At 34.7% G+C, this 51964-nt stretch overlaps 3 protein-coding genes across 4 annotated transcripts; 2 read left to right on the top strand and 1 right to left on the bottom strand.

Moving 5' to 3' along the window:
• The first annotated feature begins 10743 nt into the window (after positions 1-10743).
• LOC126718624 (paired amphipathic helix protein Sin3-like 4) lies at positions 10744-22891 on the top strand. Of its 2 annotated transcripts, XM_050420927.1 has the most exons (24): positions 10745-11182; positions 11309-11463; positions 11950-12105; positions 12228-12414; positions 12490-12588; positions 12691-12858; positions 12944-13265; positions 13789-13925; positions 15838-15913; positions 15992-16021; positions 16214-16518; positions 16609-16763; positions 17150-17277; positions 17392-17646; positions 18052-18750; positions 18895-18965; positions 19347-19997; positions 20090-20193; positions 20416-20554; positions 20656-20808; positions 20890-21053; positions 21135-21246; positions 21409-21583; positions 22606-22891. In XM_050420927.1, exons 2-23 carry the CDS (start codon positions 11390-11392, stop codon positions 21553-21555), a joined length of 4332 nt encoding a protein of 1443 aa, XP_050276884.1. In that variant the 5' UTR covers positions 10745-11182; positions 11309-11389; the 3' UTR covers positions 21556-21583; positions 22606-22891. The 2 variants fall into 2 exon arrangements, with proteins under 2 accessions (XP_050276885.1, XP_050276884.1); XM_050420928.1 differs by lacking the exon at positions 15992-16021 and having other exon boundaries at positions 10744-11182.
• Positions 22892-24674: 1783 nt separating this feature from the next.
• LOC126718625 (DExH-box ATP-dependent RNA helicase DExH15 chloroplastic) lies at positions 24675-31767 on the bottom strand. Its single transcript, XM_050420929.1, has 9 exons — positions 31198-31767; positions 30916-31091; positions 30697-30810; positions 30039-30147; positions 29859-29945; positions 28520-28638; positions 27856-28036; positions 25130-27731; positions 24675-24956 (listed from the first exon to the last, which is right to left on the bottom strand). The coding sequence occupies exons 1-8, from the start codon at positions 31723-31725 to the stop codon at positions 25476-25478; spliced, it is 3570 nt and encodes a 1189-aa protein (XP_050276886.1). The 5' UTR covers positions 31726-31767; the 3' UTR covers positions 24675-24956; positions 25130-25475.
• A 7538-nt stretch (positions 31768-39305) lies between these two features.
• Positions 39306-46558, top strand: LOC126718623 (pyruvate dehydrogenase E1 component subunit alpha, mitochondrial). The gene is made up of 8 exons (XM_050420926.1): positions 39306-40139; positions 40229-40308; positions 42130-42207; positions 44966-45061; positions 45158-45229; positions 45505-45558; positions 45715-45780; positions 46223-46558. The coding sequence occupies exons 1-8, from the start codon at positions 39440-39442 to the stop codon at positions 46265-46267; spliced, it is 1191 nt and encodes a 396-aa protein (XP_050276883.1). The 5' UTR covers positions 39306-39439; the 3' UTR covers positions 46268-46558.
• The last annotated feature ends 5406 nt before the right edge of the window (positions 46559-51964 follow it).

Here is a 51964-nt window from a genome sequence, read left to right as displayed (position 1 = left end):
GTACGCCCATTTTGTTCAGAGGTGCCCAGAAAAACATTACGTTGATGAGTGAATTTTGGTTTTGAATTTAAATGGATTGGGTTTTTCAAATTTGTTAGGATGTGAACGTGGACCTGAAATTTATAAAGTGTCTGATGAAAATATGGATTGGACCAGCTATACGGTTTTCTCTTACAAATTTCAGCATTGGATCAACCCTCAATGTGGTCCAAATCGGATGCATTTACGGGTCCACCTACAACAATGGATAGCTTCATGCAAGTGCTCTGAAGGGCTCAATGCAGTATAGTGGGCTAACCCTTAATAGGGCCATAATACTTACACTCACATGCACCTACCATTATGATGGGTTTCTCTAATCCTACAGGGCCTAAAACAATGGACCCAAGTGAGGCATTACAGCCCAAATAGTAAGCACTGAGCTTGTTTTATTCCTGCCCGGGAAGGCCCAGGGGATCATAGTATCCCACCATGATCTTCAGGCAACAAAAACATTGTGAGCTATGACTAACTTTAAAATAAATAAATACACCACTAGCGTGATGGTCACTCTACAAATATAAATTTTTGTAAGGTGGAGGAACAAGAACTAGAGTTTAAGTCTCCAAGAAGAATAAACAACGTTAAAAGGAAATCTCAATTAGGCATTAAACCTTGTTGGCCGAGTCCAAAATAGATTTTTATAAATTTGAAATTGAATTATGTAAATTTGTAAATAAGTTTATAAAATCTCAAATTAAAATTTATAATTTATTGATAATATTTTTTTAAGGAAAAATTTATTGATAATATAAATAATCTATTTCATAATAAAAACCATATCTAAGTTTTAAAAATACAAAGTTAGTGAATTTAATTATATAAGTTTGTAACATTTATATCAAATCGATTCAAGCAATGTAATTGCAACTATAGTTCTGTAAATAAATTTTAATTAAGTAACTCAAGAACAAATTGTAACTTGTTTGACCAACAAAAAAGATGAATTAAATTTAAACATATAATAACTTAGTAATAAGCTCAAGCTTGACTTATTGTCAGAGGTAAGTGTGCATCTAGAAAATGAAAACAAGTTTCACTAGTGCCTAACATCTACATAATGCACTACTCGTGAGCTCATGGGTGTTGTAAATGCTCCATACCTATTTGCAAAACAACCGATTGGGCCTCAAAATAGGTAAAAAGAAATCCTTCATTACCCTTCAAATCATAACTCTCGAAATTTCCCATGAGTTTGATATGTGGCTTGGACCACATAGGCAAAAATATGGGAAAAAATAGCATAGGTTCGGTGTCTATTCCTAAAGCAATAGGCATTTAATGAAGATATATCATGAAAATAATATTATGGGTTAATTCAAGTTGTAGGGTTAGCGGTATATTTTTGTATAGATTTCTAAATATTCAAATAAAAATAAATAAAAATTTTATTTTTAGATGTGTAATAGATATTTTATTTTATTAATAGACCAATTACAGGCCTTCATTATTTAGATTTCGAATCCATGAAAAAAAAAAGACAAAAAAACATATTAAGGACTTGATATAGGTCCATTGAACTTTGCATCATTTTGGCACTATTTATTTTTTCAATAATTCAATAGTTACAACAATGGAGGTGTGATTTGAATCTTGGAGATCATGGACAAAAGAGGAGGTGTGAATCAATTAAGTTATAAGACTTTTGACATTTTGACACTAACTATTGTAACCTTATTGAAAATTGTCAATGAATATATTTCATACAAAAAAAAAAAAAAGCAGTTATATCTAAAACCCAATAATGCTTTAATATTTATTTGGCACAACACAGTTGGAGTATATCAAGGCTTTAATAAATTGTATCTTTTGTAGTGATTTGAGATAAGCTTAGATGAATTGTTTTCTTTAAAAAGGGAAAAGAAAAAGAAAAGCTTAGATGAATTCAATGTTTTATACAATGTACGAGAAGTTGACTTGATGTAGATATTCATGTGCTTATTTTCTCTGTGAATTTAAATTAGGTGAGGTTAGATTGAATATTGTATAACTTAATTCATAAATTCTCATTAATAATGTTTGCTAATAACTCTGAATCTTGATAAATTCTCGTTAAGAACTCTGAATCTTGATCTATTTTTGGGGGGACATGAATTGGCAATAAACATCTAGCTTCATGACTTCACATATCTATGGGGGGAATGCTAACATGGTCCATAATGAGGCTCAATACTCAAACAAACCAAATGTTCACGTTTTAAAATAAAAAACCAACAACAACATAGGACTCGTTCAAAATAACAAATGAGCCAATCATTTCTCCTCTACAAGAAGCACATAAGGCCCATTGGTATGTGTGAGAGCCACGACTCAGTGGGCCAAATCCATCTTAAATGGGTGAGTTTGCAATAATATTCATTCAAATAAAAATTCTACTTTAAATGATTCCCTAAATTAAGGGTTTTATATGAAGTCGCCACATATTTTCTTTAAAAAAAATAACAATAAATATAAAATAAATTAATTTACATTATAAAAAAAAATTTACAAAGATTTGTTCCTAAGTACAATATAAAAAAAGTACATGACGTTGGCCCTAGTTACATTATACGCAATGTGAAAATCTAATAAATAGAACATCACTCTACAACCTTTGATCTAAGTTCAAAAGCTAAGTTATAAGGTGTGAAAGTGAAAGAAACACACCTTACTTAGTAAAACTGATCTTCTAGACCATGGTGACCAAGGAGTGCTTAATCTAGATCTTCCTAGCATGTCACATGTTGAAAACAACTTCAATGATGTATCCAAATATCAAATAGGATAATATAACATTTTAGACTTTCTAGAATCACTAGCATAGATTTGTAACAAATTAATAAGTTGATACACATCTGAGGAATTCCGCACGAGAATGAGAAAATAAGGCACAAATCCCTTGCTAAGACTGGCCGACTGGCTATGTGTGTGATGGATGAAAGAGAACTACATGTCTTTATTTGCTCCTTTCTCTCCGTATTTAGGGCACACACTTAGCCCACTACAATACAAATATGTGTATATATATGGGTTATAGAGAGTATAAGAGTGTATTGATTTTAATAGGAAAAACCAATACTATAACAAGTAGAGGGTATAAACTTTCCACGGTGAAAACTAAAATTGCAAGCCCGTCCCATTAAAGGCTACCTTTAACCAAACAAATACACAATATTGATCACTATCTGCTAGTACTGAATGGTGATTACTATCCACTATTGGATCTAACAATTGTTCACTAAAATACATTTCAACTAATCCATGTTTTAGTATATAGATAAAAGTAAAACAATGACTATGCTAGCCCATGACATTAAAAAACTCTAACAACGTCTTCAAGTCTCAAGTCATCCATGTAATTAAAATTATTGTAAAATTATCCACATTTCAACCTGTTGAAGTAGTATATATCTTCCTAATAACAAATATACCTCTTGAAATACTCTAAACCCAAAAAACAATTATCATATTTATTTTACCTACCAATGCCTCTGATTATGAACTATTTTGGTAGATATCCTACAGTGACTACCTCTAAAAGCAGTGTTTGAATGCAAGTTTGTCTTAAAACGCTTGTACTCCCTAATATCAACATGATATCTCATGATTTCATTTATACTTTAAAGCATCCGCTATTTTAATTTAAAGTTCTATACAATATTCAAATTCCAAACATATGGTTTCCTCCAATACTCCATGTACATATCTTATTTTTTATATGCATTCTAAATCAATTGATTAAAATGTCTATCATCTTTGTCAAATGAATAAAATTTTTGCTACAAAACTCTATGTGAAATGACCATAATTGCCTTATGTTTCCATTAACACAATATATAAATAATTGATTATCATATAAAAAAGGTGATAAATACAAAAAGTATGAGATAAATACATGATAGGTAAGAAGTGTATTTCCAACATGTAGTGTCGTTATGTAACGCTAATGTGCATTTCTTAGTGAGTGTTTGGATAGAGCTAAAACACGGCTAACGTGCATTTGCGTTTTAAACACAGTGGGACCCACGGCTACAGTGCCCACTAAATAAATGCAGCAACTTCAGTTGAAACGCATAAACAGAAACCTAAACACATTGTTTCAATAAAACACTACATGCGTGTATTGTTCATGGACCACATCTCTTAAGGAAACGGGTTGCTACAACCTGGGATATTTCACTTAACGCGTGTACTGTTCATAAAAGGTGCATTTTGTTTTAACTTTAAGACTGTGATATTTCACTCATCACTCATCTGACCCACGAAGCAGAGGACTGAAATACAAAACGGTGCGCAATGCCAATGGCTAATTTTTGCAGAAAGGTTTTTTTCTTTCTCTCAACTGCCATAGCAGAGATGTCTTCAATGTGCTTCAATGCTTCGTCCTCTTCCTCTTCACTAAATTGCACCTATCCACCAACTAATAAACCATCAAAACAGAGGAAACACGATAATTGCAAACCTATTACGTGGAACAAACGAACCTGATCTCCTCTGTTTTTCCTTTGTTTGTGATGAGAATCAACAAGCATTCAAGGATCCATTGCATATTCCAGTTGGACCTATTACTAAAGCAAGATCCAAGAAGATCAAGGAAGCACTTAATGGGCTGATTCAAGAGATTTGGGCTAATTCAAACGCAGGACATTCCAAGCTGGGCCCAAAGAAAGATGAAGGTGTAATAAATTTAATTCAAGCTATTGAGGACTGATTTGGCTTAATTGGGCTTGATTTATGGCGTGGATTAATGACTGATTGATTTTCCAGCTTCATATCAATCAATAGATATTTTTCCTATTCTAGAGCTTCTAATTTCGGACCAGATCTACCTTAATTTTAGGCTTTTATTATTTAGAACGTTTTTTTAGCTATTTTCCTATTTTGGATTTGCTAATTTCAGACTAAATCAACTTTTATTTAGGGTTTTATTATTTAGTACGTTTTTAGATTTTCTATTTTCAGTCATGTCTTATAAATAGCATGCACTTATTGTAATAGAAGGAGATATTTGAATTTAAAAAAAAAAAAAAAAAAAAAAAAAAAAAAAAAGGTGAGGTTTTGCTCTTCTTTTGATTCTTCAAGAACTGTGAACTTATCAAGGATTCTTCCTTGTGGCGTTCAAACTTTGTACATTTGATTCGTGATTCAATTATAATCATTGGGTCAAAGTGTTACACTTATACCTTTGGTTCGCGTTTCGATTATAAACGTTGGGTCAAAGTTTCTATCAAAAATCTGAATTTTAGTTTTCTTGGACAAGTAATCCAATATTTTTGTTGGGTCTCAAAATATGTCGATTGAGGTTCGCATAAGTTTGAGCCCACCTTCTCTCCGCTTGGGACGTTGTTGCCCACTATGGGCAAGAGACGCTACATTTATCTGTAACTTCTGTCTAACTTCTCATACTCTTTGATGTGTTGGTGTTCTGCATTTATTTGAGTTGTGTTATGCATTTAAGGATCAATTGTGTTCAACTTTTGTGTGTGGTTTTTGTATTTTTCGTAAAATTAATCTATGGGTTCCTCTCTCATTCGTGTAATTTTGTGTGTTTCTCTTCCTACCTATGTTTGTATTTGGACTATATGAGTTTAATTTGCATTTTTTATGTGGGCATGTATAACTGATTATGATATGCATACAAACTGCTTGTCAAAATGCCTCAATGAGTATAGAATTTCGTTGTAGCAAAAATGGTTAAGGGGAAATTGAAGGACGTTGGTAATGATGTGAGAACCGGGTGAAAAGATCCAATAGAACTAAAAACTTTTTGTGATTTGTGTGCTGCTCAAGTCCTAGAAGGCAAGAGGAATGGAGGATTTTTGAGAAAGAAAAGGGTTGATGCAGTAATTAAGCAGTTGGGTGAAATGGGCAAAGTGGTGACTCACCTGCAATTTAAAAACAAATGGGATCATCTGAGAAAACAGTAGAAGACTTGGAAGCAGCTTTTTGAGTGTGAAACTGGGTTGGGTTATGATCCTAACACTGAGAGGAGTGAGATCACTGATGAATGGTGAACCTAAAAGCTTAAGGTTAGTTGCCTTTACATGATTATGAAAAACTCAACTGTCTACAACTATATTGTGTTGTAACTATTGGTTGTACACATATAGGCATGTCCCAAGGCATCAATCATTCGCCATAAGGGTTTGCCGAATGTTGGTTCCATGGAAATCATGTTTGAAGGCATGGTTGTAACATGGAAAAATGCATGGACCCTAAGTGGTGAAATACCTTTCACCAAAGGAATGCATCGAAGGGTCTGGGGACTCCACTGATAGCAAAAAATTTGTTGACCCCCAATGTTAAACCAATGAGACTTTACACGTAATAATTATATTCAATTAATAGGCAAAAATATCACTATGGTCATTACATTATTGGGTCATTGTCAACCTGATCACTATATTTTGGTAGCAATCAATCTGGTCCCTAAATTTTGGAAAAAGTCAAATTAGCCTCAATTCATTTTCAAATTGCAGCCAATTTGATTCATAGTATTTTCAACTTGCAGTCATTTTGAGTCTAAATTTACGTTTTATTTAGTTGCTAAGTTGATATTTATGTCTACACAAGTTGGAGATTGATACATATGATTTGTGTTTGGTTTTTAAGAAAATGCAAGAACAACTATGATTTGATAAGAGAGACTAAATTGACTGCGAATTTAAAATAACAAGTATCAAATTGACTACTACCAAAATATAGGAACCAAATTGACAGTGACCCTAAAATGTAGGGACCAAAATTGTAATTGTATATAATTAATAACCAGCTTATAACTCTTGGATATGCATGAGTACACTTAAAATAACTATAATTATACACACACACAATTGTGTGCAAGTTTTGTGTATATATACATATACGCATATATAGAGCTATGTGAAAGTTTTACATTTATAATTAATAAATTTGGAAAAGTACCATAAAAAAAAACATACTTTTATCATTGAGACATATCAAATTTGATATTTTTAACAAGGTTTTGAAACTCAGACCGAACCGTACGGTTCGACCAGAAAAACCTCGAACTGCTCATTTTTGCAGTTCTTTTAGCCTCAAGAACCGCTCTATGGGAAAAAAGTAAGGACTCGTGCGAACCGCAGTCGGACCTCACGGTTCTGAGAACTGTGAACAGTTCTTGCAGTTCTCATAGGTCCATTAAAAAAAAAAAAAAAAAATTTAAAGCCTTAAATGGCACCATACCGGAATATTTACTATTTTTGGTCGAAAAAAAAAATCCATTGGTAAAGAATTTGAATAAAAGTAAAAAGAAATTAGAAAACGTCTGATCTTTGTTTCAATCTCTTTGCTTCACTCTAAAAAAATGTCTCACATAATCCAAACACAAAACACAAAACAAAATCCAATTCTTACAATAAAGTTGAATTAAAAAAAGCAAATATGAAAAAAAAAAAAAAAAGAAGAAGAAGAAGAAGAAGAACAAGTTGATCTGACCCAGTCTGGTGGTGGGGAGGAGAACAAACGGCGGTGGGGCGGCAGATAAGGTAGTGCTGCATGGTGAACGCCGATCTCCACCGACTTTGTCCTTTCAGCGACCTCGATCTCCGTTGGCCTTCGATCTGTGCACCTCGATCTCCATCGGCGCTTGAGATTCTCCTCTCTCTCTCTTCTATTTTCTCTGATGTGAATATGTGAATGTGATAACTGTGAAGTAAATGTAAGGTTGAGAGTTGAGTAATAAATTGGGTCCGTATGAAAATGTGTGGTGGTCTTTATCCCTTAGTTTTATTTTTATTTTTTTTATGTAATCGTGTGGGTTTTTTTTTTATTCAAACGTGTGGTATTTAATATTAAGAAATGGTCATTAAAAAATGCTACCACAATATTTTCACAATAAATTTTAAGTAATAGATTGTTATTAGCTAATATTGGTGAGTAAAAAAAAAAAATTCAGTGGTGGGTTCAAATTAACTAGTAATAACTTTCTACATAAGATTTTGATGTAATTCTTATGAAAATATTGTGAAAAATATTATGGATATAACATAACAATTCTTTCTTCATCTGCTTTTGTTTGTATTGCTTTTTTATCTCTTCCTTTAATTTCATTTACTTTTGTTTCTAGTGCTTTTTTAGGTTTGTGAATGTGAGCTAGACAGCTAGTCACGTGGGCATTGGAAAGTGGAAATTGGAAAGACAATCTGATGCTTTTAATTTTCTTTTTATAAAAATATGGTTATTATTATTGGATAGATATTTCATATTTGGGCTATAGATGGATATATTATACATAGTTAAAATATGGATTTATAATTTTAATTGGACTATTTTAGTTAATTTTTCTATTTTTTACTAATTTAATATTTTTATATATATTTAAAATAATTATTAAATTAATTATGACGTCATCACGGTTCGACCTCGGTTCGACCTCAGTTCGACCTAAAAAACCTTGAACCTCTCCCTTTTACGGTTCAATGAACGGTTCGAGTCTGAAAACCTTGATTTTTAAGCAAGATACTTTAAATCCTAGACTTTCATGAATCCCAAATAATAATATTAAAAAAAAAAAAAAAAAAAGCCTAAACAAATCCTATCTCCACACATGAAATACACATTTATGAAAGTCTGGGGTTTTAAATGTCATACTTAAAAGTGTAGGGGGTAGGCACCCCTACTAAGTGGATCATGGGCTGGGAGCAGCCCATCAGAACAATGGCTTGGACAAAACCCAAACCTGAGCATTATAGGCTCGTTGACCTAAGAAGGCCACAGGATGATTCTAGTTGTCCTCCAAGGTAATTCGAGAAGCCCTCTGTCGAGAAAAAATGAACATTATAACTGAAGATAATATCTCAACCCCGAATTATTGCCAAGGACACATGGAGAAGGACGCATAACCCAAAGCAACAATCACCTCTACATCAATTAGGTGTTTCTACCTAATGTCAACCGCATTGAATGATAAATGAACAACCTAAACAATAAAGACATCTCAAAAGTCTTCCTTCATGATCAAAAAGCAGGAGAAGAAGTGTTTGATAGGACTAGTTTCCTCTGACATCCAATAAGATAATGAATAACTACAAATGGAGGAGAGGGGGAGATAAAAAGGAGGACTTTACACTCAGGAGAGAGGATTGGAGTTTGAAATGAGAAAATAGAGAGAAAAAAACCTTGTAATAGTCTGACTACAATCTATGTATCTTGGCGAAAGCCATTTTTTAATGAAACAATTTATTTGTTCAACTTGATCTTTAATATTTCTACTTAATCATCCCACTATGGATTACCCTCTCATTTCATACAAATTAGTTGTGTTGATAATTTTCATTAGTTTTTTCTTCATTGTTAGGGTTTTTAACCCCCACAAAAAGTATGATGTTTAATATGTTCAAAAGATAAAACTATGCTTTATTTTTAGATAATACTTTCCCCTAATAAATTGTACACGCATTAATAGTATTACATATACACTTTTTTTATTTTATTTTTATGTACACATATACACATAATAATTTTGAATCAAATATTTTTATGTATTTAAAGTTTAAATACATGAATTTGCATATAAATATAATTGACATAAAATTATGCTAGTATAATTGGAAATTGGGAATGATACTTGGTATTAAGTTGTAGTTCAATTACAAGGACACTTGGCACATAAAGTGTATTTAAATTTAATTTGAATTTTTGAATGACTCTCAGCTTCAATTTTGTAGATTCTCCACACACAAAAGAAGAAGAAGAAAAAAAAGAAGAGCTTGACTTCACCGTTGATCAACCTGAAATTCCAGCTATTACTTGATTTCTTGTTGTCTTTTGTTGAGTTGGGCTCTACTGTTAAGCCCATACATGCTCTTGAATGGCCTTTGCATCTGCAACAAGCCCAAAATCCTCTTAAAGAAACTACTCCAGAGTCCAGTCCATCTCTCTGCTCAAGCCTAGCCCCAACTACATCTAAATAGGCCAACCAAAAGGGCTAGGACTCAAAAAAAATTCTTTGACCCAAAAAATAAGAAACCCATTTAGAATTAGCTAATGTTAGGCCCTATTTTGCCCACCCCACTTGCACATTTGATAACAGCCACAATTCTAGATAATTATAAAACTCAAAAAAGTTGATTCAAAAAACTTATCTTATTAATCTACAAGCTTCCCTGGTGAGAAAAAATTCTTATAATTAAGCAATTTAAAAAATTAAAAAAAAAATTAAAAACCTAAATTACTAGTCTAAATCTAACTTCTTCAATTTTTTTTTGGTTAAGTAAAATTATATTTAAGACTAATTTTTTTTTGTTTTAATTAAAAAGATAGAAGATTTACACCAAATTTTATCATTATCATTTTAGTAATTATTTAAATTTTACCAACAAACAACCACTCGTACCAAATTATCCCCAACCTCCAAACTTGCCCTAACCCTAATTCCCCAAAACCGAAAATTTTTTCCGAACCGATCATCCAAATTCAAACTCCAACTTACGCAAATGCCCTCTCATAATTCCCCTTATTCACCAAAATGCCACTACAGCCCTTTCCCAATTGGACCGTGTTGACCACGCTCCAGTAAAAATCAAACAAATCCCTAATTTGCACACGTGGCATAAAATCAACCGCCTATAACCGGTAACCCATCTATAAGGTGACCGGCAAATACCCGTAAAAAAAAATGACTTACCCTCCTTCCTTCCTCCAAAAAAGAAAAGAAAAAAGAGTAGAGTTTCTGTGTTCTCTCTTCTTATATCTCCATATATATAATATCACATTCTAAAACTCTCTCATTGTGTATGTGCGTTTTTTTTTTTTTTTCTCCCTTTGATTTCTGTTTGTTTTCCGAGAAAATTAGAGGAAAAGCAAAATTAGATTTTAATCTTCGTATTCCCTCCAGAAGTGAATCGCATACATAATCTTCACCAAAAAAAAGACTACTAGTTTTCTTTCACAGAGAGGCTTCGTTCTAGTTTGTGACTTGTGAGAGAGAGGCTTTTTGTTGTATGCGGCGAGTGCGCGATCTCTTTCTCTCGTTCAGTTTCGCTTAGTATGTGAATTTTCGATGAGATAATATGAATCTCGTCGCTGCAAATTTCTCACAAGTCTTGCTTCATATTCAAGTAACGTAACGAAAAAAAACAACAACAAAAAAAAAAAACTAGGTTCAGTGTTTGTGTTTTGAAGTCCGCGATCTGCGCTTGAGGTGAGGATTGAATTTTCTTGTTTGTGTTAAATTTTTTGTTTTTTTTAGGTTTTGAATTTTTTTTTCTTTGTTTGCGGTTAGATCTGCTTTTGTGTTTTGTTGTGAATGAGCGAGTTGCTTTTGCAGGAATTTTGTTTTCAATCGGAGCTAAAAGCATGATTTGTTGAGGAAAGAGAGAGAGATAGTGAGTTTGTGTTTTGCTCAGAGATGAAGAGGTCTAGAGATGATGTTTACATGGCTTCTCAACTCAAGCGGCCTGTGGTTTCATCTAGAGGAGAAGCGTGAGTTTTTTTTTTTTTGAAATTTTTTTGTTTGTTTGTTTAGTTTTTGCGTATGCGTTTGTGTTTGTGTTTGATTATCGAAGTTTGATTATGTAAATGATGAGATTAAGCTTCTTAATCATTCAAGTTGTGTGAATTTCTGTACTTTTTTTAGGGCAGTTGTGTGAATTTGGTTAGTTTATGCTTGTTTTTATTTTGTTCATCGATTAGTTTTTAAGTAAGACTGGTGAAATTCGTTTGACTTGATGATAAAAGATCAGTTTTTTTTTTTTTTTTTTTTTGGTGTTATGGTGTGTGGATAGAGAAACCGAAAATAGCAATCGATGTTTGTGTATCCATGCACACTTCTCTCATCTTTCCATGATGAGAGGATTATGTTTTAGAGATTAGCTTTTGATTTAATGGGAAAATTTGTGATTTGGATCTTGATCTAGTGGGAAGAGTTTGTGAATATTGAAATTTTGTTGGATTATTTATGTGTTCTAGGTCTGGGCAACCCCAGATGATGGGTGGGACAAATACACAGAAACTAACAACAAGTGATGCCCTATCGTATCTTAAGGCGGTGAAGGACATATTTCAAGACAAAAGGGAAAAATATGAAGACTTTCTCGAAGTCATGAAAGATTTCAAGGCTCAAAGGTTCGATCATGATATACATTGTGCTTCAAAGTGGCATTTTTTTGTATAATTATTCTTGGGGATGTGGATATACTTTATTTTACCTTGTTGTTAACTTGTAGTATATGTTATGTTGATTGTAGAATTGACACAACGGGTGTCATAGCAAGGGTAAAGGAACTATTTAAAGGGCATCGAGACCTAATTTTGGGTTTCAATACCTTCTTGCCAAAGGGATTTGAGATCACCCTCCCACTTGAGGATGAACAACCTCCTTCAAAGAAGCCTGTGGAATTTGAAGAAGCTATCAGTTTTGTGAACAAGATAAAGGTAGATAGCAATTCACAACTTTGTTCGAGGTGATGGTTTGCATTCATGTGTATTTAATGAATTCTCTGCCTGCAGACCCGATTTCAAGGTGATGATCGCGTTTATAAGTCATTTTTAGAAATTTTGAATTTGTACAGAAAGGAAAACAAGTCCATAAGTGAGGTCTACCAGGAGGTGAGCTTCTACCTGTCCCTTGTTATTGTGCTGCAACATTTATTTTTTATTTTTGTAAATTTGATTATTGTTGCTGATGATTATATCTTTTACCTTTTTCAGGTTGCTGAACTTTTCCAAGATCACCCGGACCTGCTTGATGAGTTCACTCATTTTCTTCCCGATAATTCAGGAACAGCTTCTGCTCAATATCCTCAATCTGGTAGGAATCCTTTGCTCCGGGATAGAAGCTCTGCCATGCCTATAATGCGGCAATTGCATGTTGACAAGGTTTGTGTAGTTTTCTTTTAATCATGTTGCCCTTCTGATTTCATGATCATTTGGCTAACATTTAGCTCATGAACATTTGTACCAGAAAGAAAGGACGATGGCTCCACATGACCGTGATCTCAGTGTTGACCGCCCTGATCCAGACCATGATAGATCTTTGATGAGAGTGGACAAAGAGCAACGAAGACGTGGTGAAAAGGATCGGCGAGAAGACAGAGATAGGAGAGAAAGGGAAAGGGATGATAGAGAATTTGATCATGATGGCAATAGGGACTTCAATATGCAACGATTTCCCCATAAACGGAAAGTTCCTAGCAGAGAACAATTGCATCAAGGTGGGGAAGGCGATGAGAACTTTGGAATGCGTCCTCTTTCATCCTCCTTTGATGAAAAAAGCTCTCTGAAAAGTGAGTGTTTGAGCTGTGTTTGATGCTATACTTGAGACTCTAGTTGAAAATTTGCCCCATGCGGCCATGCCCCAATTACAAACTATATATATGAAAGCTCTTTATCGCTTAACAAATTATTAAATTATTGCAATGTGAATTCAGAATTTGATTTGGAAAAAGCTAGAATACTTTATCCTTGCACAACAACAACATACTATTATTATAGTTATAATCGTTGTTTTTACTTATCTAATAAATTTATAATTGTTGTTATTACTACTGCTGCTGCTACTGCTGCTACATACAAATTGGAGGATATGATAATACACAGTATGCTTATAATGCATCTTTAATATTTTTCTGAAATATGTTTGCTTCTTAGTATATCACTCTTATGATATCTTCTTTCCCATTCAACCTTAAATGCTTTGCTGAGATACTTGCCTTATTGTGTTTAGTTTTTTTCTCTTAGCTTTGTGTATTCTAACTCACATATCATGTTGAGACTTTTGCTTCTTTAACTTGGCTTGTGGTCTGGCAGGTATGTATGGTCAGGAGTTTGCTTTTTGTGAAAAAGTAAAGGAGAAGTTACGGAACCCTGATGATTACCAAGAATTTTTGAAGTGTCTTCATATTTATAGCAGGGAAATAATTACACGAGCAGAATTGCAATCCTTGGTATGATTGATTCTACTAATAATTAAATTCACTAATTTTATCATCATCCCTCATTAATATAATTAAGTTTGTCAAGGATTTGTTATGATAAATATATATAATTCATATTACTTAGGAAAAAAATGAGATTGTTAAATTATAAAACTACAAGCATTTGGATGGAGCTCTGTTTGCATGAAAGGACAGGTGTATCGTGTTCACGCATAGCCTAACTTTAGTGGCTGGTGCCCCTTTAAATTAGCCAGTCTCCAGCATACAAAAGTGTATCATGACACGCTGTTCGTTATCTTTTGCCCAATAAGATGGATAGAGTGAAATTTGAGTTGGTCCCAATCCAAAAGAGAGTAGACTTATATTGGGTGGACACTAAATTACCCAGAATACAGATCATGGTGGTATGCAGCAGGTTTATGGGAATATGTTGCAAGATCATTTATGCGAGTATAAAGAATGATGAGAGTGTATTTGTATGAAACCTGTAATTGTTTCATCAGAAGTTGACAAGAATAACATAGTTTCTAAGCTAAAAGTTGCTTAATTATAGGGTGGTTTTACTACAAAACTAATGATTATAATATTCTTTGATCATTAAAAAATGATGCTTTTTAAAAGGATAAAAATTGGAAGAAAATTTCTATTATCATAATCCATTTTTGGGTTCAAGTGATGCCAGACTGCAGTTCACTATGATAGGAGTGTATTATTCACTCTGGGCTGACAACCAGTTTCGTGTTATAAATTTGTTTCCAGATTATGATAAATGTAAATTTTTACATTTTTTTTGGGGGGTGCTTTTCGGCCCTAAACAATCAAAGCACACATTTTTATTTAGCAAAAAAAGAAGAAACATTATATTGTCTTGGTGTTTCTTGGTTTTAGATCTGGTTAGATTTAGGATAATGTTGATGTGTTAAGCATAGTTGATTTGTGATAAGATTTAAAGCAATTATTTAATGGCCTTTCAGCAAGTCTCTGCATCAGCAAGTGAGGGCCTTTTTATGTGATATATTTTTGACAAAGTGTTTCATGAGTGCATCGGATGGTTTCTTGTCAAATAGAATTATGAAACAACTTTTTTTTTTTTGTCTATATGAAAAACTTATCCTTTTATCTCAGCCTTGCATTGGATGATTACTTGTTGAAATTTTTTTGATCAAATCATTATGTATTCATCATAAATGATACTTTTTTCTCAATAATAAGCAACATAATTGGAATGGATTTTAGGAATTTCCTTGAAAGGAATACATTGAATTTGTTCGAAAAATGCAGTTTTGTATTTAGGATTTAATCTTTGCCATATTGCTTTGGGTATCTAGGTTGTTTCATCTTGTTTCTGTTTTAGTGCATATGGAGTGTCATCACTGTTGCTGGGAATTGGGGATTGGAAAGTATTTACATTACAGAGAATTTTAGATGTCAATTTATTTTATTTTATCTATTTTTTGCTGAGTGATGTGATTTATGATAACTGATTGTAATCACAGCATGTCACGTGAGATTGAAAAAAATATAAGACTTCAATGTTTTAAATAATAATTGAGACCTTTTATAGGCTTGCCTTTAGAAGGAACTTAAAAAAGTCTTACAAACACTTTCAAGACACTCCCCCCCCCCCCCCCCCCCAAAAAAAATAAAAGGGAAAAAAGAGAAAAAAAAAAAATTCTAAGAAAGATTTCTTTCCCTGTATTTCTGGCTTTCAGAGGTGCATTGTTATTTGATTTGGTTTGCTAGTCCGGTGTTGCTAACAGTCTTGATTGCTTTAGAAAAACTTTTGGATTAACTTGACTGTCTGCTCGATACTTTTAATAATCTTGAGAATAACACAACCTACCTAATTTATTATCCCTTTGACTTACTAAGAAGAACATGAATACATTCAATAATTTGTTGAAACTTTGGCTTATGTCAGGTGCAAGATTTACTTGGAAGATATCCGGAACTTATGGATGGATTTAATGATTTTTTGGCACGTTGTGAGAAGAACGGTAACTTTTTAAATTAATGTTTACCTCTTCTGGTTTCTGTGTTGTTAACTTTGTTTCTAATCATATCCTGCACTGCAGATGGACTCCTTGCTGGTGTCATGAGTAAAAGTACGTAAAGTGATTTGTTCCCCTTTTGCTATCCTTAGGCTAGATGCAGTTTGTTGTGGGAGTTGTTTTTGAGTGGAGTTGCTTCTCAACAGAAGCTTTTTAGATGCAATGCTTAAATTATTGGTAGATGCATTATGATTTTCTCAAACATCATGTCTGGTCTGTAAAGTTAACTAAAACTGTTCATTGCAGAATCCTTGTGGAATGATGGACATATACCCAGATCAGTAAAGGTAGAGGAGAGGGACAAAGATCGAGATCGTGAGAGGGATGATGGGGTTAAAGATAGAGACCGTGAAAACCGAGAAAGGGATAGGCTTGAAAACCGGGAAAGGGATAGAGTTGACAAAAGTGCTGCCTTTGGCAATAAAGACATCGGGAGTCATAAGGTGTCTATATTCCCCAGCAAGGATAAGTACTTGTCAAAGCCTATTAATGAACTTGACCTATCTAATTGTGAGCGGTGCACTCCCAGTTACCGTCTGCTGCCAAAAAATGTATGCAACCCTTTTCATTGATTTAATAATTTTAGGAGATTCCAATACTTTTAACTTATGTATTTATGTAGTTGTGTCTCAATGTTGCAGTATCCAATACCTTCAGCTAGTCATAGAACAGACCTTGGTGGTCAAGTATTGAATGATAATTGGGTGTCTGTCACATCAGGAAGTGAGGATTACTCTTTTAAACACATGCGCAAAAACCAATATGAAGAAAGCTTGTTTCGATGTGAAGATGACAGGTTAGAGCTTGCCTGGAGTTTTTATACTTATGTTATCTGTTTTCTTTCCATTTTGATTTAATTTTTAGGTGACTTGAGGTAAGCTGGGATTGTGTTTTAATTTGTACTCTCATTTGGCTTTAGCAGCTCTCTGGTTCTAGCTACCTAGTTTGTCATGTTTGAGTGGATTCCAATCTATTGATCTCTTTTATGCAATCAACCCCTTTTGAGAATGTATTTTATTGCTCAAACCCAAGTTTGGCAATAGCTTTATTGATTGGGAGCTTTGACATGGATTAATATTCACCATTCTGTTTATCAGTTTTCTTGAAATAGTTGCTGGAATATTCAGTATTCTGTTCATAATGGCTCTCGCAGTTGGTGATCTTTTGTAATTATGTTGTCAGGTTTGAGCTTGACATGTTGTTAGAGTCCGTGAATGTTACAACTAAGCGTGTAGAAGAACTACTGGAAAAGATTAACAATAACACAATCAAAACGGAGAGTCCAATTCGTATTGAGGAACACTTCACAGGTTAAAGTCTGATTACTGAATAATGAATTCCAGCAGATATATTATGATATAAAAGCTTATTCTCAGTTGTTTTCTGTTTTCTGATGGGAGTTTTCCTTCTTGTCTGTTTATCAGCACTGAATCTCAGGTGCATCGAACGTTTATATGGTGACCATGGGCTTGATGTGATGGATGTGTTGAGGAAAAATGCACCTCTTGCTTTGCCAGTTATACTAACACGCTTGAAGCAAAAACAAGAAGAGTGGGCAAGATGTCGTTCTGATTTTAATAAAGTTTGGGCTGAAATTTATTCGAAGAACTATCATAAATCGCTTGATCATCGTAGCTTCTATTTCAAGCAACAGGACACAAAGAGCTTAAGCACAAAAGGTAATATTCACCTTGATGTTTCAGCATCTTGACATATTTTAAGCTTGTAACTACAAATCTTCTTAAGTTTAATGTTCATGATATGCTATATGCTGAAATAAATACTGACTACCGATGAGCACACTTAATAATTAACTTCCCTTCTAATGTAATTGCATATTTTTTCCCTCTCCTTATTGGCAACATAAGCTTTGGATGTGCTAAATTGGATTAGTGTGTGATCCAATAATATTATTGTTAGTTGTGATCCAAAAAAATTGGCAGATACTATAGAAATGGAAAATGACTGATTTAGCCGGTTATATAATTATTTCAAGAACAATGGACTCATCCGATTACCATAGGACATCCTGATACAGCATATGTTATTCAGTTCTCATGGTTTATTTGTTATGTGGTTTACAGCCTTATTGGCGGAGATTAAAGAAATTAGTGAGAAGAAGCGCAAGGAAGATGATGTACTTCTTGCTATCGCTGCTGGAAATAGGCGACCAATTATTCCAAATTTGGAATTTGTGTACCGTGATCTAGACATCCATGAAGATCTGTATCAGCTCATTAAGTATTCATGTGGAGAAGTTTGTACAACTGAACAGTTGGATAAAGTTATGAAGATTTGGACAACCTTCCTGGAACCCATGCTTGGTGTTCCTTCTAGACCTCAGGGTGCAGAGGATACTGAGGATGTTGTAAAGACAAAGAATAATGCTGTCAAAACTGGTGCTGCAAGTGTTGGGGAGGGGGATCTCAGTCCTGGTGGTGGTGGTGCTACTGCTGTGAATTCCAAACAGTCAAATACTTCCAGAAATGGAGATGAAAATATTCCGCCTGAACAGTCAAGTTCTTGCAGGGCCTGGCAAGTAAATGGGGATAATGGGGTTAAAGAAGATAGCTCTCTTGATGCAGAACGCATTGCACGTAAAAGTGATACATTCTGCAGCACCCCTCAACAAGGTAAAGCACAAGTCAATGCATCTATGGCTGATGAAATATCTGGAGTCAGCAAGCAAGATAATTCCAATGAACGATTTGTCAATTCAAATGCATCACTTGTCACTGCTGTGGAGCTGAGTAATGGACGAACGAACATAGAGAACACATCAGGTTTGCAGGATGCTTTAAACTAGTTTTGTTTGTATTTATTTACACAATTATCTCTCTTGAATTTGTCATTGCTACTAGTCTATCCGATTTTCCAAGTTCATTTCAAGATGCTTTCTGAGATAAATTTTGTTTTTTGGTTGCAAGGGCTTAGTGCTACTCCATCCAGACCTAGTAATGTTGCTGTTGAGGGTGGGGTCGAGGTACCCTTATCTGAGGTATGGCTAACATTGTGAACTGTCCTTAATTTAACATTTCAGGTTTATGTATTCTCCCTTGGCCATTACATTGGTTTGGTTTTGCCTATGGAGTCCTATTGGTCTCATATTTGGACTTCTACTTGAAAAGAGGTGTTCAGTTAGATAAAAAAATTTAATGATTTTTTTATTGCTAGTGTAATTTCACTAATTACAAAATATATGGTCAGCACTAAGCTTTTAGTAAATCATTGACGAGTGTGACTGCCAAGGCTTATTACTGATGTGGTTGATTATTGGGCATGGTGCTGGGTCTTAGATCTTGATGGTTACAAATATCATTATGAATATGCACTTAGAAATGTTTCTTTTCTTCTTCTTTTTTCCCGATTGATCCTATAGGGTGGTGATTCAACAAGACCAATTATATCCACAAATGGGGGAACATCAGATGGCGTCAAAGCTAACAGATACCATGAAGATTCTGTTGGACACTTTAAAGTTGAAAGAGAAGAGGGTGAACTGTCTCCCAATGGAGATTTTGAGGAGGATAATTTTGCAGTTTATAGAGATGCTGGTCTAGAGGCTGTGCATAAACCAAAGGATGGTTCTGTAAGCAGGCAATATCCAACCCGACACGGACAAGAAGATATGTGTTGTGGGGAGGCAGGGGGAGAAAATGAAGCTGATGCTGACGACGAAGGTGAGGAAAGTGCTCCTAGGTCTTCAGAGGACACTGAGAATGCTTCTGAGAATGGGGATGTATCAGGAAGTGAGTCCGCTGATGGTGAGGAGTGTTCTCGCGAAGAGCATGAGGAAGATGGAGACCATGATGAGCATGATAACAAGGCTGAGAGTGAAGGTGAAGCCGAAGGCATGGCTGATGCACACGATGTTGAAGGGGATGGGACATCATTACCATATTCAGAACGTTTTCTACTTACTGTGAAGCCTCTTGCGAAGCATGTCCCTTCAGCGTTACATGAGAAAGAAAAGGATTCTCGGGTTTTTTATGGAAATGACTCTTTCTATGTGCTTTTAAGGCTTCACCAAGTAAGGCTCATAATATGTTAATATGATTTAATTTTTGTTGGCTTTCCAAATTTTGTGAATATCATTGAGACTGTATTTCACTAATATGACAGACATTGTATGAGAGAATTCAATCAGCAAAGTTTAATTCGTCATCTGCTGCTGAAAGGAAATGGGGGGCTTCAAATGATTCAAGCCCTACTGATCTTTATGCCAGGTAGTTTAGTTTAGTTTAGTTTAGTAGGGTTTTTTTTTTTTTTTTTTTTTTTTTTTTTTTTTTTTTTTATAATTAATTTTTTTTTTTAAATTTTAAAATGCATTTCAAGCCCTACTGATCTTTATGCCACAGGTAGTTTAGCTTTATTTATTTTTAAATGCAAATCAAACTCAAATGTCGGTACCTATTAATAAGTAATGCTTTATGTTTTTGGTGGTACAGGTTCATGAATGCACTATACAATTTACTTGATGGTTCTTCGGACAATACAAAATTTGAGGATGATTGTCGAGCTATTATTGGAACTCAGTCATATGTTTTATTCACATTAGACAAGCTGATATATAAACTTGTTAAACAAGTAATACATGATTTCATTTTTTTTCTCAAGTTATCCCTTCTTTCTTCCCCTTACCTTATTCCATCTGACCTATAAGAATAAACTATATTCATTTGCTACAGCTTCAAACAGTTGCCACTGATGAGATGGACAACAAGCTTCTCCAACTGTATGCATATGAAAAATCAAGAAAACTTGGACGATTTGTCGACATTGTTTATCATGAAAATGCCCGTGTTCTTCTTCATGATGAGAACATATACCGCATTGAATGTGTAGGTCTTCAGTGATTTTGCTTCATTATCTTTCTTGAATAAGCTCTCTTTTTTAATAAAGCCTAAAAATTTGTTTTGCAGTCATCTACGCCAACCAGTTTGTCTATTCAGCTTATGGACTATGGGCATGATAAGCCTGAAGTGACAGCTGTTTCCATGGACCCTAATTTTTCAGCATATCTACACAATGACTTCCTGTCAGTTGTCCCAGAGAAGAAAGAGAAGTCTGGGATCTTCTTGAGGAGGTATGTGAGAAATAGGGGCAAATGATTTTCAGTGTGTTCAGTTGAGTGGTCATAGCTAATGATGCCTGCTGCTGTCTGTAGGAATATTCACAAATATGCCAATGGCGATGAATTTTCTACCACATGCCAGGCAATGGAAGGGCTTCAAGTTCTCAATGGATTAGAGTGTAAGATAGCTTGCACTTCGTCCAAGGTATGTTACATAAAATTCATTTCTTGGTTATGTTGTACCAATGATAATATAATGTTCTGTGTTCAGTTAAGAGTCATAGGTTTTTGCATGTTTTCTGGGTTTTTTTTTTTTTTTTTTCCTGAAGTGCCATTTTTTTTAATTCACAAATTTTGTACGTGGTAGGTCTCATACGTTTTGGATACGGAAGACTTTTTGTTCCGGGTGAAAAAGAAAAGGAAATCTTACAACTCTTGTAATGACCAGGCAAAGTCTTTGAGTGGTTGTTCAAGTAGAGTACAACGATTTCACAGACTGCTTTCTAGCTCATAATAACTTCCTGTGACCCTTAGTAGATATGGTATGTCCCTTTATTTTTATGAATCTGGTGTGCTTATAGTTGATACCCCATTTTTATAGAACATGTGCCTGATGTGGATATATCTATTAGTATGGGTATCTTCTGTTTTTCCATTGCTGTCTTTTGATTTCACCTACATCCCAAAACCACCGCTGTTGTTGTGGTTGAAATCTGTATGTTATCGTGTTACACATGCATTCGGTGTTCTTACTTTCCACCTTGCTCTTATTAGGGAAAGTGGTGCTGTTTTGAGTTAGAGTTCATTGGCATTGTTGTGGTCAAAACGTTGTCTTGTGTTCTTCCTCCGGTGTATTGGAATGGTCTCTTGCATATTTGGCATTCAACATTGGAGGATGTGTTTTTGTGTTTGTCTCTCTCTCTCTCTCATAGAGAGAGAGAGAGAGAGAGAGAGAGGTCATACCCAGGAGTTATTCTAGGACCACAACTTTGTACGACTTTGCCACAACTCTAATGTGGCAGACTAAGTGGCTGTTTATCATTTTCACATGAACACACTACTTTTTGTCCATCACTCACAGTCTACAATGTTGTGGTTCAAAAAGTTGTAGTTCTAGATTTTCTCCCCAGCTCTCAAAGCTCCCACTTTTGTGGGATCTGGGAGAGATGGTGGTAGGCAGTTGTACCCTAAATTTTTTTTTAGAGGCTGATTTCCGGTGTATTTTATATATATATATATATATATATATAGAGAGAGAGAGAGAGAGAGAGAGAGAGAAGGGGGGGGGGGGGGGGAGGGAACAAATGCATGAGTTTGGTGTTGGGGTTGGGGACTGGGCAGTGGGGTTTCTATTGTAAATGCATGTACTGGAGAAAGTTAAATCCAAGTGTGTGAAACTACTGTTTATTCTGAACTAGTGCATGTCCTTTGTAGTGAATGCATGGACTGGAAAAGGTCGGTTTGGTTCCATGTGTGTGAAACTGCTGTTCACTTTTCACTCATTTTCTGTTGATTCAAATAGATGTCAATGTCTTGATGTGATTCAAATGTTTCCGACTTTCAGTGACTTTTTGCACGCATTACTTACTCTGGCTTGGCGCCTGAGGTTTGAAAGATCGCAGCGCCGCGAAGGGGAAAAAAAAAGCTTTCGTGGATTCATCTTTCATGTATTCTTATATTTCTATCTCACCAACCGAATAAAGAAAATGAGGAGGTTGACATGGCTCAACGGTTGTAGTATACTACTGTATGTTTTTGAAGTTTTAGCCGCAAATTATGTAAATAGAGGTAAAATTTGTGATGTATACTTGATATGCATTGTTTAATTCATTCATCTTTATTCTTGTTAATCATTTTCCACCTACAGATGATTTTTTTTTTTTTTTTGGGGGGGGAGGGGGCCCTTCTATTGCTGCACTTTCTTGTGCTGCCATTCCTAGTTCCAACACTTCTTTTAAACAAAATTAGCGTGAACGTCCAGGTGCAATTACTATTTGGTCCCAACTATTCATTTAATTTTCTCTGGGTACTGAATACTGTTACACAATAGTTTTTATCGGAAGACCAAGGCACCAAGGCATTTTTGAAAGTCGTATAAACAGCTCATTCTAGCCAGGAGCTCAAGTGCGTGATTGTGGACATCTTTTATGTTTAACGTTAACAAGTAACTGCCTTACCAAAATAAAAATACCAACTTCCCTGATCCATTAAATATAGAATTGACTTAAGGATAAAGGGACTGCCAATTCATTTCGAAATAGCATGCCAAGATAGGGGCCAACACACGGCAATACTTGAGGTCGCCTAAATTTGTCATCTGAAAAACATACGCAAAGCTTAGCATGAGGAAAAAGGAATTTTATATGATGAAATACAGAGAACAGCCTGCAAAGAAATGCTTTACGATTAAGGCTGACCCGGTACAAACACCCTCCCTCCAAATCCAATAATGCGAATTAAGAACTAGAATTGCTCCACTGGGCGTGTAGTGCATCTTACCTGTCTTTCGAGATTCCATTGTTCTCAAAAAATATAATGCCGAGTCAAAATCATGTCGCAGAAGGAGAAAATCTGCTTTACCTCATTTATTAATAAAGTAATAAACTTATATGCACATAATTAAGGAGAGTGGATAAAAGTTAAAATCAGGAGAGCAAGAATTCCGATTTAATCAAGGACAGCATCCCAAGCCTCCTTACCACTCTCTGGTGCATTTGGCTCCACAAAAGAAGTATAATACTATTTGAGGGGAAACAACCAAATGCCATTGAAAAATTGCTAACCTCGAAATCCTTGATAATCCCAATGGAGGTGTAATTGCCTCAGCACAAAGGACAATTACCCAACAACGCTTAGCTGTACCAAGAAGAGTGGCAGCTCATCATGCAAGCAGAAGCGGATAGAAACACACACAAGGAGAGGCATAACATGTATTGTAAAAGACAGAACAGGGTCCTAGGTAGAATAAAGTTTCTCTCCAAACTAATCTGGAGAGAAACTCTTCAAATTTCTCATATATTTCTTTTTTGGGTGTGAATTTTGAGAATCTAACCGTTGAATTTTATGTTTCTTATGTTCTTAACATATATATCAAATTTCGTTCAAATAAGATATTATTTACTATTTGATCAATTAACTTATTTTTTATATACAACTTTAGATTACAAAACAATTTCCTAATTTTGTTATGGGCTGTAAGCCTGTAACTAACCTTAATCTTATTTAAACATCTTTGCTTGGTAAAAAAAAAAAAAGTGTCCTATGCTAATTCAAGAGTCTTGGGGTGAACTTTGAGAGTCCACTCTAGGGCTGGCATTCTCCCCTCTTTCTCAAATTAACCCACACACACACACAAGAAAAGAAGATGAAGAGTAACAGAACATATTGGCCATATGACAACCATTGGAAAGCTCTAGGATTTCTTTGAGAGAGGGCAAGAGATTGCAAAACAGGAATGGATGGGAAGAAACTTAAGGAAAGGGAAGAGGGTGGAGGGAAAAAAGAGGAAGAGAGTGCCTTTACTTTGTTTAGTTGGGTGGTAAGGAAGAGGAAAGATTCCTTTCTCTCCCTGCCGAACATTTTTTTCCCACTTAAATTTGGAAGACATGAAAGAATGAAGAGAGACTATTCAGCTAAAAAAGAAGTAAAAGAAGTGATAAAATTTAATTTTCCATAATCATAATTATCTTTCCATTCAATTTCCTGTAAACAGCCAAACCCCTAAAGAAAAATTAACCTTACTTTCCCTTCCCCCTCTCCCTTTCCTTTCTCTTCCACCTCTCTCTCCATTTTACCAAACATACCAGTAGAGACACTAATAACTGTATCATCAAAAATGGCTGCCTTGAAATGTCCCCTTTCACTAACAAGTAGCAAGTAAGCTTGCATCTTCAGCTGACAGCATTTGGGAATAGTCTGGCCAAAGGACCACTTCCATATATCAGAAAATAAAAATAAAAATTGCACTGACAAAACATTTGACAAGTGTGACAGTATCATTGCACTAAAAAGTTAGATTCAAGAAGTGAAACTCAAAAGCATCTAAGAACAACACAGATTTCTGTATTTTAACTGAGTTTAAAATTTACCTGGCCTTTAAATATTAGCAAGTAGCAAACAATGCACAACCCTGGCAGTGGTGTATATCTGAGTAGTTGCATTTGTGTAGCCAACATTCCTTTTGGGGTTGATGGGTACAAAATTCAGTGTCGAAGGCTTCCCTTTACTGGGAATCAAACATTCAGTATAAATGGGCCTTTTGCTGGTAGTACATGTGTAACATGAACCACATGTCACATATAAGTGAAGCAGGTTCAGGGCACCAAAAGTTGAATTGAATTCATTAAATAGATCTACAAATGCTTTAGAAAAGTTTTGATCCTATAGGAAAAAATTGTGCAAATTTTACCAATACTGTTTAGCGGCATTAGGACATTATCCAGCCAGCTCACTGATTGGTGGACGATCCATGACATTGGATGCTGCCCTTGCATTGCTTTGCAGCAGTGTATCGATATCAGGCAATTTAGGAATCTGAGCTAATATATCAATAGTCCGTCGTAAGAGGCGTGCTAGATCTCCTTCATCCATTGCACAATCCATCATCATTTCCCTCCAAGTCAGCCCAGATGCCCAGGCTTCAACCATACCTGAAAATTGGCTATCCAGACAGCATGAAATATTTACCCCATGTTTTTCTTGAAGTTGCAAAAGGGAGTTTCTTTGCTCATCCAAGAAGTTGATTACATTGATTACAGTTGTGGAAGGTTCATATATATAGCTGTTATTTTTCCAAGGACGAACTTTAATACCTTCAGAAACCAAACTTGCACAAACAGCGGCAAGTTGTGCAGGCTTTAGGTTTAGCAGGATTTTATTTCGGAGAACCATTGCTAGCCAAAGTTCATTTTCTCCTCGAATTGCAGCTGCAGTTTCACCAAGAGGAAATATTACGTGTGTATTGATATCCAGCGTCCTTGTTTCATGTATTACATTGCTGATCTGCACAAACTCCTTCCAACCAGATGGTTCAATCTGCTCTATTCGATTAGTCAAACGTTTTGATCTAGTCTTCAAGCGTTTAATCTTTTCCTCAGTAAACTTGGTCATGTCTATGATTTTCTTATATTCTTTAAAGCCTTTTGAACGTGCTATCTTTTTCTTCAAACGTGCAACTTTATTTCTTTGTTCCTTATAACGTTCTACAGCATCATAGTACGGTTCTGACATTTGTAACAGCTCATCACTTTCAGAAAGACTACTCAAAACTGGCACATTTAAACTCCAAGACCATGTCTCTAGAGATCCCTCCATCCGCCATAAACAGCCAAGTTCAGAACCAGTAAGCTTCTCCCACTTCATTTCCTCCTTATCGAGAAGCATCCTCATAATTTCCCGAGGCAAAGCATCCCCTTGAGCTAGGGCAACGTTAGGAAAGCCTGTCCTGTAAATTGTTTTAATCCATTTTTCTGTAAATACATACCATGTGTTATCTGAACCAAGGGCCACATAATACGATGGTTCAACATCTAGGTTCACTTGACAATCATTAACATTTGAATCTGTTTTAACAACGTTTAGTGCAAAAGAATCATCAGCAGAAACCATGTTCTTAAGTTTTGAACCATCAAGCGAGTCAACCTTCCCCAAATAAACAGCAGGGAGAGAGTGCTCAACTCCTTCGGAATCTTTATATTGCAGGCACAAAAAAGGTAGGTTTCCATTTTCAAACTCCTTTAGAAGAGGTTTCAGAGCAGAAATTCTCTGCAATTCCATACTTTTTCGCAGTTCTGTCCGAAGACGTTTTTCTGCCCTCAATTCTTCCTGTAGATCTGCAATCTCCTTATACGCTGCCTCTGATAAAAGCTTCCTGCTTTTTCTATCTATGGCGTCATCACTAACTTCTAAAGTCAGCATCGCTATCTCTTTCTCTATTCTAGTAAGCTCCTCTTTTGCAGCAAGCATAACATTGCTGCCAACATAGTTTCCAAAACTTTGCTCAACTAACTTCCTAGCTTCTTCCAAAGTACGTCCTTCTTGTATTGCTTTCATGCCATCTGATTCATTTGATCTGCCAATAATTTTTGCACCTGCCAGAAGATTCAGCACCATACCATACGAAGCAGTAAACTGCGAAACAAGAGGTTCGATTCCAGAAAATAGAAGCTTGCAGCACTCTTCAGCACCTTCATTAGGAGTCTGAATAAGCACTACATGACCCCTTTCATCAGTGCCTCTACGTCCAGCACGCCCTGCCATTTGAAGTAGTTCATTTGGGCGTAATTGGATTCGCCCACTATCACTTCTCTTGCTGAGGGATGAAATAACAGCTGTCCTAGCAGGCATATTGATTCCAGCAGCAAGCGTTTCTGTAGCAAAGACAACCTTCACAAGTCCTCGCTGAAACAGTTCTTCTATGAATGATTTCCACAATGGTAGACAGCCGGCATGATGTGCAGCAACCCCTTGCAGCAGTCCTTTTACAGCAGTCTCCCTGACAGCATCAGGATACTTAATGCGGAACCTCTTCAAGGCTAGTTCAACCTCACTCATCTCACACTCATCTAAGAGCTTGCAATCTTCAACATACTGAACAGCTGCATCACATCCTTTCCTGCTAAAAATAAACCAAATTGCTGGCAGCATGTCCCTTGCCTTAAGCTGAAATAATGTGTCAATAACTTGAGGAACCTGAAAATTAATTTAGGAAATTTACAAGTCAGGTAGATAATGACAATATACTATAAACCCATACAAATTAAATTCCTACGAACACACACATATATGTCAGAGAACTCATGCAATGAGCCCATACTTGTGAACGCCTAATATTATTTATGTCATTCTTTGAAAGAGGAGGCTGTCCAGATGTGATATCAGAACTGTCATAGCTCATATCACTTCCACGCTTTTTTGAATTTCTTCTTCTAGACCCATCATCCTTGTAAGATTTAACTCCTGACGCATTAAGTTGTAGATAATTGAGTGACAGCTTCCTGTTCCAATTTAGAAGAAAGAAAATGAAAATGATTGGAAATAGTAAGTCCCCACTACAGTTCAAAGAATAGGTTGAAGGGAGGGAAGTAGCGAGGGGATGACATAAATTATTAAGAAAGGAAAAACAAAGACAATATCCTTCATATAGAATACCATATATTTATGGTAAATTTGAACCAAACCTCACACTTTCATCATGAATGTTTAACTGAATAACCATTGGCAAAATATAGTCAGTGATATCAGTACAAGTATTACCGTATTTGGTTGAAACATGCTATTTAGAAAAGAAAATAAGAAACCAAAGCAACTAGTCTAACAAAAAAATACCAACTAGTCTGTGCAACACAGAGCCCCCAAGTAATTACATAAGAAGATAAAATAAAGGAGTTAAAGACATCCCTACTCTTGTATTCATCTAGAGGAAAACTATAAGTTAGAACATTAATAGAGTGATAGAGGATTATTAAAAACAAAAATACCTATTCATTCGAGTTCCTTTCTCATCCAGAAGAGGTAACAAAGAGGTCTTCATAGAGAAATGCCAAGTCAATGGAACTGGACGCTTTGATGATGTTACCAACTCTGTTTTGCCGTGAATCTGGAAACAGGATGAAATTAGAAAAATTTGATCCTCTCACAAGTCTATACATCACTCATCCCAAGATAATTCAGAAACCAATGCCGGCATCAGTAAACAAGCAGAAGAGAAAGAAAGTTAATAACTTATGTATTAAGCTTTTCTGAGAACACAAGCCCAATAGGTAAATCAATATGTAATGACAGTTTCTTATCATATATATATATATATATATATATGTGTGTGTGTGTGTGTAATGACAATTTGCTGATGCCGGAGTCAACCAATAATTGAGTGAGGGCACTAACGGCAAGCAATGACAAGCCATCAACCAACAAGGAATATAGAAGACAATTTTAAAGATCTTGGGTCTAAGATCAGAAATATTTTTCTCAATACATCAAAATTCGAGCTGCCTACTTCACAGAAAAAGCAGTGGTGATTATCTTGTGATTGTAATCTATAGGTTTTAAAATTGCAATCCTTTGACAAAGATACAGATAACTAATATATGATTGTGTGCGTGCGGAAACAAAAGAGGGAAAATATGAATAATGGCATTGCTAACTCAAAATTCCTTCGTTGTGTTTATTTATTTTACTGACAAATATGAGCCGCATCATGCATTATGGGTCTTTAGCCCATATTTTAAGATCAAATCACAAGAAATCATTGCCTAATGCACGAATAATATTCTCATGGCTATTATCAGGTGTGATTTGGGTAACATTGTCTTGTCTTTTTTTTTTTCAAATGAAGAAAAGGAGCATATCAAACTGCTGGACAAGGCCATTTCATTTTGTTTTTAACATTAGATGGTATCTTAAAATGTTCCCAACATTCCCTCACCACAAGAAAAAACCACCAAGAATTTCTTATTAAACAAATGCCATGCTTGATTCTAAGCAGTAAATAAAAAATTGTAGGATGCCACGAAGAGCCTTGTAGCTCAATTGGTACTTCCTTGTGTTTTCAAAGGAAATGTCTAGGGTTCAAATCCCCCCTCTTCTAACTATTGACTTATCCCAAAGAAAAACAATAATAATAAAATAAAACCGTTGGAAACAGATTTGATGCTTCCATCTTGCTATCTCAACATTTGCCACCTGGTCTCACCATAGCATTGATAATGAGACAACTCTCCAAAGGAATTATAGCAGCTAACGTGTATCAACAAATCATCATTACGATCCCACAAAATCCGAAACATTAAGCCTAGGTCAGCTCATAGATAACAATACCTGACCAATCCAACCAGCAAGCTCGTCTGGATTTGCAACTGTTGCTGACAAGCATATAAGTTGAACTTCTTTTGGGCAATATATAACCTGAAATATATGATTACATTGTATGACGATAAAATGTGAAAACCAAATTTTGACAATAAATGAGATCTTGGGAGGGCAAAAAATTGTACTTACTATCTCTTCCCACACCGTACCCCGAGATATGTCACTCAGATAATGAACTTCATCCAAAACAATCACATCAACATGGAAAAGTCCACTATCAGAAGAAATTATTCCAACACTGCACGTGAAGACATAGTAAACCACCACCCTCGATTTCAACAATCAACTTTACCGATGAATAACTAATTAATGGAGCTCATAAATCTAGATAACGAAAACAAACCATAACATTTTATTCTATAGCAGTTAAGCTAACTGAAACCCACGATTATCCACTTAAAATTAAATAATGTATCCGTATTTCAGCATTATTCACACAATTCAAACACTCGAAATCCAATTTATGCCGTGTTCAGTAATTCCCATGGGCTTCTATGATCAGAGTCCGAATACTACATATAATTTACCTCTGATATAACATATTGCATAAAATCTCTGTATTCATAAATCCAACTAGCATATGGTATGCAAAAACCATAACATTTTTTCCTATAGCAGTTAGTTACCTAGAACCCACAATTACACACTAAATATCAAGTAATGTATTCATATTTCAGCATTACATTACATCACATCATTCATACATTCCGAATCCATTTCTATCGTTTTCACTAAGTAATTCACATAATATGCTATGATCAGAGTTCAAATACTACATATACTTTACCTCTGATACAACATATTGCGCAAAATCTCCGTGGTCATAATCAACACCTGAGCATCTTTATTCACCGCAGAATCCCCCGTAAGAAGGCCGACATTGCTATCTCCAAAAGTCTCACTAAGACACCAAAATCATACTTATTAACACAATGCCATTAAAGTACATTGCCAAAATTTTCAGTTCCTTCCATTTTAATTAACATGAAAAAATGAACTTCTATACCGAAATTCGCGAAACTTTTGATTGGATAATGCCTTGAGCGGAGTAGTGTAGAAGATTCTCCTTCCCCTCGCGACCGTCGCCACCGCAGCCGCCTCGGCAATCAAAGTCTTTCCGCTACTCGTCGGCGCAGAAACCACCACCGATGAGCCTCTCAAGAATGCTTGTACTGCCAATCGCTGAAAGAAATATATATATCAAATCTCAAATTACCAGAATAACTGAAACTTTAGGTTTTGTTTGAGATTTGAGAATTTTGAATTGGAAATGGAAATGGAAATGGACCTGGAATTTATCGATGCGAAAATCGTGAATCGAAGCGAGCTCATCAACGTCGATTATATCTTCGCCGAACAATTTCACTTCGTTGCAAAGCCTTTCCACTCTCTGCCACTTGAATTCCTCGTGCCGAGTAAGCACCTCCGTTTCTACGGCGATCGAAGCTCCGCCGATTTCGTCGTCGCTCAGCTCGACTTCGACTTCAACTCCGTCCGATACTTCGCCGGAAACGACGTCGTATTCATCGGCAGCCACGTCGTCATCATCGTCGTCTTCGTCTTCTTCTTCTTCCTCCTCCTCCTCTTCCTCATCGTCAGAGAGTTGAGCTCCTATGGGGTAGAGTGAACCCGGAGAGTCGTATGAGGCTTTGAATCGAGGTGAATTTGGTGTGCGAAGTGATTTGGGAAAACAAAACCCTAAGGTTTGCGAAGAAATGGAGGTTTGGGGAAAGAGAGTGGTTTTGTAGAGAGTTGAGGAGGTGAGAATGGAAAGTGAGGAATAGTGTGAGAGTGAGAGACTGGAGAGAGTGTTCATGGCGGGAGAGATATCTTCAGGGATTTTGGATGTACATTCGTGGCTATATATATATATATGTTCGAATAATTATTGTGTTTGGATAATGCATTTTGTTGGGACGAGGTCATTGTCGTCGTTTTACGATTTTTTTTTTAGTGAGTAAATGTATGTGAAAAAAATTTAATGTTCAAAATATTATAACACCTAACTACTTAGGATTTAATGTAAAAAAAAATTAAAATATTGTTAAGGTAACACCTCTACAAGTGTAGAACCGGGAAATGTTGTTTGAGGGGCGAAGCTTAAACTATTGTATTTGTAACATGAAAAACTCAAAGTTATATAAATATATATATTACTTTCTCAAAAAAATAAAAATAAATAAAATAAATATATATATATTATGAAATGTGCTATATTATCCCTAGCAAGTATTTAAAATATTTAAAGCAAACTTTTTACGGTTTTATCAATTTTAAACTAAACTAAACTAAACATATTAGTCCAAGTGTAAATGACTTAACCAATTTCCAAACAAAACAAGCTACACTATACAAAGCATGGCAATATAGTAGTGTAAAGGAAATAGAGGTAAAAGCAAGCAAACCACACTAAACACCAAAACATGTTTAGGAAGTGGAAAACTCGAGCACCGAGCGTAAAAACCTCTCCCCCGACAACTCATCGGAAATCTCCACTAAAATAAACATAAACCCTCCAATTCTATTTCTTCCTGTGTACTTGAGCCCTTCAAACTCCAGTTAGCAACCAACTTCACCAAGTCTTTTCATCATCTAGCTTACTGGAGAATATCCATTCAAGCACCAATGGAAACACCACCAATAGAAATTGGATTTGAGTATTGTAGGGATGAAAGGCCCAGATAAGGATATTGGGTTGTGGGCCGCACCCGAGAACTTCAAAGAGCCTAAGGACGGACAAGTATTGGTGAAGACAAGTAGATTGTTGGGTCGAGAAAGAGGTCTGGTCATAATAAGCAGGTGACGTTGTCCGAGGAGCTACCCTTCCTCAACCAACAGAGTGGAAGCCTAAAGTCTGACTACCTATCAAGTACTGGGCAGTGGGCAACCAGGCTTGGGAGGATAAGCTTCAAAGAGAGGTGAGTCAATAGAGAATTAAGAAATATCTGGGAAGAAAGCTGCTACCACCGCATTGAATGCTTTGCACATATCTTTTAACTGTTTGATTTTTTAGAAATCTACAGCTTAAAATAGGTGTAACTCTTATGGAGTTACACTTTTTTTGTACCATAGATTTCTAATAGATCAAACGGTAGGAAAAATAGTATTAAATGATTATTGCTTTCCACCTTATTTACCTAATTAATAACGGTTTTTTTTTTTTTTCTATCCTCATTTATTACTTTCCATAGACCTCATTGGGTGTTAGATCTATTAGAAATCTACGGTATAAAAAATGTGTAATTTCTTAAGAGTTATACGAATTACACTAAGTGTAGCTTGAACTCATCCCAAAATGGTACATCAGAATATATACTAATTTCGAAATATTCAATTCTAATGGATAAACCAAAACAACCATTGGAATTGAGTTGACAACTTTCAACTTTGATATTGATTATCAACTAGTTAGCAACCCAGACAATAAATGGGGAAAGTTTAAAATATTTTGATTTTTTTTAATTATGAAAATTATAAATTATGATTGTTTTTGCATATGGAATTATATAGTTTAGCATTAAGCATTTATTATGCTTGTGTTTGTATATAGAACTATATATTCTACCAATTACAGAAAATATGATGTGTTGAGATTCTAATGTAGGATATATATATATATATATTTTTTAATAAGAAAAAACATAAATATTCTAATGAATGATTTAATTATAGAACATAATTGAAATTTAATAAGAAAATACATTAGAATAATAACATGTAAATTCTAAGGCCTCAAAAGTGTATGTGACATAATATTATTAGGGGCAGCTTGATGCATTTGGGGGCTCAAGGCGAAAATTGATTATCTTGTATTAGATGCAAAATTACTACTAATTAATATAAACTACGTAGAATTTTTTCTTTTTTTAGAAATTTTATAGACAGAAAAAGTTTGACAAAGTTTTTCATACTTGTTGATGTGGCAGATTGATAGTGGTAAGTAAAAAAATGGTGTTAGTGGTAAACTTAGATGAGAACTAGTAAAAGTTTGCTAACTCAACTCTTATTATTATTATTATTATTACTATTTAGAAGTGCAATATTCATACTATTTTTTACAATAAATCCTAGGTTTTAAGTTGTTTTTTGTTTTCTATTTGAAAATATCACTATAATTATTATTTTTTTGCCATCAATAATAACCTACTACTTAACATTAGTTGTAAAAGTGTTGTGAAAAATATTGTGCACGTTGTATTTTTCTCTCTTTTTTATTTGTTTTTCATCTGGTAAAAAAATATTATTTTATTTATTGATTATAAATAATCCTATTAATTAAAATTTGGAGGTCTTTTTTTTTTACTTGGGGCCTTAGGCGACCACATTTCCAGCTCTAGCATTCAGCCGATTCTGAATATTATGAAATCAACCAAATATCATTTGATAGACAATTGGAGTGGTGGAAGAGGTAGATGTATCCGACGATGGAATTGGCGGGACCAACTCATGAGAATAAAAAATCTAAAAAACGCCCCCACATATATATATATACTGGTGAAATAAGATCCTCTTCAAAGGCACCCTTCCCTTTTGGTTTTGGGTGTACTTTCAATACAAATGTCTGCCCAATTGTCTATTACAAACGAGAAGCCAGAAAAAATAATGGTTGAAACTGAAGAGTGGCAGTAGTGGGACGTGGTTGTGAGCCATGACACCCAAATGAAGACAACCTAGGTCGGTGTGAATGGTGAGCGGCAAGGTGACCGGAGATAGCATTGTCAGAAGTAAGGAGTGCGGTGGAGGAAGGAGGACTCTCAGCTACACTTGCCCCAAGGTTTGTATCGAAACACAAGAAACCAATTGTTAACAAACTTGACTTTCATCAATCTCAAATCACATGGGGAAACAAAGCTAAGAAATACGAGGTATATATTTTGCCCAAAAGGATCCTAATCCTAGTATATGGTGTTCAAATAGGAAATATAGGAAATATGCATTGAAGGGAGATAGATAAGGAAGGAAAATATCACATTCAAAATATAAAATGTAAAATAGTTTGTGCCTTTAGCATTACTCGAAAGACAAAGTTTAGCTACAATCTTAGTCAATATCTTTTTATTGTAGGTGAATTTTGACAAATCTACCATTAAATTACATCTTCTTTTTATATCCACCATGCTTGCAAAGTTTCTAGAAAATTAAAAGATCAATAGTTATTTAATTAATAAATTGTTTAAATTACAAGTTTTTATAGCTTAAAATTATATGTAAAATATAAACTTATAGATCATATGGTAAATAATATTCGATTAATATAAAATTTGACATGTGTATTAAGAATGTAAATAAAATACTATTCAACGATTAGATTTTCAAAATATATAATAATTTTTATTTTATTGAGTGATGTTATAGTTTTAGGTTACAATAAATTTTATAACTAAATTTTGTAATTACTAAAAATGAGTGGATTGAAAAATGGTCAACTGACTAATTAGGTCCAACTAGTGGCCTAAATAAATGAGGTAAAACATAGGCTCAATTTAGATGAGCCTCTAGGCACATGGAAGAGGGTGATCAGAAGCCCACACTCAAAAAATAGAAACTTTGGGCCCGAATGAGCAATGAGCCTGTACTAGCCCAAGTTTTCGACCTAGGCCTATTTAAACAAAAGCAAATGTAGAAGGGTTTGGGCTACAAAATGAAGAGAAAAAAGAGAGCTCTATGGTAAAGTTTCTAAGTCAAACACGATTGGAACATCAAAGAATGGCAAGCCTTGGTTTTCAAAATATTTTAGTGGTTCACAAAAAAAAGTCATTGGGTGGTTTGGCTTTGATATGGATAATGGAACAACACAATGCGTCCAACTGTGATGAGCTACTCTTAAGCATCGTGTGGATTCGATGATTGATGTTTTTTTTTTTTTTTTTTTTTTTTAAGCGATGATTGATGTTGGTAAAGAAAGAAGACAATATCGAATGACTAGTTTTTATGGCCATGTGGAAACAATTAATCGATGAGAAATATGGTAAACTAAAACTTGTCGTGGGTCTGTTGTCGAGATTTCAACAAAATAGTTTTAAAACATGAGAAGTTGGGTCAATTGGCCAAACCTGAACATCAAATGCATGAGTTTGGTCTTCTTAAAAAACAAAAAAAATAAAAAATAAAAAAAATAATAATGCATGAGTTTGGTTGTGTGAATTTGACATGGGGTTCACAAGTATATACATGGGTGATGGGACAATTAGAGACGAGGTGTAACGGAGATTCGAGAGAGGCTGGACTAGACATTGGCAACTAAAGACTATAGAGTGATTGAACTGGTACATTTTTTACAATATTTTATATTTCAATTTTCGACATATCTAAAAATTATTTTTGGGTAGTTCTATTTAAAATTTTAAATAAAGATGGTAAATATATTAGACTTAAGTTTGTAAGGCATCTCAAGATAAGATCTCGTCCCATTTAGAAGTCTTAAATTCCCTTTAATCTTTAGCCAAATGTGAGATGGGTGCCATTTTATTTGATTATGTGTAATTTACATTGATCTTTTATGATCTTTGGATGTTTTAAATGTCATGTCTTATATCCGGATTAAAATTGGAGGAAATATTTTCTTGAATATTTTTTGTTATGGTTATTATTTATTAAAAAAAATTGTATAATGTTTTTAGAATAAATCATTATTTAATATATAAAAAACTACATTCTAGGTAATCAAAATCAATTTCATTTTACATAATTCCTTTTTTAATAAAAATATTAGCATAATAGCAAAGTAACCAAACACAATTAATATATATATATTTATATAAATAAATATATAACATACATTCTGTCATAAAGCATTTTTATAATACATTTCACTGAAATACATCATTTCAATATAATTATCATTCAGAAGTTTTAAATGGAAAATACCCTAATTTGGGGTACATGTACACCATTCATTTCTAAATTGTTGGTAAGGAATTCTAACCTCCAATACACTCATTCAATTATCTCTAAACCCACACTCTATCACATTTCCAACAAACTGATTAACCATAATATTATCAATTAACTTACAAATTTTCATTATTATTATTATAGAATTGGTCTGAAATTTGCAATTTTGCATGGTCTTTTTTTGGGGAGGGGGGGTAATAGGGATATTATATATGTAAGAAAACTAGCCTGTCATAGAGGCAGTATCTATACAAATTGTGTTACATCATAGACTAGTAAAGTCATGCATCAAAAGCTAACTCCGTAGGAGTATTATTCAAAATAAGGAAGTCTTGTGGACAACCATCCATGCAAAGAAAATCAATACAAGAGTTGGCTTCTCTAAACGAATGATTGATCTTTCGTGGGGAATTTGGTTTAGTAAGGTCCTGCAATCATCAACAACATTTGAGGAATCATTATTGGCGAGCAAACTAACAGTAGAGTTAGAGCATCCGTAGCTGCTGTCTTATAAAAAATGTCATTTTGACACACCAAAAGCCTACTTTATTATTTTATCATATCATTTTACAATATCTCATTTATCAAATGTTTTATTCTTCAATTCTATACATTAAAATAATATTTACAACACATAAAAATAATATATTAAATTTCTCCCCCATCATCATCATCATCAACAACAACAACAACCAGAAAAATTGTTGCGGCCATAATCACCAAAAAAATTGTTACGGCCACAATCACCAGGGACAAAAAAAAAAAACCCCACAATCGCCGCCGAATCCACCATCAAATCACAACCACTAAAACAGAAAAACAAAAACAAAAACAAATTAGAACAGAGATCGACGCCACCATCGATTCACCCATCACCAGTCGACCCACCCACCACCACCGATCCACTCATCACCATCTCAACCCACCCACCACCAATCTGCCCATTCGAACCCTCCCATTACCCAACCCACCTATCAAACCACACCCATTACCCAACCCACCCATCAAACCACAGCCAAAAAAACGTGAACGAACAAAAAAAAAAAAAAAAAAACCCGAAGCGGAATAGAGAAGACAGATGGTTGGCAGCGTCGAATGGTGGCCTTTGGTGATTGACATGCTGTGGAAAACGAATAGAGAAGACAGAGATGAGAAGACGGAGAGAGAGATATCTGTGATGAGGAGAGAGAAAACGGGAATAAAATAACAATATATATTTTGCAATTGTTGTCCGTACTGTCTCAAATATCTGTGATGAGGAGAGAGAAAATGGGAATAAAATAACAATATAGATTTTGCAATTGTTGTCCGTACCGTCTCATATTTGAGACGGTACTGTAGCATGTTACAAAAGTTTAGCACATTTAACACATTTGATAAAACTCTGTTTTTGATGTTTGGTGTACCAAATGCCAAATATTATAGCATTTAACACATTTAAGAAAGCTGCTATGGATGCTCTTAGGCGCTAATTGCTATTTTATTACATTGAATTTGGAGTAAAATCTTTATCTTTTGAAGGGAAGCATTTTTTTTAAAAAATCATTCTAATATTACATAAATTGTTACAATTTTTAGCATAATTATCTTATGTGTCAAATTATAGTGGAATTTTTGTTATTTTTACATGGATATAATTTTATTTTTATTTTTTTACTATTTACAATGTACCACGATGATAATAGGAAAAAAAAATTCAAAAAAGAAAAGAAAAGAAGGTTTGGTGTTCTGATTTAACAGATGTCTCATAAAAACAAGTGAGGACCATGTACGTTGAAATGATGAACCCATACAATGAGGACACCAATCGCAATGGATGGAGACTGTAGTACTGCACAAGATAGAAGATACTATTTACTATTACGTATCTCGTAGATCTGATCTGACCCACCCTTTTGGATGGATCTACTGGGTGAAAAGACCGTTGGGAGTTTGTGCCGCAGCCAAACAAAAATTAAAACCTAAAACACCTCACCTACCCCGCCACGCGCACCACATTTTTGCTTACCCTTGATGCCTACTTACTAGCAAGAAAATATTTTATAGATTAAAGAAAGTCAATATTTGATAAAGTGACTCTGTTATTAATGATTTTTAGTTATATGCAACAAGGCTGAAGGAAGCATTAGTTTTGCCCTTACTTATAGCTACAAGCCTAGAGTGAGTGAGAGAGTCACCAAATTTTTTTGTCAATATAATTCATACCTCTTTTGTCTTTTTATGCTAGGGTGAACCCTTGCCTAAATTTAGCTTAGGAATTTTTTATTAAGAACAGATATTATAGGTTAAAATTTATTTTAAAATAAACTTGAAATTTGTTAAGGAAGATTTGGTGCTTATATATATATAGTTACCAAACCCGTATCAAGCATTGAATTAGTTCAACCTAATTGGTGTTTTAATTTTAAATATCTGAATTAAAAAAAAAAAAAAGCAACCATTTTTGTTTTGTTTTTGTCGGAAAAAAATTAAAATAAAAAGCGAGAGAAAAGACCCCCAAGCATTTCAGACTTTTCAGTAGCCTACCAAGCAGGACCGAGTTCCGTACTCATTTCATTTCACCTCTTCACTCTCTCTCTCTCTCTCTCTCGCTCTCTCTCTTCACAGGGCCAGAACGATCATCCAAAACGATCGAGATGGCCTTAGCACACGTAGCCTCTTCAACCTCGCGCTCCAATCTCCTCCGCCCTATCTCCGCCTTCCTCTCCCCAAATCTCCGCCGCCAACTCTCGACCGACGACACCAGAACCCTCACGATCGAGACCTCCGTTCCCTTCACCTCCCACAAATGCGAATCGCCGTCGCGCTCCGTCGATACCACGCCGTCGGAGCTCCTCTCCTTCTTCCGCGACATGGCGACGATGCGCCGCATGGAGATCGCCGCCGACTCGCTCTACAAGGCCAAACTGATCCGCGGGTTTTGCCACCTATACGACGGCCAAGAGGCCGTCGCCGTCGGCATGGAGGCGGCGATCACGAAGAAAGATAGCATCATCACCGCTTATCGCGATCACTGTACTTTTCTCGGCCGCGGTGGAACTTTGTTGGAGGTTTTCTCCGAGCTCATGGGCCGCATACACGGTTGCTCCAAAGGAAAAGGAGGATCTATGCATTTTTACAAGAAGGACTCGGGGTTTTACGGCGGACATGGAATCGTCGGAGCTCAGGTTCCGCTAGGTTGTGGATTGGCTTTTGCACAGAAATACAAGAAGGATGGAACAGTTACGTTTGCTTTGTACGGTGACGGTGCTGCCAATCAGGGACAGTTGTTTGAGGCTTTGAATATCTCTGCGCTTTGGGATCTGCCTGCGATTTTGGTCTGCGAGAATAATCACTGTAAGGAATTGTCGATTTTAGGTTAAAATTTAATTTGAGATTTTGACTTTATTGGTTTTGTGTGATTTGGATTTGTTTGGTTTTTGAAGATGGTATGGGAACTGCGGAGTGGAGAGCAGCGAAGAGTCCATCTTATTACAAGCGTGGAGACTATGTTCCTGGATTGAAGGTGACTTTTAACTCATGTTAATTTTTACTGGATTGTTAAATTTTGTAGATTCTGCTTAGTTTTTATAATATAGAAAGACGGAAATGGAATAATATAGGGAGAAGAGAGAAAAGTAGAAGGAAGAGAATTAAAGTAGTAAGCCCCAAATTGCTATATCTTTGCTATATAGAAGTTTGTTACGAGTGGTATTGCTAAACCATGGTCTACTTGTTTATAGGAATATAATTTGATAGTTACAATGGGAGTGGGGGATTTGAACGCTAGATGTCTTTGTTGGAAACACCAGGAGGTGCCAGATGAGCTACGAGCCTCTTGGTCGGAATATTCTGATATATAATACTAACAAGTTTGTTGGTAGTTTTTATTTTGTGGGCTGTTTCTAGAAATGTATATTGTGATATGGGTGTTTGAATTATGAGTATGAAGCTTAAAAGTTTATTGGTCAACTATTTTGTGGGCTGTTTGAACCTTAAAAGTTTATTAGTAAACCATTTTGTGGGCTATTTCTAGAAATGAAATTTATGCTATAATGAGGGTGTTTGAATTATGAGTGTGAAGCTTAAAAGTTTATCAGTCAACTATTTTGTGGATGGCTATTGAATTATGATTGTGTAGCTTTAGAGTTTATGAGTCATTGGTTTGGTAATTGATAGATTAAAAAAAGTGATGTTTTTGAGTAATCTGTTAGAAGCCGAGCAAGTCTTTGTAATTTATTAATTCTTTTGATCAATATTGTACAATTGTTTTGGTACATCGCTACTCTACTGCGCTGCCTGGAGCCAAATTTATTGATTATTTAGGTAGGACATATTCAAGGATGCAAGTGTTATCATCCTTTTTTGTCCAAGTTTTTGAGGTCTGCCTATGAATGGGACTTGTGAATTGTCATAAATTGTGAATGTCAGTGGGTTTCAGATATGGTTAAGCTGCTTTAACTTTGAAAGATGGACTGCCTACTAGTGCATGTTCAGCTTTAAGATACCATATGCAACTTGGATTTTGGAAGTCTTTTACGATTCTCATCTTGATAGTCATGCCAATAGGCTTAGCCTCAAATGGCACTTCCATTTGCCATAAGAATTGATGAAGTGTGAGGTTGTGATAGCAAATTCTGCTCAATACATTGACCATTAAAAAAAAAAAAAGGATTGTTGCCGCTGATTATATTAAAAAACCATTAAGATGCTGGTATGCTTCTATTATATAAAAAAGGTATTCCTCATGTAACTTGTATTATTATTCTTTAATCACCCCCTCCCCCTGGGTGGAGTTGCTTTTTCCTCCCCTCAAAAGTGTGGTGTTCGAGGAGCATTGCACCTGATTGGAGAGGTTACTTTCTCTCTCATGACATGTTGCAAACTTGTGGTCTGCAAAGTTTTCACTTTGAGTTGTACACAAATTCTTATTTCAACTGATATTTGGATATGTTATACCGTTTCTAGAGGATTAACATTTCAAGAATTATATTGTTTGAGAGACTGCTGATCTAAAATTTATTAGTGCACCCTGTGGTGAGTGCAGGACTGCAGGGATTAAAGTTCCTGATAGACATCCATGTTTATTGGTGAACTTTATGTAGTATGTTTACATATGCGAGTATATTTTATATATTTATTGTGAATATTTGGTCATTTTGGAGTGGATTCTTTGAGTAGAACTAGAATTAGGGCCTTCTGGAGAGATCATGTTATGTTCCATTAAAAAATAGTTGTAAGGCTAGACTAATTGGAGATATGTGGGTATTTTGTGGACAACTTATAAGTTTTTTTTTTTTTTAAATATTGCTAATGTTTGTCATGTATTTTTTATGTTTGTAAACAGGTAGATGGCATGGATGCCCTTGCTGTGAAACAGGCATGCAAATTTGCCAAGGAACATGCTTTAAAGAATGGGCCCATTGTGAGTAATTTATTTGGCTGTTTTGCAATTATGTTTTCCAAATTCCTTTTGGAAAAAATTATTGATGGGAATTTGATTGTTTTGTGTAGTCGTTAGTACTTAGTACTCAAAAATGCTTTTGATTATCATTACTACCAACTGCATGATTTTTTTTCACTGTTACTGTATCTAGGGCCATTTTATATTTTTAGATCAGCTCCTATCCTTGACATCTAAATAGGTGAAATACGTAATTAGCAGAGCAATGCAAACTCTTTGGATGCTCGTGTACATATATTTATATATGACAAAAAAACCAAGTTCAAGATTTTTTTTTTTTTTTATCCAACTTCTTGGATGTGTCACCGCAAACCCTTATTTGCTATTCTACTTGATCCAAAACACACTTACACATATAGAGATTGATATTATTCATGCACATAGTGCGTCTCACTTGAACCCATGACCTAATCCTCCATAATCTCTTACAATGAGAGGAGGTTTAATTTTGGATTGGCTTTGTTTAATAAAAGCTTTTACACACACACACACACACACACACATATATATATATATATGAGAGGAGGTATAATTTGAGATAGAGTTCATTGGTCAAACAAATTTGTATATTTATTTGTGGGTAATATATTGGTTTGAGTTTAACAGGATACATGTTTATATTTATATAGTGATGTGGACACCGAGATGTTTTTCCTATTTAGGGATTATTTCTGATTTTCCATGTTGGGTCATCGCATTTGAATTTTGGACTTAATTATGGGATGTAAATTTGCAGAGGATTTGGTGGGATGTATTTTTGCAACATTGACTTTCCTTTTTTATAAGCGCTATTAATAAAAGGGCGGTATGAAGTGTTTTGGGCTGTGCAGTTTGAATAGAAATTCTTATTAGAGATGTTTCTCTAAGCTTGGTGGTGATTCCAAGCACTCTTAGGTGGCAAAGCTTAGGGTTTTTAGGCAAATTCTAGGTGGTGAAGCCTAGGATTTATCCTGTTTCTTCTTTCTTTTCCCTTTTTTCTATTTCTCACCCTTTGTCCTGCATCATATAGTCTGGAAAAAAAAGAAGTATTTTCTTAGCTCTTACCTTATACCACAAGATATGGCGGTCTATGACTCAATGGATTCACTTTGTTCTTAATTGCATATTTTAATTTATGAACTGAGGAAACAAATACTGCTATAGATAATCTCAATGACGGGCATCCCATGTAGGAGGGCTTCTAGTGGGTCCTCCAAATTTATTTTTGTAGCTTGGATCTGACTGCTAGAATAGGAGCTTAGTATCTAGAAATGTAATTGTTAGTGCCTAAGGCCGAGCGCTTCCCTCTTGAGGAAGGGGTGGCGTGGTATTTCCACGGGAGAGGTTTATCGTGGCGCACTATCATGATGATGATGATAGTGCGATAGGCGCACATTACCAAAACTATTTGGGGGGATGTCATGACTGCTCTGCTGCTCTAGTTTTTGCAGTCTGAGCAAAGGATTGTCCCTACATTTCTCTTATTAAAAAAAATCTAGAAACAGAATTTGCTTGAAGTTGTGGACTTTATTGATTATCTCCAACTTGATCGTAATTAATGGTTTGGAGGGAGGTGATGACAATTGTTTGTGCTAGGGATAATTTATTTCATGAATTAATTGGATAATTTGGACTTACCAAAAATAAAAACAATTGGATAATTTGAGCAAGAAGCAAATATGCAATTAAAAAAAAAAAAAAAACCTTGGTCCTAATGGCTATGGATCTTTGACAGATTAATCAGAATCGGTCTCAATTGTTTTTCTTTGCAATTCTATTCTTTATGAAATCATATTCTCTGTCACTTTTCAAATTAACTTATACCTTTTTAATATTTCTACCAATGTAGGGGTTCCTTTACCACTTTTGTTCCCTTGAATCAAATTACTTTTTCTCAATGGTACATTAATTGTACTCCTTTGCTCATGAACAAACTACTTTAAGAAACTCTTTCTCTTTTCATTAATAGGAGCCACTCTTATCTTTAAATGAATTTGAATTCATATTTCGTCTCTTAACCTTGTATTTTTTCTGATCAACCTCAACACTCATTTCAACTACACTTGTGACTCATTCTATGAACATGTTGCTTGTTAATAGCCAACATTCAGTACCATAGAGTATAGTTAGGCTGATCTCATAGCAGTCTTATATAAAATTTTCCCTTTTAACTTAATAGGTATTCTACCATCATAAAATATCCTTGATTCTCCTACCCACCCAAGAACCAAAAGTTTTGCTGCCTCTAGTTTTAAGAGTTGCTCTTGCAGATTTGGTTTACCATGGAAGGGAAAGCATGATTCTTTTGGAAACAAGTTAGGGGTGTTTGATCCAAGCAATAAACTGGATGTGCATTGGATAAGAACTGCAACTTGTTGAGTAATTAAGAGTTGGAGTAACACTTTTTTGTTGGGTTGGATGCATCTTGAAAAAATTTAAGGTCTTGATCTGGGCTTCATTTTAGATCCTTCTACCAATAAGAATAGATATGGTTTCATTTGTCATATATCAAATTACTATATTCTGCTTCTTGTACGAAGTTCTATGATTGTCCCAACTTTAATATAACTCTACTTACACTTTGTGATATAATGATGTATGCACTTGATGAAATAATGGTTCGTAAAATAAATGTGGCTTAGAAGTAAAAGTTGCTGGTATTGTTTCCATTTTGCAATATTTAGATCCTTCTATGATCTATGGACTTATTAATTGATCTGTGCTTGATGCTGGTGTTCAGATTCTTGAAATGGACACTTACAGGTACCATGGTCATTCCATGTCTGATCCTGGAAGCACCTACCGTACTCGTGATGAGATTTCTGGTGTGAGACAGGTTGATTTATAACTGATACTCCTTTTCCCAATGGGATGCATCTGTTAATTTCATTTAGAAGGATTAGTCTAAACTTCTTTTTGCCACTGATTCTAGGAGCGTGATCCAATTGAAAGAATAAGAAAGCTGATCTTATCTCATGATCTAGCTACTGAAAAGGAGCTAAAGGTAATTAATGACACATGAATTCCTAATTAAATTTGCATGATTGGGTTTAAATATTTTGAAACACGGACTGGTGTGAAAATTTCTATGATTGGGATTTAGATACAACTATTGAATTCTAGCTCCCCTCTTCTTCATCATATAAGGATGTTGGGGACTGATCTCGACTAGTGTTGTCTTCTTGGAAGTAGGCTTTCACATTCAAAATGAGTTCAGAAATTTGAATATAAAATGATGGAACAGAACTGAACAGCATTTTCATTTTCCCCCCTCTGCAGGATACTGAGAAGGAAGTGAGAAAACTAGTTGATGATGCCATTGCTCAAGCCAAGGTAGGAAGCACTATTGCAGACTTACAGTTTTAGTTTTGAAACTATTTTGCTGTTCTTGTTCCTATTTATGGCTTGCATATTTGCAACTTATGAAACATCTTCGAATGGTTCAAATTCCTGATGGTGTATTTTTTATTATTCTTCCAATGCTTCCAGGAAAGTCCAATGCCTGAGCCTCATGAACTCTTTACTAACGTGTATGCAAAAGGTTATGGAGTTGAGGTACAGTTTTTTTCTTCATTTATGTATACTTCGTTCTCCATTGTCTTTTATTGGTTTATTCCATTTTAAAACCCAGAATATTTCAAGGAGTTCTAGCTCTAAAGGCACCTTCCCTTGTAAGACCAATGTGGAGGGTGAGGCTGTGGGTTCAAACTTCAAAAACCCATTTAGTGCCGTATAATTACCAGTAAATATAAATAACTAAAGAAAATCCTGCATATTGAAAACACCCGCTAAATGCAATGAAGTATCACTTGATAAGGATATAAACCTTTTGATCATATGAGTGATTTGTCATTACCTTAACTGCTTATTTGGAATGGAGGAGAATTTTCTTGCTTTACAACTTTTTCTGCTGGGTCATTTAACTAATGGATGAAGCTGTACAGTGATCAGTCTTTCTACTTGGTATGATGTTGATTTAAAGGAATTTCGGTTGCAGGCATTTGGAGCAGATAGGAAAGAAGTCAGAGCTGTGCTTCCATAATTTAACATCCATGTGGGAAATTGCGGAAATTGCAAAAGCCCCTTCAACACTCCCTTCCTCTCCCAAGAAAAACCAAACCTGCTAAATTAGGAAAAGAATAAAAGGTTTGAATTTCACTTGGTGTTTTGTATAGGAAAATATTCTTCTGTAGCTCTGCGGCGGGAGTCGTCGTTACATTCTGCCTTATATTTTGAAGAGGCTACATTCTGATATTTTTGTGATTGATATGAATATTGTTGCGGTACTGAAAAGCTAAATATAAGCATTGAAGGATAAGGAGTTTTCCTGTTCTACTGGTTTCTTTTTTCTTCTGTTTTTTGGATACTACACTTGTTTCTTTTAATTGTTGGCATCATTCGGTTTTATTTTTATTAGTTTTGTGGGGGTGGTTTCAAGTTGTGGGATTGTCTTCTTGCTGCTACCTAAATTTCAAGTGGACAAGCTGTATTCTCATTTTTAAATAAATAAAACTATTGGCATTTGTCATCTATTTTCTTTGGGGGTCATGTATTGTCTTCTTATGCTTCGTGTTTGTGGTGTTTACAAGTGGTGTTATGGAATGGAAGCTTGAACGCATTGTGGATTTTATATATGAAAATTGTGTTTCGTTGTGCACATCGCTAAGGACATCCTATTTCCCTATGAGTTTCAGTTTGATAAGAAACTGGGATGGATTGATGGAGTTTGGTTGTGTTTGAAAGTAACTTTTAGAAATTGTTTTCATATCATACCAAATAAAACTTAAATTAGTATGTTTTATTGGTCCCATAAAAAAAATAGAGTATGTTATAATGGTTTAGTTTTTCCTAAATTAGATACAAAAAATATTTTCAAACACATTATTTTGATGTTATCTCAAATAGAAGTGTTACGTTCATAATATTTTCACAATAAATTATAGGTGGTTAGTTGTTATTGATTCAAATTTGAACCTATCACTGAGATTACTTTTTTGCCCCCAACAATAACAACTAATAATACTTTATCACTTAAGATTTGTTGTGAAAAATGTTGTGGACGTAACATTTTTCTATCTCAAAATAGGTTTATTTCTAGAGAAGTGCTACATACATTATATGTTTAATTTGAGTCTACCACTGAAATTACATTCTTGCCCATAATAACAACTCATAACAATTTGTTACTTAAAATTTGATGTAAATGCGTTGTAAAAGAATAAGTTTTGTGTCATATAAAGTGCCACGTGGCAAGTTGTGGTTGATGGAGGGGTATCCCCACATGGACCCACCACTACCCCTCTATCAACCATAACTCGCCACATGGGTGAGTTGAGGACACCCCTCCACCAACCACAATTTGCTATATGGGTGAGTTGTGGTATTTATTGTGCCATTTTATGTGGCAAAAGACTTATTCGTTGTTAAAATAGTGTGGACCTAGCATTTTTTTTTTTTTTTTGAATAATTCCTTGAAGTCAGTTTTTGAAAACAAGTTTGGTAAGGTATTTTTATAGCATTTTCTATTTCTGTGAATTGTACCTTTTAGAGGAACTAGGCCCTGGATTCTCTTCTTGGTACTCTTCTAGCTGGTTCATCATCATCCTCTCATTCTCTTCTTTATGATATAAAAAACCTATTAGTATTCTATTGTGAATAATTATTAAGTTATTTTTTTATGGTACCCAACATGCTGTTGCGATAATTTTTTTAATCTTATCACTAACCCATGCGACCTTCAATTCCAATGCTTTCTTTGTGTCTCCAGCGGCTTACCCGAAAATTTCCATTTATATTCAGTGCCAAGAGGCTACAATGTAGTAATAGGTAATGTGAGAATCTCTGGCACATGCTTTATCGTTGTTAGGTTGCTTATCAAGCGTATGCGTCCTTTTCTTTCCTGCCAAAAAATTGAGTTAACCCAATCCTTTTGTCTTCACATGCACTTGAAACTCCTAACCTTTATTTGTTGTACCCAACACATAAGAGTAGAACACTTTCTTTTAAGAGCAATGAAGGGATAAATACATAAAGGGACTAAGTTAATTAATTATTATTTGTTGTTAGGTCAATCCGTTATGAAAAATTAATATGTTACGTTGTCAACCGCTAGAACACAAATTATGAAAAATTTTGTACCTCTAAATTTATTTTTCTTTGAACTTAAAATTGTAATGCAATTTGGTAAAAGCAAAGTAATGCTGATGTCAAAGAACTTCGTTCACCGAATAGCAAATAGCAACAAGTACAACAAATACAGGCATGACAACATAGCTAGCACTCCTAATTCTTTATTTTAGTGAAAATGAACGAGCATGCGCCTAATTTACGGTCTCTTTTCGGTGCGTTGTATAAAAGCTTAGCGGTGTCAAAGATCACATGTAATTCTCAAAAAAAAAAAAAAGATCACATGTAACTTGTCGAACGACAAAACAAAACAAAAATTAACAACAGGAAGCACGCTTGTTTCACGGGCGAATTGAAGTCCTCAAATTGAGGCAATAGCCAGAGAGAAAGTATGTAGATACACATTTTGCCACAATTTGATGAGGAGTAATTCTAGAACTATACTCCATTTTACATATTTATTTTATAATTATCTTATATAAATATATAATAGAAAGAAGTAATACGTCCATAAATTTTCACAACAAATCATGGCAGATTGTTACGGCTTTTACTTTGAACTCATTATTAAAATTACTTTTTTATCTACTATTCACCTATAATAGCAAGTAGTAACTTGTTATCTAAAATTTGTTACGAAAATATTACAGACATAACACTTTTAATGTTTGAACTAATGCTTGTTAAGTTTAAAATTTTTCAAAACTGACCAAGTTTGATCCCTGATAACCACCATAAGAGAAAAATGAGCAGCGTTTTACGGACTTAGTTGGTCAATTTTGAAAAATTCTTGACCCTGATTAGCATGAGTTTAAATCTACTTTTCAAAACTGACCAATTTAATCCTTAATAATAATAATAATAAGAGAAAAATAAGCAATCGTTCTACAAATTAAACTAGTTAATTTTTTTTTTTTAAAAATCTTGAACCTGACTATTAGCTCAACTCTCATACATGTGAGTTGTGACTGTAATTGCAGTGTTACGAAAGTTGTGAGAAAGTGCATTGTGCATTTTGTGCTAAAAGAACGTGAGAGACAAATAGACTTCTATTTGATCTTTGTTTTCTAGGTCTACGGTCTACTCTCTCTAGTCTAGTCTAGTCTACGATGTTTCCTGTAGGACTCAAAATAAGTGGGTAGGCCCCACATACCAACCCCATAGATCATGTGTTATAGACAGCAATGTGGGCCTTACACCACTCCGTACTTGTTTTTAACACACAGCTTGGAGTTATTCAAAAAAAAAAAAAAAAAAAAAAAAGAGTCTACATGTGGACAAGAGGCACCGTCCGACTCAAGCTTGCACCATACATGCATGACATGGGTTCTGGTGCTTTGTTTACTGCGTTTTGCATAAGTGTCAGAGTATCCTATGCATTTTTTTCATTGCATTGCAGAAATATTGATGCAGCAGCCAAAGCCAATGCCCAATATATACACAACACTGACACACCTACTTTGCCGACGTCTCATTCCAATAACCCCTACGAATCTTATGACACACAACACAACATACTAATCTTATTTATTTATGGCATTTTTAATAGACCTTATTCTATATATGTCCTTTAAAATTTCCACTCAAGTGCAAAATTACCTGCACTTTTAACCCACACGTGCAGTACCTTATGGATTTGTTCACCCTAAACTGCATCACATTTTTTAGTAAGACAAGAAACACACACAAACTTTGACACTTTTTCTATTACCCCAAATTTTTTTTTCTAATGTCAAATTTGTTTTTTATTATATATAAATCATAATATGTAATTTTTAAAAAAAATGTAAATTTCATTCAGATATACTAAGATTTGAACTAATGCGAATTAGGTAGGACTTTTTAAATCTGACCAATTTGATCTTTAAAACCAAATTCGTCCTTAAGATAATTGAGAAAAATGACTAACTAATTTAATAGTTTTTAGGAACTAAGTTTTAGGGGCTAAATTAGTAATTTTTGAATTATCCTGAACCTGATTGACATTAATTCAAACCTCAATTAAAGGAATTTACCCTAAAAAAATATAAATATGTCATTTAAACAGCTAAAAAAAAATTAGTATAAATTTTTGTCTTACTAAATTTATTGTTTTTTTTTAATTATAGTTATTCGAATAATAAATATATCTATCAAAAACACCAAAAAGTACTTACACTTTTACATAAAACCATGGGCGATACTTAGCGACAAATTGGATTTGATACATCAATCACAAATTGATAAATAAGCTTGTTGTAAATTTGAATGCTGGTTTGGATGTGTCTCTAGGGTTTTTTTTTCAAGACCAATCCTAACTATCAAATTATATGTTATCATGGATTCTTGAAACTAAAACAGACATTCTGATCAGTTTCATTTTATATTTGCACTGGGGTGCAGTGAATCTGAACACTGTATAATATATACATATATTTTTTGAGCATATTTCAGAGGTGATGAATCGGGTTTCAGCTTGTTGGAACTTTGAAAGACTTTCGGTTATAAAATAGATTAATAGCTTGCCAAACGAGGCCCTAGAAGAAATAAACTTTTTTCACTTTTTCATTGTTAATTTATTGCAAGTTGGTTGGTGCTCGGTCTCGGAATCTTCCACCCTATTCCAATTTATTACTTTCAATTATTTTCACCTGACTCCACTAGTATATTTTGTTCCACTTTCACAAGACCTGTTCAGAAAAGAACAAAAGTTTATTGCCATTGGCCTCTGCTGGTTCTTATTTTTAATCAACCCCTCTCAGGGTGCAAAGCATCTATATCATCTTTTGTTTATGTTTCATTCTTAAGCTGAGTAAAATATTCAATAACAACTTTGAACATTTTAAGGGTAAATTCCGTCAATATTTGTTGCGATTTGAACTAATACCAACTATGTTTACGAATTTTCAAAACTGACTAATTTGGACCCTAAAATTAGGGACCAAATTGGTTAATTTTGAAAAGTCTTGAATCTGTTTGGCATTAACCTAAATTTCAAGACCCATTTTTTTATTATAAGTTTTTGGCTCACATATTCAAATGATTATTCGATCTGAAAGTTTTGTTAATAGGTGCTCTTAGGATATTTGTTAATGAATCATTTAAAAAAAAAAATTGATATCACTTTCATGAGAAATATAAAAAGCTGTCAAAAAATTAATTATTTTTTTCCCATAAAAGTTTCTAAAAATAAATCTTATAGCAATGTCCTTACAACATCGGTTAACTCTTTTTTTCTTAAAACAAAACACACACATTTTCAGTAGTTTTAGAACTAATGAATTTACCTATCATTCCCTATTTATGAGAAGTAAATATGTTATCAACCGAAGACATTAGCATAAGAATTATGGATTGTATAAATGGTTCATAATGAATTGGTAACAACCGTGTATTTCATTCGTTATCATATTGGTAGACCTCCAAAAGATTCTAGAGCTACTAGCACAATAACTGAAAGAATTGATGACTTGATGAGGCAAGAATAGTGGGTTGTTAGTTCAAATGAGTGGTGGAGTGTGATTATGAAATTGAAAATAGCATAATAAAGTTATAGTTTTTGCTTGGAAGTTACTGCATGCGACACCCCTTATCAGGGTTCAATCGATTAGAAGGGAAATTGGGTTTGAACCTA

The sequence above is a fragment of the Quercus robur genome, chromosome 3, assembly GCF_932294415.1.
Source record: "Quercus robur chromosome 3, dhQueRobu3.1, whole genome shotgun sequence".
In the NCBI taxonomy this organism is placed as follows: Eukaryota; Viridiplantae; Streptophyta; class Magnoliopsida; order Fagales; family Fagaceae; genus Quercus; species Quercus robur.
The sequence above is the reverse complement of the archived record's forward strand: the minus strand, read 5'-3'. Positions and strand labels throughout refer to the sequence as shown.

Excerpts from the sequence above, each read along its gene's own strand:
- LOC126718624 (XM_050420927.1), top strand. The coding sequence starts at position 11,390 with ATGAAGAGGTCTAGAGATGATGTTTACATGGCTTCTCAACTCAAGCGG. Across the intron at positions 13,266-13,788 it reads TGAAAAAAGCTCTCTGAAAA|GTATGTATGGTCAGGAGTTT; the intron begins GTGAGTGTTTGA and ends GTGGTCTGGCAG. Across the intron at positions 21,054-21,134 it reads TCTGGGATCTTCTTGAGGAG|GAATATTCACAAATATGCCA; the intron begins GTATGTGAGAAA and ends TGCTGTCTGTAG.
- LOC126718625 (XM_050420929.1), bottom strand. The coding sequence starts at position 31,725 with ATGAACACTCTCTCCAGTCTCTCACTCTCACACTATTCCTCACTTTCC. Across the intron at positions 31,092-31,197 it reads TTCGCATCGATAAATTCCAG|CGATTGGCAGTACAAGCATT; the intron begins GTCCATTTCCAT and ends TATTTCTTTCAG. Across the intron at positions 29,946-30,038 it reads GTACGGTGTGGGAAGAGATA|GTTATATATTGCCCAAAAGA; the intron begins GTAAGTACAATT and ends CATATATTTCAG.
- LOC126718623 (XM_050420926.1), top strand. The coding sequence starts at position 39,440 with ATGGCCTTAGCACACGTAGCCTCTTCAACCTCGCGCTCCAATCTCCTC. Across the intron at positions 40,309-42,129 it reads ACTATGTTCCTGGATTGAAG|GTAGATGGCATGGATGCCCT; the intron begins GTGACTTTTAAC and ends GTTTGTAAACAG. Across the intron at positions 45,559-45,714 it reads ATGCCATTGCTCAAGCCAAG|GAAAGTCCAATGCCTGAGCC; the intron begins GTAGGAAGCACT and ends CAATGCTTCCAG.